Below are 72089 nucleotides of genomic sequence, written 5' to 3' on the forward strand. Positions count from 1 at the left end.
AAACTTGAAAAAAAACTTTAACCCAAAACCCTCACTAAAAATTATAAAATGACTCAAGATTCTAATTGATATTTTTTTCATCAACATCTACACTAATAACAACTAATATAACTAATAATAAATATATTCTGTACTAAAAATCTTAAATTTTGGTTTATCTAAAAAATCTTATTTTATAAAAACATAATAAATCTATTTTGTACTATCAAAATCTTAAATTTTGGATAATCTAAGAACTAATTTTACCAAAATATGCAATCTTTAAAAATTGCATTGATCATCTTTGGTTCTATTGATTTATTGAATATACAATTAATGACTGATAAAGAAAAAAGTGAAAATAGCTGTGAAAGCCTTAATTAAATATTTATTTTTAAGCTATTTGAAAAATATACATGTACCTTCGCTATTTTAGATTTTACTAGAAATTCATATACAATTTTGCAATTTGAATCAATCGGTTTTTTCACAATGTTGTCGCTATCAAATTTCTGTTACATTTTAGGTTGATAAAATACTCTTTTTCAGATCATTATTTGACAGCCAAATGACATTAAAAAAATATATATTGGATTTCCGAAACCACCGGACCTGCCTTTCCAAAAAATTCAACTAATTCTTTATTTCGTCAATACAAGTAAATTTTGAATCATTCATCACCATTTTTCTGCACTTTTTTCTCAGAAACGGGTAGACTTACCTTTGGTGAAAACTAATCAGCACGTCTCCCCAACAATACGAATCAGATGTTTTTGAATTATTTAAATTACTTGATCTGTGCCTTCAAAATTGTGGACAAAAATTTGTATCCGAACAAATATACATAGATACTACGCACACACACACATACATAATTTTTTTGTAGTATGTCAAAATGTTCAGAAGACCTTAACGTAAATATATGTAATAATTTTCATTTTTCAACTTCAGTTTTTGAGAGAACTAAGCATCCAATTTGATTGATTCAAAAAACTTTCTGCTTGTTTTGACAAAATAGTTACTTTTGGAAAAAACTTTTTTTTAATTTTTTTTCAAAAAAAATGTTTTTGTATATCGAAAATAATTCAGATTTTAATTTTAATTCTGGCTAAAGTTCTAAAGATCACTTATATACTCTAAATAAATAATTAGAATTCAGTTTATAAAATTCCTATAAATATTAGACAATGTTACAATACTTATAATAATCTATTTGAAAACATTCAATATTGCTCAAACATTTTCTCACATTACGGGAAGTTCCAGCAATTTGCCTTAAGGCACGACGCCCCATACACCACTAGTTATTTTTTGCGATTAATTTTTTTAAATTTTGTTAATTGTTATTTTTTTTCATGCGATCCAACAACTTGCTACTAGTTAGAATCAACGATTAAAATAAAATATAATTTCAATAGATTTGCTATAAAAACAACCTAAAACCAAATTTATGAAATCTGCCTTCGATCATCTCCATCTCCATCTTCATAGATTTATTGCATATAAAATCGATACGAGAGAAAGAACGAAAAAAAAGTGAAAACAACTGTGAAAGCTTTCAATAATATATTACAAAGAATAACAAACAAACACAATATGTCGCATACTAATGATATATTTCGAGCAATAAAACCGAAACGTTGCTGCCGTCCGTCCCGATGAACCTACCAACCTGCCAACCTGTACCTACTCCACCTCGGAGGTTTATGTGCCCATGGGCACGATCTCCGGCTACCTGTCGTATAATATGTCCATATTGCGCCCAACTGCGCGGCCAAGTTTAAGGTTACTTCATTCTGCGGTCGGGATGGGGACAAAAAATATAGGCACGAATCGAAGAATCGATGGGAAGACGACACACATGGGCGTAGGTAAAAATATAGATTTTTTAGCTCCGATATTTTGAATTAACTTTCTTCTTGAGAATATAAATTGGATTTTAATCCAGTTGATTTAAGTTGAGATATTGAATTAGACACTTTCAGTATAATTTTTTTTTTATACATCAAAACTTATGAGATCTATATGCTGTTGGCCCAATTTGACTCAATGCTATTTCGGTTTTACATATGGTACTAAGCAGTTGTCTCATCTGCCTGTGTGATACATTTTATTATTACAATTTTTGTAACCCGGATGAGGGGTATTTTCACTTGGAAACGTTATGCTATCAATCTATATATCCAAACTGATGTCACTACTGCTTGACATCAGAGTCTTCGAAGCGGGATCGCACCCGGGACCTCTCTGATTCACGTCCAGTCTATCTTCGAGTAAGCCTAGATTTAAATTAAGAAACTCTCACTGTAGAGTATTCCAATTAAATTTATTTTTATACTCGAGTATTGCATTTCAGTTCCATCAAAAATTAAATTAAAACAGTTAATTAAAAAAAAAAACAAATAGACTTTCGGCAGGACCTTATATAACTGTTTGGTATTGGTATTTTGCCTTGAGGCAAGTTACATGAACTTCCCGATTTGTGTAAATAATCGACTTAATCCATGATAGATAAATTAATTTATGAGTAGTTAAAAGTATTCGAAATGGATTCATTACACATTATTGAAAATCGAACACGTCAACACGGTCGGAGTATTTTTTAAAAGCACAAAAATCAATAATTTTTATAACTTTTTTCAATAAATAGGTACGATGGATACTATACCTACAGGTAAATATCAAAACGAAGAAAAGTAAAAAAAAAGTGTTGAAATTAAAATATAATCAAAATAATAAATATAAATGTATCCTAAAAATAATAAATTGTTAAAACTTTATTATAAAATATGAATATGTGCAAAAAAAAATTTCAAAATAATTTAAAGAAAATGAGTTCAAAATTCTTTTTATAAAAAAAATGTTTAAAAAACTAATACTAATTTAGAGTTTTTTTTTCAATTACTTTTTTCCCTACGCCACTGGTTTCGCTATCCTTTGCACCTTTGTACACAAAAGTATAGTTGTTAATCTTGTTTATGGTCATACCGTTATCCTTTGACACGAGAAAGGATCCTTTTTTTTCGCGCAGGAGAAATTATTGCTTATGTAAAACTCTGTTTGTTTTCGTTTCTTTGTAAGGACACGTATTGTTGTGATATTTCTTCAGATTTATGGCTTTCGAATATTTGGTAAAATTTAATAATTCAATAACCATGGAATTTACGATCGATTGGGAAATATCTTATTGTGAGGTATTTATATAAATTATTAAAAATATGTAATATACGATTTTATAAAAATTATTTATGTTTATATTACTGTACATTGACACTGCACAAATTTTATCGAAGAATAATTATTTGTACTTAATAATTTATTATTCAATAATAATAAATATGACAATGTGATGTTGTTATACTAAATTTTTTTTATACTATACATTATAGGAAGAAAAATGATGAAATTTCAATAATTTGGCTCCCCATGTATTAGTGGTTAGAGCTATTGGATTTTAGTCCTTAGTTATTGGTTTTATAACCGTCTCGGACAGTCTGATATCAAGCAGTAGTGACATCGGTTTTTACTTAGATATATTTTTTATTTATTTTTTGCATAGATTTATAGCCGATCAAAATAATTCAATTTTTCAAGACAATATGCTAAATGTAGATGCATTTAAAGAGTTTCTCCTATGAGATATCTTTTTTTTTACTTTTCATTTAGGATTGTATGGCCATTTTTTTCATCTTTCAGTAGGAGATTCCTTACTTACTTATTTTAAATATTTGGTAGGGTGACTAGGTAATTTTTTGTGGTATTTTTTGACTTATTGTTAGAAATATAGATCGCAATATGTTTCTAAATTAAAATAGCTCTTACTCGGCATTGCTCTATCAATTGAGACACATCATTTAAAACATCAGTACCCTAGCTGATAGGAGTCGTAAAGTTCTGATTATTGTTGAAAATATGTAGAAAATAGTGGTATCGTGCCTTAAGGTAAATTGCTGGAACTTCCCGTACCGTAATAAAATATCCGAAGAATTGAAAATAGTTCAAATAAAGAAATTTTTCAGGAAGTAAAAAAAATAAATCAAAAAAAATTTTACTCCTAAAAGCAATATTTTGTCAACACAAGCAGAAAGTGTTTTGAACCATTCAAGTCGGATGCTTAGTTCTCTCAAAAACCGCCATTTTTTGCATATTTTGCTCCGTATTTCTGAAACGGCTAGACCTGCCTCTGCCAAAGTCTAATCACCACTTTTCCCGATCATTACGAGTTGAATGTTTTTTGGATCATTCAAATCAGATGCTGCGTTCTCTCAAAAACTCCATTTCTATTTTTGGTACTTTTTAATCCATATCATCGAAACGGCTAGACCTGCTTTTGCCAAAAACTGATCAGCACGTCTCCATATTAATAGGAATCGAATGGTTTTAGAATCATTCAAATCGGTTGATCTATGTTCTCAAAATCGCCGACAAAAAATGGTATCCACACACACATATATATATATATATATATATATGTATATATATATATATACACACACATACATCGATTTTTTAAAAGTATGTCAGTGTTCAGAAACTATTCAAACGAAAAGATTTTTGAAAATTTTAAACTTTCTTACGAGAAGTTTAAAATGATAATTATGAATGTGTACGTTGGTAAAAACACTAATTTACCTAAATCGAAAAATTCAAAAAATTATATTTTCTAATTTTTAGGACACATTGATAATTTTAAAATGTTGCTTTTGATTCAGCAATAAGTAGAAATTATTTCCCTATTTGAAAAACAAATCTTCACTTATTTGTCTATTAATTCAAAATAAAAACTAAATAAATATATCTAAAATAATCTACCTATCAACATATCTTAACACTATAGTAACTAACAATCAATAATTATCCGAATCACATTCACGTTCCTAATTTATATTTCCTCCTGATGATTTCTACGTATATTTATTTAACGACATCTGATAGAATAAAGATATCTTGAAATTTATTAAATTAAAAGGACATAATTTAAAATATTATGTGTCCTTTCTCTACATGGCTTCATTAGTAAATCCAAAATAATTTTATGATATAGCTTTCATTCTCATTAGGACATCTTTCACTTCGGTAATAAAAATTTTATGTTCTTTCATTCCTTAATAGACAAAAGGTCTAGCAAAACGGAATCTTGGACACATTGGTAATAGACTTGTGGCTGGTGGAAATAATTTTAGTGAAAGTTTTAAAATATTTATTTATATGATTTATTATTGATTAAATAAAGTAATGCAAATTACATAATAATGGTCAATTATTTTTCATTGAAAATCTCGCTTAATTTTATAACTATCTTCAAAGAATATGTATGTATGTTTATATATATATATATATATATATATATATATATATACCGATATCTCAAAAATGAGTAAATTTAGGAATTTTTCAAAATTATACAGTTATTCCAACTTTGCTGATAAATGCTTTTGACTAAATATCAGATCAAGGTTATATACAGTGTTATCTATGTCAAAAATGTACGCATGAAATTCATATTTTGCGTTGGTTGAATGCTGCTGCTATGAATTCATAAAATATTTGGACCTTTGTGCCCCGCCAAACCACATATATCATATACTATATAGGGGGAAGTTCCCATGTTCCGGACACCTAAGGTTATTTATAAATAACTCAAAAAATATTTTACGAAATGTTTATTATGACTTATGTCAGATAACAAAGTTAGAAATCCAACTAAATTAACAAAAACGCAATCTTTGCTAAACAATAATAGCTGCCAGAATATTAAAAATGTGTAAATGATCGACTTTTAATCCACAAGAAATCAATATATTAATTTATGAGTGATAATTTACAATTAAATATTTGACCAAATCCTTATTCATTACTATGAATAAATAAAATTCAGCCTTCTGTCTACTCTGTATGGCGCATGAACAGTTTTTTATGTCCACGTTTGATCAGGACAAAACCAAAAAAAAAAAATCTAGTTTTTTCGGTTTTAAGGATTTATTATTATACAAAATTTACGACCTTTCTTCTTATTCGGCGATTTTACAGTTAGGTTCCAAAATTTCTTACTAAAATCTTATCGCGACCATATAAGTAATAATTTTATTCATGTTTTCGAAGAAATGCTAATAATTTTTGGGTGCTGTTCTAGGAGTTGATTTTAGTTTTAATAAGGTGTTTGTTTTAAATAAAATATACAGGGTCAAGTATGTGTAATAATAAACGGGATATGATAAAAATCTATAAATTGTTTCTAAATGCAATTTGTATATTTGCTACTGTTTATTGGCAATATTTAAATTATTTCATTTTAAATAATTGTATTTTATAATATTAAATATTATTGCTGGAATTACTGTAATAACATCTGTACATATATATGTTAGTATAAGGTTTAGATATTCCTGAAATAATTATCAATAGTATAATTTTATATGCTAGGTTTTTTAAACGATATTTTCAGGATATATTATTTTAGACATCCTTTACTTCTGATATCTAAATTGGTTTATTGAATGTTCAAGTGTATTAAGGATACAACTTTCCATGTTTTTATTGTTACAATCTTATGAAATTCACTATCATATTAATAAAAACTAATAATTAAAATAAGTTACATTATTAATAATAATAACAATTCATATCCTGTTCAGAAGTTTGTTTTTGCCGGAAAATTCAATTTTTTTTTCTTGGCGTTTCAAGTCATTCTTAATCATTTGATACCAAATTGAAAAAAAGTATGTCTGCATGTATTTGAGCGAAAATTTCTTGTCAATTTTTTTTAAAAAAACCGCTAAACCGATATGAAAAATTGAAAAGCCATTGGATGAAGCTGGATAAGTATTTTTGTTGAACAGTTTTGTTAGTTAGTCAGTCAAGGCGTTTCTTTGTAATCAGCAGAACAGCAGAACAGTGATTTTTATATTCACGTTTTAGTCAGAAATTCTGAACCGATTTTGAAAATTCGAAAACTCCTCAAAGGATTTCGATTGGGAATTGGGTGTTGGTTAGTTTTTGGTAAAGATCAGCCAGGACGTTTCTTCGTAGTTGTACAAAATTGTTTTTGACAGCTTTGATGTAAAATTGTATGATGATAAAATTCATTGTCTTAGCCAACATTCTAACATATTTATGGGAGTTCGAAAACTGGTTTAATTAAACCGCTGCTAAATTTCTAAACTTCAACGTCACAAATTGTTAAAAATAGCTAAATTTTCATTCTTATTGATTAAGTCAATTACATATTTACATATATCAGCAAGCTTTAATAAATTGTTCTAATACAAAATGCCATTTACGTGCAGTTTGACAAAATCTAGTAGAACTTATATATGATGATATAGGAGAATACAAAATTTGCAACTAACAATTCAATTACAACTTGATAATACATAATAACATAGTCCCCTTGTTGGAAATCTTTAATTTATATATTGTTAAAAGATTTTTATCTTTTTATTATAAAGAGTAAATGTAATATATGATATGGTTTTGAAGTAACTAACGAAGTTGCAAGAAGTATATTTTTGTCTTACTATTTAGTCTTAACGTTCCAATATGTGTAAATAATCTATTTAATCCATTATAACCAGATTTGTGTATACTTAAAGATCAAATACCCATTTAACGATCAAATACTTATTTTTGGAACTTTTTCCTATGTATCTCCAAAACCCTAGACCTGCCTCTTCCAGAAACTAATCAGCCAGTATTGCCAAATAATAGAATCCTATATTTCTTGGACTAAAAATGTATCCGAACGTACATACATACCTACATACTACACATACCTACATACTACACATACATACTCATATTTTCTAAAGTACGGCAAAATGCTCAGAAGGTTTTGAAACGTAAATATAACCAATCATAGACCTTAACCTACATGTCCTTATACATATAAGGACTACAAAATAAGTCTTTATACATATAAGGGACTGTCACGTCACTTGCTGAGCGAACTTTGTCGACAATCGCGGACTCTCCCGATTAATTAATCGTCATATGTCATGTTTTATTTTAATAATATAATGGTGATGGTGACGACTGATAATTTTGTAAGAAATGATATTACTAATATTTAATAATATTTATTATAATAGTTAATTTAATTCAAATTTTATCTGTGATAGTTTTATTTCAATAATATAATGGCAATTGCGATGGCTGATAATTTTGTAAGATATCATATTAATAATATTTCCCTGTGAAATAAATGTACATAAAATCGAATCCACCTGTTAAAATCGGTTTATATATTATAATGCCTATGTTAGTCAGAACATATGATATACGACATTTAATCAATCGGGAGAGTTCCGCGATTGTCGGCAACGTTCGCTCAGCAAGTGACGTCACATACCCTTCTATGTTTGTTCACTATATAGAACGGAAAACATATGAAGACTAACAGTTCATATAATGTAATGTCTATGTATCCAATACACAACAAGACGTAAGAGTAGAGAAATAAGAAATATCTTTCATCTTACTATTTGGTCCCAGCCTTATTTTCTTAAATGAAATTTTTTCGACTTAACTCTATTCCGATGCAGTCTGAATACTGATCGAGTTAGTATATATTTATGTAGAAATTCTTATAACAAGTTAAATCTTTATATAGAATGAACATATAGGTACATATAGAAAACTAGAAATCTGTCATGTACGCGCGGTTAGTGAGATCTGTATCTTTTGCTTTATTGTTTTCTTGGAGATTTTGTTTAGAATTATATATCCTGTATTCTGGTTATGATTCAAGATATATATTTCGATTTGATGAATATGGAAATTTATTATTATTCAGCATATCTGGAATAAGGAACCATAAATATTAATTTTGTTTTGTAAGTAAAATATTGTAGGATTTCCATATTTTTTTTTAAAAAAGTTGCTCATGTTTGATGATATCAACAATAATCATTCCTATTTTGATATTATAATATAATTAACAGTATAGTAATATTATTAATTTTTATATACCTTCTTCTGACCACCATAAAATTTGAAGAGCTTTATTCAGAAATATCCATGAATCTTATGAGTTGCAAATAAATAGTTTTCCGTTAGATGTTAGTACGAAACCATTCATGATTTTTTTTAAATAATAAACAGTTCAAAAAAGTTGTTGCAAATATTATTCTAAAAACACCTTAACAAGTTTAGAAACTAAAGCTAGGTTCAAAAGTGATATTTTTTCCAAATGAATCTTGTTTGAACTTTCCAATATGTGTAAATAATCTATTTATTCCATAATAGTATACATGTTCAATTGACTTTTGTGCCCATACTTCAACACTTGTCAATACTACAAAAAACTTTTCGTAGCAATTCTTGATATAATGAGGTTCTATTTTACCAATCATAGCAAAGTAATCCGTCATGTCTTAATTAACTAATAAACTAGCTGTAAGTGTAATTCTGTCTTAAGGCAATTAAGGCATCGTGCCTTAAGGCAAATTGCTGGAACTTCCCGTACCAAAAATTATTTTTTTAAAAACGATTAACATTTTTGAAAAAAAAAAAATTACTTTGAAAAAATAAAATTTTTGAGAAACTATAAATTGGACAAAAAATTACTTTTTTTTGAAAAAAATTTTTTAAAAAAAAATTTTTTTTTAAATTTTTTTTTGTTTTTTTTTTTGAAAAAAATTTTTTTCTTTATTTTGACATATTGTGGAAGATCTGAAATTTTTTTCAAAGCAATCGTACTGCTTTACCTGCATAGGGACAAAATATAAAGCGCGTAAGCGCCGCGTCGCTGTCTAACGCATAAGCATTGGTACGGAACCCATAGGAATGTTAACAAAATGTATACTTATTGTTAAAATCTCTATAAAATATCTGATAATTTGATGTGCATATGTCTAATGATCATTTTTGACCGCCAAATGGCTCATTTTTTTACTTTTTCCTCCATATCTCCGAAACCGCTAGACCTACCTTCATGAAAATTTTATCGATGATTCATCTTCTCAATACAAGTGAAATGTTTTTTAAATTATTCTAATCGGACGCTCCGTTCTCTCAAAAACTGAGTTACCGTTTTCGGCACTTTTTGCCCCGTATCTTTGGAACGGCTAGACCTGCCTTTGCCAAAAACTAATCAGCACGTCTCCTTATCAATACGAATCGAATGTTTTTTGAATTATTCAAATCGGTTGATCCGTGTTCCCGAAATCGTCGATGAAAATTTGTATCCGCACATACATACACACACGTACATACATACACACACACATACACACACACACACACACATACATCCATTTTTTCTAAGGTATGCCAAAATGTCCAGAAACCTTTGAAACGTAAAGATATATAAAAATTTTCATTTTCGATTTTTTTGCGATTACTATAACTTGCCCTACGGGAAGTTAAAAAATAGAATACGAATTATACTAAAATTATCACTAATTCGTCAAGGTGTTTTATGAGTACATATTTAAATACCTCTAAGAGTTTTTCGACATTAATTTGATTTTTTTGTAACCTGTTTGTAACTACTACTAGAAAATATTAGTTTTTCTATGAATTTGTATTTTTTTCATTACTGAAGGATTATATTAACACGTTCTTGGACCTGAACGCTATAACATTCATTTTCATTATGGTGCAGAATGACGTCGATGCCATAGCATTCAAATTTTGAAGTGAATTATTTTGAATTTAATTTTATATAACCTTATGATATTTCACTATTGTAGAGATATAATTTTTTGCTATTTTTCAAGAAATTGTACTTTGGATCTTTTTACCCCATTGGCAGGGTAAACTGGGACGATCAGGAAACAAACAGCAGTTTTGCAAAATAATAATTGCATTATTCAACCAATGCAAAATGTACATTTTTTTAGTGCTTTTTTATAGAGATAACATTGTAAATAACCTTGATCTGGTATTTTGTCAGAAATATTCAATATTCAATATTCATCAACAGAGTTAATTTATTTTATGTAAAATAGTTTTTTAACTTAATTTACTTTTTTTTCGACATGATTAATTTTTTACACCTTTGCCAGGGTTCAGTTGGTCCTTTTCACCTCACTCAGGTGTAAGCTTTTGTGGAGGTCATATAAAAACAATTATATGTTGGATCTAACTTAAAGTTAACAATTTATCTTATAAAACAAGTAAATAACGCATACTTAAAAATTAAATTCAGGCCTTATAAACTAAAAAACAGTGCTCACAACCATAAAAACTAACAACAAAAGAAAATACTTTCGTTATGGATTTTCAAACATTTATCTCCTGATAAGCAACATTGTAAGAATAAAGGTGATAGCTGGTTATACATCTTTTACCCTCTACTTGCAAATATTGTTGAAAACATCCTAACTTCACTGATTTTGGAGATATCGGTGGTGGACCTTCTTACCCGCGGACCTTTGAACCCCGCTCTACCCTATTCCAAGATTTCTATTAATTTGTCCAGGTGTATTACAAATCTATAAGCGGTTTTCGTCCTGAGTTTCAGCAATGACAGAATTGTCGCACGTTCGGTGTTATTCGGTCGCGCGACGTGATAACGCGAATCCAACGGTTATTGCGGACATTAGAATATAACAATTCTCATCTAGCCCATATAGCCCACATAGCCCACATATTATATAATACATAATAACATTTTCAAAAGCGGCGGCAGGGGCAACGATTAGACGACGAGCTGGGAAAAGTCATCTCCTAGAAGGAAAAAATGATCTCCTGGACTGGGAAAAGTCATTTCCTAGAAGGAAAAAATGATCTCCTAGAAGGAAAAAATGATCTCCTAGACTGACATTAGTAACTAATATTTTATTGTACTGATTTTTTTTTTTAATATAATAAATTGAGCGAACAAATTGCATCTAACAAATATTATGTCTAAATTGTAACCATAGTACATAGACTACAAAATTTTTGACTGAAAATGATGATAGAAAAAGTTTCTCTAGAAGAGAAATATGATTTCCAAGACGAATTTCGGTGTTTGGATATTTTCTACTATTATCAAAAAAGAAATAACATTAATGGCCTTTTAATTTTTTTAACTAATCCGAACCATTTCTGAACTATGCTCATGCGACCACTCTAACGTTGATTATTTCTCCTTTCTCATACCATTAATTTTAATTGACTAATAAAATCAATATAAATTGTTCAAAAAATTAAGAAAATTAGAACTTTACTTTGAAAAAGCAGTCAGAAGTATGTATTAAAGAGTGGTGGAACAACAAGAATCGCGTTCGAACTAGTCCCGGGTTCGACCCCAACCTAGTCGAGATCGATATAAGCATGACATCAAATTGCCTTATTGGGTTGCCTCAACAAAGAAAAATACTAAATAAGAATATATGGTATAAATAATATCTCAAAAAAACGCGTAGATCGCTGGTAAAAAAAACTGTGATGTGATGTGATGTCAATTTCTTAACCTAGTATTTCTAGAAGACAACCCAGTGGTTTACCATTAATGAATTTTATTTTTGCTTTCAAATGTACTTATAATAAATCATTTATCTCAGATTATTTTAATGTACTAACATGGTAAATAATTATTTTGCAGGTGAAGTCCTTGGTCTAGTAGGTAGATGATCAGCATTTTTGGTAAGTTTGTTTTTTAATGTTATTGCATGCCTTGGGGAAAAATCGTCATTGGAGAAATAATTTGGTAGAAATTTATTTCATTCCTCAATAATACGTATGATAAAAAAAATAATTATATTAGTGTATTCATTATGAAACCCATCTTACATAAAAGCATATTGACTGTAATTGTGATACAATTGATCAACTTTCTTTGAGTCACTGATGACGGTAGTGGTTCTGAAATTGAAAAACAAAAATTATATATTGAAATCTATATTATGAAACATGCATATTATTTGATAATAATATGCATTAGTAGATTTCAAATCTTCAGTAATTTCAAGGACAGATAGTCTTCCATCTTTATTATATATAGAATTATCAGCTTATTGTAGTAACACTGAAAAAGATAGCGGATTTATTCAATACATATTCAAGTTAATCAATCATTAGAGTACAAATAAAAACTATTATATTTATTATAATTTATTAGACATTATTTATTTCTCCAAAATTGGTAAAATATAAGGTCAAAACAATTCATTGAAGTATTTTATTCAATAAATCAATCTAATCAATTCATTGGAATAACATATTTTATAAAACTTAAATATGACCGAAGACAAATTTTACTAATGATATGATTTCTAGATGATTTTTAACAAGGGATTTTTTACTGGACAATTTTCACCAAAAAATTTTCTTACTAAAGATACTAGATAATAGTCATCTTGCTGGAGACACTAGATAATATTTAATAAAAAATCTACTCACTGAAAATACTATGTGAATTTTAATAGAGCATTTTCTCACATAGACACACTAGATCTTCTTCAACTGAAATTTTTTTTACATGAAGACACTAGATAAATTTTAACGTAAAATTTAGAAAGATTAAGTGTGATTCTAAACGATTTGCAACAGAAAATCTTACTGGAGACACTAGATAATTATCAACTGGGAATCTTCTTGCTGGAAAAACTCTATACTCTTCAATAGGAAATCTTACTGGAGACACTAGATAATTTTCTACAGAGAATTTCCTATTGAAAAAAGTAGGTAATTTTTAACAAAGAATCTTCTTGCTGGAGATACTAGATAATTTTTAACTGAGATTTTTTAATTGAAGACGGTAGAAAATTTTAAACCAGATATCTTCTTACTGAAGACACTAGATTATATTCAAGAATTCAAGAATCTAATAGTTACAAACCAAGAAATCTGACTAGCAGATTTGAAGAGATACAAGTTGATAGTTACCGGGGAATCTTCTTACTGAAGAAACTAGATAATTTTCAACAAAAGTTTTTTTTACTGGAGACACTAGATTGTTGGATGGCTCTTCATACTGGAGGCTTTGGACAATTTCCATCAGGGAATCTTTTTTATGGAGAGGATTTCATCACAAATTTTATTGCAATCCCCTTTACTTTTTGATAATTTTTGATAATTTATATAATTTCTGATAGCTGATTTAAAATACTAACTAATTACCATATCTTCGCCATCATCAGCTCCATCACTAGTGGGGAAGTGAATATAACAAACGCCCGAATATTCGTCGTGACAACCTTTATAAAGGAATGACTGATAATATTGTCGGTGACATTTTAAACAGAAATGTTCTATGAACGCGAATTTGCAAATGTTTAGTCAGATGCCGTGAACGCATGAGTCAAGTAATACACGTTTGTCTATTTTATATTAAATGGGTGAACGTGTGACAACGGAACGAAATTTAATTTTGAAATTAAAATATTTTCTGGAACACGTTTTACCTATAGTCATGAGATTGTTTTGAATTTGATTAAACTCAATCAACTTATTAGATATTTATGAAATACCATGAAAGTGTTGCTTTATGGTTGATAGTGTTTTTTAGAATTTATTGCAGGTGAATAAAAAACAATAATAATCATGTGCAATATTGTACATTCATGCATTTTAAACGCAATTTTTCATATATATTTTTTAAAATCTTTTTATTGATAATCTCACCTAGTCATCGTCTTCATTTTTTTACTGCAAAACCTCGGTAAGACAAGACGTTATTAAGTATTTGTCAGATTAAGTCATAGAAATGTTAATACACAAAAAGTACACATTGTCGCAATACACTATATATCCATTCTTGGCTTCTATATATATCCTCCTTGAATCATGCAGCACTGATATCAAGTCCTTTGAGAAAATAAATTATTTTTACTGAATAGTAAATTTGGTATGCTCTTCACACACCTGCCTTAACAGACTATTATTATTATTATTACGATGGTCTAATTCCTCTTATAATATCGTATTAAATCACTACCTGACATACATAAATGTGAGTCGATAAATACTTTAGTCCGGTGTAACATATAGGGACCATTCTACGGCACACGTAGCGCGACAAAACACGTAGCACTTGTATTAATCTTACTTGTTGTGAAGCCAAAGTGTTTTGCCAGAGGAAAGGGTTCTATCAGAAAATACGATATATAAGATCCATGATTAATATTTCGATGATTATGGAACTAAAACGTGTTAGTGTGGAACGAGGGAACATATATTAGCTTCTGTGGATATTTCAATTTTTTCTAATTTTTTTATTTATACAATTTTCTTTGGTATTTTGTATCGTAGAGTAAATTTTCTCATTTTATTATATAGTTGATAAATGCTTTTGTGGATATGTAAACTTGCTATACTATTGACAATGGTAGAGGAAGACTGGGTACGGTTGTGCCACTTTTTTTTGTAATTAACTGCAAATGTTCAACTTACTATATACAATCTATCTATATACAATTAACAGTTATCATTAAAAAAAATCTAATATAAAAACTTGCTTTTGACTCTTTAAAGGCAATGCAGTATACAGCTCATGTTAATGTAAGGCACTGACTGAAAGCAATAATGGAAACATACTTTATCTTTTTCCTTTGGACCTTATCTCAAAATCAGTATTGGTTAGCTGTTATAATGATTGTAACTATCGTACACTGGCACAACCGTACCCAGTCTTCCTTACTCGTCATGGATCGATTCAGACGACATAAAAGTCTAACGAGCGCGCCACAGTTAACTGGTAAACATTTATTTTATCACATGTGTTAAATTACACAGGTGTTGGTGAATTACAAAACAACAAATAAACTACAAATGTATATTTATCGTCCCATATCTCATTATAAATAAAACATCCATATCACCCGCCCTTAATTGCATCAAAAGCTGATCCGATATTGACTTAGGTCAACAATATATGTTTCTTTGATGTTCCATATAATGACAAAACGTCTGAAACTCTGCTGTATAGGGAACGATGATGATTTCTCCGCTTGTTCTAGAGAGTTCTGAACGATTGTATACTTTGATTGTTGTGTGATACAGATACTTAGATACTAAGACAATGAGAACAACAAGTTGGAAGACGGTGAGTATCCGAAATTCACTAAAGAGCAAACAATAGTCCCATCATTGGCAAAACTCAAACATCGAGAGATCGGCTGTGGTCGACCGTAGTGAGATGAGAGCTGGGGGAAACATAGGTTTTATTGAATTTAGAGCAAAATATAAAACTTAAGATAAATGCCCATTGGATGTATCTATTGCTTTCTTAGCTAAGCCAACATGGTAAAGATGTCATGGATTTTTTTAATGCAATTAAATAAATATTTGTGTGACCGTCTTTGGATCTTAGCATTCAATTTATAGACAGAGAAATAACCAGTGTTAAACATTTTTCAAAATTGGAAGATAATGCAAATTATTTAAAGAGACCTGCTTCAAAAAGACTGAAAACAAGTTTTTATTGATCATTATTCAAAACCATAAGCATTGCCACATTCTTCAAGAGATAAACAGAATTGGTAAATTACTCATTATTTATATCTAAATAAAAAGATATCAATTGGGCACTGTGGCACGGAATGACCATGAGAAGTCTCACTAAATTACTTGGTTTATTCATTTAAAATAATGTTTTTCTGAACACCAATCAGAACTTGAATGTCATATGAGCTCAGGTGATGATAGTTCAACTACATGGCTTTGTAGAAAGCAACCCAACAGTTGATCGAGTTATATTTCATACATTTTTATAATTTGAATATTGGGAAAGAGGCATTTTTATTTGAAAGCTTATGTTAGATATATATTTTCAAAGTTTCAGGAGAGTTAGATTTACACTTTTAGAATTTCACAGCAATATTAAGAACTTGATCAAGCTTGTTTCCGAATTTGATAACTATATCGTGATATCAGATTTTCTCTCATGTTTATTGGTGTTAAGTATAATTTCAAGTAAAAATAGACCTTTGGAGAATTGCAAAATTAGTTAGGTCAAAAATAACTAGTAATTCTTCTTCGATGACTTGGATTGTTGAGCTATAATTTAACCTTTATAACTCTGGATTGTATAGAACACTGATTCGTTGATAAAATGTATGTATTTATTGCATGTTTTTTCACAATTGTATTGATTTGTTACTAAGTTCTAATTGATTCAAAGTTTGTATATATTTATTACTTATTTATTAATCTTGTTACCACATGTACTTTAGTTTTCGAAGTACAAAGTGAGTCGGATCCAACTCTGTACTACCCCCTCTCTGGCGTTGCTATCTTTCGGTACAAAAGCTCAATGCCATGAAGATCGCTGTTTTCTTGGCCAACACACCAATATAAAAAATCGTCCGAACAATCTTTTTTTTTGAACAGTAATCAGAACCTTACGTCCTATGAGCTGTTGGGCTGAAACTTCTCCTTCCTCCGTATTTTTTTAGATGGTATCCCAATGGTTAGCCCATCCATATTTGATGATTTTGTTATTAGAATTAATCTAATAGGGATGACATTTTATTGGTGCAGCAATGCCGGGCAAGGGCTATTTTCACTTAGAAACATATTGCTATCTATATTTTCAAGTGAAAATTGTTGTCACTGCTGTCTGACAACAGGCTGCTCGAAGTGGGTATCGAACCTGGGACCTCTGAAACAAGTCCCGTTGCTCTTAACCGCTTACCTACGGGCGAGCCCGTCCAAACAATCTGAAACTTTTTTTTATGTTTCCATACAATTAAATTTGATGATTGAAAAATTGGTGACTAATGGGCTAATTCTGCCGTAAAGTAGACCAATGTTATGGCAAGACTATGTTACGTTAGAGTTTTTATACAAAATGCAACTAAATCCTGCCAAAATGCAATATATTTGCTGTGCGATCAGGCTTTTTACACATAAAAAAACTTTGCTCATATGACATCAAACCATATCTCAAAGATCCAGTTGTTATAACATAGTTTTTTGATATATGAGCGTTTTTTAGGTTAAGTTTTCTATCTGAATCGCCTGACTGCACAGCGTTAGTTCGAATGTAACATAACAAGAATGTCTTTTTATTCTGAAATAACGTTTGTATTAAGCAATTACATAAGATTTTGACAGTTTTTAGTATCATTTTGTATGAAAACTGCTACATAACATAGTCTTGCCATAACAATGATCTATTTTGCGGCAGCATCGGCCTCTAAATGGTTAACATTAAATGTTAAAATGCTACCCGGTGATATGGGATAAAAATATAGAAAAAAATATTATTCTAGATCACATGTAAGCTTGGTAAATCTAAAAAAATTTTTTTTTAGTCTATTGAAGTTGCTTGAACTCCAGGGCTTGAATAGCAGGGCTTTTGCAAGTTGATTTTGATTATTTGTATTGGGTAACTATATGTAGTAAACTAATTAGTTTTTATTAAGAATCAATGTTGACTCAGATCCCTTGGCTTTTTTTTTCAAACTTTTCTAGTAGTTTCTGTCAATCATTTACCAAGTGTTGGTGAAAATTAGAAGTTCTCTGTAATTTGGCAGTATCTAAAATTTCCCCAGCTCCCAGTTTAGACTCTATACCCACATATGTGTAACAAGTAACGACATTCTCCGAAATGGATTCATAGAAACCTCGTGCGGTCGATTTAATTAATACAAAACGCGGACGAAGGGGACATCACACGGACGAATCTTCGCAAGAAACAAACACTTGCGGTGATCAACTAGCCGCCTCGCCATATGTTTCGGTGAACGAAATGCTGGTAACCTGGTAACTGCTATCACGTAGTTTGCATAAATTAGTTTGAACCAGATTTGGAAAGAAAATATTATACTTTGTTGCCGGGAATAAGAATGAATTTGACGCGCAACGGTGTCGTTTTTGTTTTGGCGATTTTTGAATAACAGAGTATTGGGGAAGATTTACTCGTTTTGACACCAGATAAATTTGATTGGGTGGATCGAGAATGATTTTGAATTAATGGTAAAATTGCATGATAATCAAAATTGTAACATAACATGGTTAGCAAAAAATGCTTTGCCGTTTTTTATTTACTTCAGTCTGCAGCTGTTTATATTGCAACATTAAACATAGGCTGCTGACAAATACATGATAAAATAATGTTGATTCCTAATTAGTAGATACACCCAATGGCGTATATTAGAACTATTTAAGATATGACAACAAAAATAATGAAAACAAAAAAAGCTATAAAATAATGCAAAATAAAAGAAGTGTCAAAGTTCATTTCACTAAATTGGGTCTTCAGGTAATTTTTGTTTTATCTGGTCGGTTGGCCTTTCAGGTACACTTGATTGACTAATTTGTTAGGATGGACGTCTATTCTGCTTTTGTATTTTTTAAAAAACCACTGCTATTTGTTTTTGAATTCTAGGCATCCTTGTGTTTTTGTGAATGATTCATATTGGCGTGTAGCGTTTGATATTTGCCTCAGGATTTTATTTTGGGCGCGTTGAATAATGTTTAAGTTGCTTTTTTGCAGTACCTCAAAATTTGACTTTCGCTTTAATTTATATTGACTCGAATAAAAAAACCCGAGTATAAATCTGAATTATTGGTAAAATTCTCTACTGCGTGTTGACTTCAGGAAAATCAACTTCAGTCACCAAGGGTATAACCTGTTTTTTTTCTTACAACATAAGACTAAACTGCTAAATTGTATTGTACTTCAACGTTTATATTGAATTCAACAGAAAATTAACTAATGATAGCATTTTTTTTTTAATTTTCTAATCTGATCCGATCTTGCAGAAATTTTGTCATCAATGTCTTTGTTGGGGATCACTTTGAATAATTAATTATTTAGCAGACGTTTATAGGTAAGAATTATGCCGTCACCACATGATCAATAATAATAAATATATTTCAAGCTCTTGTCAATGAAACGACTATTTACTTTGCAATTTCATTTACATGTTTTTTTCACATTACTTTTGTTAGACTCTCTGTTATTACAAAGTACATGTAACTATATGCATACATTCAAATCCCACTTCTTTACATTCATACCTCGTGTTAAATAGAAAAGGACCTGGTCAAATCTTGACTAATCTTGATTATTTAGGCCTAGTCCTGATTTTGCTACCAAATATTTTTCTCTATTATTAATAGCAGCAATTTTTTTAGCTGATTATGTCCTACCTAAGAACTTCTGAACTCCTAAAATCGCTACAGAGGTTTTTATTTTGAGAATGCATAGACACACATCAGGGGAAAAAACATTTAATTTGTAGGTAAACTAAGCGATGTAATGTTGTACTTGCTTCTACTAATACTCAACATACGCTACCAACTTGCACTTGAAAACATATTTTTTATAATATTTATAAATATTATAAATAAATTGATAAATACATGATATTTTTGGTAATTTTGCGACAAAACTTCAACAACATAAATCAATCTGAAAATCTAATTTAAATGTTAATTCAATTTAATGTCTATTTAATTGATCATTAAAATTATTGGTGAATTCTTTCATCTGAAGGGCATTTGTGCAAATATAGAATCCGGCAAAATTCACCTTGAAATGATTGATATTTGCAGATTGGAACATTTCGTGATACTGATCGTTTGGCGTAGGCGTGACCGTCTTGCTAAAACATTTAACTCTGCCTCATACTATGATAAATGATTATTAACTATGTAATTATATATATACTCGTTTTAATATATATATATATATATATATATATATATATATATATATATATCGTGTCGATGCGTCTGAGATCTGTATGTATAGTGTTGTGCTTCGAACAAAAACCCAAATGAAAGTAAAACTTTTTTTTTTGGATTTTTGAATGTTGAACAGAATGTGCTGATTTTGTAGTGAAAATAAAAATGTCCTAGCATAATTTTATTTTAGCTTTTTCTTGAATATTTAAAAACTATTAATTATGTAAAAATACTTTATTGCTAAATATCAAGCATTCCATCAAAATATTTCACTCCTGGTCATATCTATACGGCTATAATGAATTATCATAATTACAATAATAGTACTTATTATTGCTTTCAAAATTATTTTTATGTTCAACAATTTATAAAAAATATTTATATTTCAACAGTGCGAAAGTGATAATTCTACTATTAAAAATCAAATTATTCAATACGCTAATCTTAATTGCAGCAATTATTCACAAAAATGTAAGAGTCGTAAAATTGTAACTACATGCAGTTCATGATTGGATGAAAAAACGCAATGATAAGGATATATTTTCAATAATAGTTTGAAAAAAATTCATATATTTCTATTCATACTTGCAATTATTCGACAAATGATAGTAATTTTGATAAAAAGTCGTTTAACAATTTGCCTGTGATTATTTTTTTTTTAAACGACAAATTTTGGATTTTCCAAGAAAATTTTCAATGGATAATATTCATAGTTGTTTTGGACAAATGACCTCTAAATAAAATTTTACCAACATTATAATTTATTTTATACTTCTAATTATGTGTTAGTATTATATTTTACTAGCTATAACTTCTTAATAGAACAATTATATTTCTCTAGTTCTCTATCCATGTTTTGTTTGGCAATTTATATTATTATTACGGATAGAGCAGTTTCAATCTCTTCTTATATTTTTTGATTAAATTCAATGTTTGACATAAAAAAGACAACGAAGTCAATTTGCCAATACCATAATTATACTCTTCTTCCATCAATTCTTGCTATTGCATTTATTTCATCCAGCCAACATCAATTATTCAGCAAAATCCGACTAGTGCAGTTTCCTGATTTAAATAGCCTATATGTTTGTCCTCTTTGTCAATTTATTATCCGGAACCTCTTTAAGGTACCAGCCAGTCTCCGTCCTGGTAGTCCGGCCGTTTCTCAAGGCATCGGGCGTGGTCGCAGACGAATTTGCGGTCTACGGCAGCCGAACTTAAGACATTAATCGAACAATAGAATAGAAACCGATTGTTTTGAACTCTCCATCACCGAGACTCAGAGGTGCCCTTTCCGTGTTGAAAATGAGAATTATGGACATATATTTATTGGGCAAAATTAATAAATGATGTAGTGGTGCGTGACATCACGTCTTAAGGCAAATTACTGTAACTTTCCGTATCAAAACTTAAGATTTTTTTAAGAACTTAAAAAAAATTAAACTGCAAAAAAATAGATTCTTGAAAATTTTGAAATTTATGTGCCTGGTAACGGAGCTGCCGGTATACATGTTGTATATCGGACTGGGTCCGACAACCGTGTGGAAAGGGTTAAAACAAATCGAATGTTTTTAAACATTTTTAAGTTAGATGATCCGTGTTCCTGAAATCGTCGACAAAATTTTATATCCGCACACACACACACAAAAATACACACATACACACGCATCAATTTTTTCTAAAGTATGCTAAAATATTATCATTTTTGATTTTTTGCCGATTACTATAACTTACCCTATGGGAAGATATTTAATGAAGTAGATAGAAATATGGCCGAAAGCTTGGAACTAGACTTTTACTGCATAATGCTATCACTAATAGTTACCATATTTTAGTAGGATGAAAGTAACACTGGTTACTTCCACAAAATATCACTATTTAACTAAGGATAAAAATTTTCCAATAATTTGCGTGGATAAAAGGCATAGATAATTTTTTCAAAATGAATTGCACGATTTTTCCGACATCGGACAATAATCGAATTGAATCAAAATCTCTAATTTTTTCAGAAGTTAAATCCGAAAGAAAGAAATAATGACTTTATAGTTTTGGAATCATGTTCATACTGGTGTTATCAGGACACACTATACTTCTAAGAATTTAAAATCTAGTTAGAATATGAAAAACATATTCATATAAATAAAATTATTTTAAGATGTTCATATTTGTTCGGACGTACTTTCGTTTTATTAAATTGGCCGTGAAGGTGGCAATCTTCATGGCATTGAGCTTTTACACGAAATGTTTGATAATCCTGGTAGAAAGTTTAGCGGGGGTTTGATAGGACTTATTTTTTACTTATAAAAGGAAAGTCCGCGCAACATGTATAATAAATAATAATTATTTATCTTATTTTATTATAACTTAGTGACAAATCAGTGACTGTAATAAGAACTGTAACAAATACATAATATATCAACAAATAAATGTTTAATACAGTCCACAGATACAAGGGTTAAATTATAACCTAACAACAATCGAAGGAGAGTTTTAATACAGTTTATAACTACGTAACGCAAATCCTATTTAAAAAAAACGGTTAGATAATTAATTTTTAAGCATCAACTCACTATTACAAAGATCGTGATAATAAAAATCATCGCACATCACATTGTAATACAAATATTCTATTATTATTATATAAACCATTTCAAAAATAAAAAAATGTAACAACTTCTTTTTATAATGCATACATATTTGTTAATTTAGATTTGCTATTCTCCCAATAATACAGCAACCTAATATAAAGTATTAAGGAAAACGCTTTTCTGTGATTCAAAATTAATTCATAAAATTCAGCACAAGATTAGCTGAAGTACTCTTAGAAAAACGTCAATTTTTTCCGTTGTATAAAAATCTTTGCAGCAGTTTCTGATATTTCCTTAACCTGGGTTATCTTTATCAAATTGAGGAATCCATTACAAAATCTATGATCTCCATCAGATCATTCCGATTACTGGTCCAGTCAGTTATATTAATATTACCTGGAATTAAAGCCAAGTAGCATATCTTTATTACTTATAACAAACCGTAAGCATTCTAATAATGGACGTTTCGGTTCATCATTATTATTCGGTTGCGGGCACATGGGAGGACATAAATAATAAGTAATAACACATAAACCGAACTCAACTACCTTTTCGATGGCACATCTAGGTAATATCTGAATATAGAGATATCATTAAACCATTCTCGAAAATATATCTGACGATCGATATTTAGTGATGTCGATAATTGATCGACAACGACCTGTAATTGAATGATCGATTATTATTTATTATTAATTAAATTAGTTGCATCACTAGGTGATTTTTTGCTTAAGCAAAAAACTAAACTGTTTATTTCAAACATGAAGTTTATTAATCTAAAATTCAACACTTTTTTATAATTAAACCACTTTTTGTAGGCCTATAATATTTTAGTATATTGATTTAGTTTAGATCATAAAAATTCAGACCGAGCTAAATTTTATTAGAATCGTCAAACTTCTTTTCAACAATTAATTATTAAGAATAGGACTAGTTTGCACGATTCCCAACATAAACATTTTGAAAAGTTTTCTGAATTTTCAAAATAGGCTTAGGATTTTTAACAATCTACTTATATAAAGAAACGGCTTGTCAGATCGTCATAAAAAATCTAATTTATTCCATAAATTTTTAAGTTTTTGAAATTTGTGAAGCTATTAATAAGACAATGTCGACGAAAGTTTAAATTTTGACTCTTATTAAATGCTTCTTTCAATTTTGATGTCAAAATTACTTGAGGCTATTTGTTGGCTGTCAAGCAGTAGTGACATCGGTTTTCACATGGAAATACAGATAGCAATATGTTTCTAAGTAAAAATAGCCTTCATCCGACATTGCTGCACCAATAAAATAAATTTAACAATTATTTAAAACCATTATAAATATAAATAATAAATTTTATCACACAGAGATGAGACAACTGTTTGGGTTGCTATATGAACAACCCACGTAGTGTTAAGTCAAATTAGATCAACATTTTATAGGACTGTTAAGTTCTGATTGCTGTTCAAAAACAATAAATATAAACATTGAATACAAATGAAGAAATATCAGTACCTATATTCTTGCAACGTTGTTTTTAACACTTTGTATGTCGATGACCAATTTTATTTATCTTCTCTTCGGTGTCGCATATAATATATTTTGCGTCATGTGCTCCACACTACGAAACCGAATACGATTGTACCAGCATCTACCTATATTATTTTGGAGGTTTTTGTTTATTCGAATACGAAGCAGTCACTTAATGGCCAATAGAATCGGACGTTTATCGCTCTTTACGACTGACAATTATAACCGCGCTACCGACATCAGCGGCCGCGGGAGGACGTACGTGCCACATCACATCGATGTCGATGATATGTGTTTATGGGATTATTATTATTTGCTTATAGATATTGTGATATGTGATAAAATTGGATATTTATTACCTTTTTTAAGAAGATATTTGTTTTTGCCAGAGAATCCGATTTGTTTTTTCAAGATTCCTCGATGAATTGCTTGCATAGACATTACACTACATGGACTGCTAGATCTCATATATGTTTTGATGTATCTAGTGCTCAAACATAGAAGGGACTGTGATGTCACTTGCTGAGCAAACGTTGCCGACAATCGCGGAACTTTCTCGATTGATTAAATGTCATGTCATATGTTAGATGCCTAATATAGACCTTATAATATATAAACCGATTTTAATAGGTGGATTAGATTTTATGTACATTAGTTTCACAGGGGAAATATTTTTAATATCATTTCTTAAAATTATCAGCAATCACAATTGCCATTATATTATTGAAATAAAACTATCACAGATATTTAAACTACCAATTATGATAAATATTATTAATATTATTTCTGACAAAATTATCAGTCATCACAATTGCCATTATAAACATGATATAACATTTAATCAATCGGGAGAGTCCTCGATTGTCGGCAATGTTCGCTCAGCAAGTGACGTCACAGTCCCTTCTATGTTTGAGCACTTACTTACGGTCACTAAGGGGTCCGCGGCACGCAAAAGTTTGGAAACCTATGGCAAATCTTGGCGAAAGAAACTTTTCTTGAGACTTTTCATCAAAAGTCTTGAAATTATCTTGAAATATCTACAAGTGTTCGAAGAATATCATTTATTTTTATGTCTACTGATATTATGCTATTTTACAATAAGTATTTTATTAGTATTCTAAAATTTTATGCTCAACTACTAGTGTTATACACTATTTTTAACTTTGTTAATGTAATATTTCTACAATTATGTAAACTACTATTAACATCACACTTGTCTACTATCAGAAAAAATCATTTTATTTCATACCAATCATAATTTTACTGATGAAGGTGATGGTTAAGATCTGCATGCACGTTTTTCGTAATTAATTATTAATTCTTTTGTGATTTTAATGAAGCTGTCTATATTAACAGAATTTCTAGTCTCAATAAACATCCTAAAATATTATAGGCTTACAAAAAGACTCAAAGCACCTTACACGTAAGGTAAGTTATAATAATTGCAAAAAATCGAAAATGAAAACTTTTATTTATTAACTTTTTTTATCTTTACGTTTCAGAAGTTTGAACATTTTGGCATACCTTAGAAAAAAATTGTATGTGTGTGCAGATACAAATTTTCGTCGACGATTTCGCGAACACGGATCAAACGATTTGAATAATTCAAAAAACATTTGATTCTTACTGATAAGGAGACGAAAAAATCAAAATACAAAAAAAGCAATTTTATCAAAATACAAAGAAAGTCAATTTTTCTCAAAAATTTCAAAATTTCTCAAAAATCTATTTTGTTCAAAGTTTGGAAAAAAATGAAATTTATTTTTAAAAATTTAGTTTTCGGTACGCGAAGTTCCAGCAATTTTGCCTTAAGCCACGATGCCATGCCTCAAATTGCGTAAGAAATATAAAAAGAAATTATAAGTTTGCAAAACAAGATATAATTTTTAATTATGATTTCAAAAGATTTCTGCATCTAAATCGGTTTCCACACAATAAAAATTGTCCTAAAAACTCATTTCCATGAAATCGTATTGTCAACTCAAAATGAAGCGATAAATATGATACTATCAACGCATACCGAATGTGAATAAAATTTCTGTTCTTCTGTTTTTTGTACTCGGTTTCCAGTTCAAAATTGATGTTATAGGCACTCCGAGCTCATTTATTTTATGTTAAACAGCATATTGATGGCTCGATTGAATTTGATGACTTCATTTCTGGAAAAAAAATTTATGAAAATACCAAAGCCGTGTGAAACAACGGCCAGATGGCCTCAGATACTTCGAATGCATCTGCCGACCGAAATTGCTCAATTAAGGTTGATGTAAAGTTGGCAAATTTTGACTGTGGGATGTGAGAAGAGATTTCAGATCTTGAATTAGAATAAATACGCAAATGTAATAAATTAAAAAATAAATTAGAATTAGTTTTATTTAGCATTTTGCCTTAAAGAACTTCTGCATGAACTTCTTCACACATACACACAATAAACTTAATCGATAAGAAATGATATTTAGCTATTTAGGTAAAATCTTCAACAAGTAATCCATACGATTTCCAACTGTCTATATGTTTTTCAAACACATTTTTAATACTCGTATAAATCTAAAAATTAATTTGTTTAACAAATTTAATTTTATCTATTTCGTGTCCAAAAAATGTATTTCAATAAAGTGTGGACGTCAGCTGTAATCAGTAGCTATGCAAGAAACACACACCGAATATATTATACATTTGCTAGACATAGATTCTGATTAGAATCGCTTAAGCACATGGCAAAATTCTCAACTTTGATAAACGCAAATCCCAATCAAAATTTTTGTATGTTTGATGTTTGACAACTTGATTTTTGACAGTTTTTTGAATTCTGCGGATTAATTTTAGTCAAAAACAGGTCCAGCCGTTTCGAGGTTACGGAGCAAAAAGTGCAAAAAATGACACTTTGAGAGAACGGAGTGTGTCCGATTTGAATGATCTAAGAAACATATTGCTTGTATTGATTTGTCAGATATTTTATCGAAATTTTAATATAAAGTGTAATATTTCTATGGGTTTTGTTCCAAGATTTGTTAAATGGTAATTTAGTTTACACTAATTTAGTTTCAGCAAATATTCTCAACATTTTCGATAGTATGGTTTAATGAAGAAAAAAATGGATGGTTGAATTAGAAATGAAAGAGCAAGAATTGAAGAAAAAAATGAAGAAGTCAAATTGAAGGAAATAATTGAGACAAATTGAAGAAAAATTAAGAAGAATATAGAATAGGATATACAAACAACCCTCCGTTAACACAGTAACTAGGAACACGGTTTCTATACTACAAAGAGCCAAAGATTCGACATCCCTCCGATAACACGGATAAGGACTCCATATAACACTCATCTCGCTCCACAAGCACAAGTTTTGAATCTAGTATCTGACTTGAATGGCTTTCAATCTTTCCAAGATATTTTAAAATTCTTATCATATTCGAAATTCCTAAAATTTCAAAATTCTCAAAAATGTCTTTTTTCATAGTTTTTTTAAAAAAATTCAAACTTTTTGAAAATTTTAAAGAGAAGTTCATGCAGTTTGCCTTGATGCACGGTAGTATCATTTTTAATCCTAATCATTCCAACTGCATGCATTAGGATAAATGAAATTGACTTAACCAGAGTATAATAGAAATTTGCAAGATTTATCCACATATGTTTCGGCATACAAAATCTAGTAGATATTTAATTATTAGTTGGTTCCCAAATCGTAATCTGATCACGTGCCGAATTGATCGCGTGATCAAATTCCGTTTTTGGACTCAGTTATCGTTTTCTATTTAGCTGTCGTACGAAAACTGATAGAATACACACAATAGAACGATCACATTGGGGCGATGGAAATAATTAATAATGAGGCTGGTGAATATTTTACCATTTAATTAGGACGATTGATATACGGTAGAACCCCGATAATACGATTTCTGGGATAATACGCCATTTTACTTCGCCACATGAAACGCATTCTCGCTTAAGACGTTTTTCTGGACTAGTCTCTAGAATTCCGATAATACGATTTTTGGCATAATACGCCACTTTACTTTGCCACATAATACACTTTCTCGCATGTAACGCAGTTTTGGACTGATTCCTGGAAAGTCGTCTTAATGGGGTTTTGGTGTATAAAAAATAGTTACTATATTTATGTTTGCAGAAGATCATTGCGCTCTCTCTTGGTTTACTCTAGAATCCCGAAAATACGATCTCTGGTATAATACGCCACTTTACTTCGCACATAATACGCTTTCTCGCATGTAACGCATTTTTGTTAAGAAGTTGTTAAAAACAAAGTGTAAGTAACAAATCACAGAATTGATTAGTTTTTTATATTAAGTTTTTTTAATAAATAATGTTTACCAAATTTCTGACCAGCTTCATGTCTAATATAGTAGTTATAGCAAATGTGTGCGGTAGTTTTTCCGAACCCCATAAATTCGAATCGTTTATTTGCTTTGTGGCTGGTGCGGTTCTCACGAAAATCACAAATATTTCACGAAATCTGTCAAATTATCATCGTATAAGTTATTTGTCGGTAATAAATAGATTGAAAATATATATAAGGAAAATGCTACAGTTCAAAATAATTAACACGAGAAGGGAGAGACATCAAAATATCTAACGAATTCTGGAAAATATTATTTGATAGTACTAATTTACTAAAATAAACATTATGGTTGAAAGCATAATACAAATAGTATAATTGTATTTTGAACGTTCATTTAAACTTTGCTGATGATATAACTAAATATTACAAATAGATTATTAATTTTTAAAATGGACAACTTCATTTTCAACGGACATACCAAGGGCAAATAGAACATTGATAACAAATCAACTTATTAGTTATTATAATGCAGAATGCATAGACTTTTAAATTTACTTTTTCTTTTAACCATAATATCCATGTATATACAATAATACCCATACAATGTTTATACATACTCATGTAACAATAAACAATAATACCCTTCAAACAATGATACCCATTAGGTTGGTCCTTCGATTTTTTTTAATTTTTTTCGAATTTCTTCTATAAATTCATGATGACCTTATAGAGAAAGTATTTTGATAGGATAGATTTTATTAGATAGGCCCTGTTGTATTTTTAGATGTTGGTATGAATCTATATAGGATTACTATGGATAGATTAGAATTATAAGTAGTTATTGTAAAATGTCATAGATATAGATCGTACGGTCATAGATACAATTAGTGCAATTAGTGTTAATAAATGAATAAGATGTTCAGTGTATTTTAATACAGTCTGTCAAACTTAACATATATAATATTAGAGCATTAAAAAAACAACATTTTTTTACTTAAAAGATATTTGTATTTATTACTTCAGACGTCAATTTTGTTGTTATCTCACGTTCGATAACTGAAATTCGTCAACAAGCAATTAAAGTATCCTGCAGAACACTTTTCAATTAAACTATCAAAACTCTGGCTGAACAAAGGGTATAAAATAGATACAAAGTACCTACATGGAATCGAATCCAATTGCCCTACGTTTGATTTTCGGCTTATTTGATTTTGCACGAAGGAATTCGGCATGTCATACGGGCCGCGAATTGTACAGAATGACAGGCTTGTTTTTCAATCAAAACATTTGATATGCACTTTGATTAATTTGATGAAATAGGAAAAATAACCAGAGAGGAAATAGAGATATAGGAATGATGAAAATTGCATTCGATTAATATGCTAGAAAATGTTATGCTCTCTCATTTTTGTTCATGCATGTTGGAGCCTCCAAGGTTCACGTAAGCCTTTTTAATTTTGATAAATTACATTGTGCAGCTATAGGCACATGATTGCAATAATAGTTTTATAATTTAAATAAAAATCAATTAAAAAAAATGGATATGTAATCGATGAGAAACTCCTGAACTGCAAAACCATATTTTTAATGGGGTTTGTATAGAATCTTTATCATCAGTACACCAAGCCTTACATTACATATTTTTCTTATTTAAAAGTATTTTTACAATGTGCATAAATTATTTACTAAATGTTTTCCTCTTGGTTTTCATCTATGAAACATCTGAGACAAAAGAAATCGCAGCTCCGACTAACAATAGAATTTTCACGCGGTCTGAAATCAAAAGAAGGATTGCTTTTGATTGATTCGAAGGAAGGAAGCGAGAAAACCGAAAACAATAATTTATTTGTCGAATAATAATTATTATTCTCCAATTATAATTGCTTCTCTGACTTGATTTTAATTTATTTGATGTTCATTCAAAACCTCGAAAACATCAAATCGAATTTCTTTATTTATTCATTTTATTGTCACCATGAATTGTTTCGGAGATTTTAATTAAGAATTGGTTGAAAAAAATATCGGTCGAATTATACTTTTAATTATTGATTATCGTAAGCGAAATATGGGTTTTATTGTAAAAATTATAGAAATTTGAGAATATGATTTTCTTACTAATCAATAAATTTTGAACGCAATTTTTGCTAGGTTTTGATACATAACAAAATAATTAGGAAGCGTTTAGAGCTATTAAAACATTGGAAGTTAACAATCACAAATAAAATGTAAGTTCATGTTCACAAGCAATTGTGAATTATTTACAGAAATTCTTACTAGTGTAAAATCCTTTGTTCGATGTTAGGATTGTTATGTTGGTTGGAGTTCTTGTTGAAAAAAAAGGTATATGCTGAGTTATTTTCAATAATTTTTTTATTAGAGTATTATAGTTACTCTTAGAGTTTAGAATTATAATTTTGCAGATTTAGTGATGCATTTTTTTTTTCTACAAAAGTACGATGATAATGTTATCGTTTGTCAGCACATCGGGCATAAAAATTAAAAAATGGGTCCTGCGGTACGCCTGAATTGATTGATGTATCAAAATGAAACTTATATGTGTTATTATTTATAGAAATTAGTAGACACCATTATTTTCTCTTTTAAGTTGTGAAATATATCTAACTCGAATCTTGAATTACTGAAACTTTTTTTCAGGGTTTGTGCTAGTTGTGATTAAAACTAGGTTTGAGTGGCATTTTTTCTTAAGGCAAGATACAAAATTTCTTGAATCGAGATTTAGCAATTTTCATGATTGTGATGATAGTTTTTTGAATTTTTGCATTCATCTATTATGAAAAAAGAGGGTTTCCCGGTTGGCTTGCAAATTAAATCATTATCAGTTCTTATCAAGTTATCACATAATTAAATTTTTGAAATCAGTGCAGCCGTTTTTGTGAAAACTTGTATAAAATGTTACATTGTGACTCAGAAAAATATACCCATACGTTCACACACATACATAATTAGTAATTTTAGTCTCAAACAACTCAGAATGACTTGAAACATCCACAGCACACAAGTATCTTCTGGCAATAACAAATTTCTGCTTGGAGGAATTATAAATAGTTAAATTATATGCATACCTTAAATTTTAATACACAAATAAATAAAACAGTAGTCGAGAGCAAATTTCCGATTCTAAATAATTCTCGAACCTAGTTCGAGAGAACTTATTACAACTGTGCAAACAAAGGGCAGTTTAACCCTCCACCCCCGTTGCTATTATTTTCTATTATGAGTGACCGACACGCTATATGTGTCCAACTTTTCCCCATTCTTGCGAAATTGCTTAATTAACAAAGACTCGTACAATATGTATGATCCCCGCTTCCCCTATGTATTTGAGATTCATTAAGGACAAATGGATGAAGTACGAATTAGTTATTCGGGAGGATGAATTTACAAATAAGACTACATTTGTGCTGATATATAGAAATTAAACTTGAACTATTGAACAATATTTATGTATCACAAAGCAAATAATTAAATAAAATATTTTAAGTATCCAATACAGAGTCCAAATTTAACCTGTTTGCATCAAATTTCCTGATCACAATATCCTGGATGTTTTGGTTATAAGTTTGGATAAGTAAACTTACAAATACTAGTTATTTTATGAAGAATTCTGAACTATTTTTAATAAAATATTCTAAACAAATTCAAGTGGCTCAAATATATTTCAATCTCCATCCTTCTGATACCTCTTCTCCTAAATTTTAATTTATTTCTTTCTCCTTAATTTTTCTCACTCTTCGAAGGTAGGTGTATAATCTGGAGTATAAGCAATACTTTTCCGGTTGGGAATTGCTTAAGTTATGTTCGGTAGTCGAATAAAGGGCTCAGAAGCCAAAAAGTTTTCTTTTTTATCTCGAGAAGAAGATATCACCCCTGTTTGATAGATGAACACGCTGTTCACTTTGGCGAAAAATTTGATCGTGATGGAATTTGGAAGATTAGTTGTTAAATTAGAATTTAAGAAAAATGTAAAAAATATAATGTCCACATTTGCAAACTAGTTGTAAATTATGGATGATGTAGATCACTTGAAGATCCTTCCAGCAGAAACAATACCACATGGGAGAAATCTGGACCAGGATGACCAGCTCCTGGATGTTCTCTAAAAGGAAAATGCTACTGATGTGCAAAACTTGTGAGACTTGCGAAAGGAATTTATACAAATAATACCTATAAAGCATTGCTATATATGAATTATGAGGACATCGTTTGTAAAAACGTTCGACTAAAACCATCTGAATGGGTCCTAAATGTGATTTTAGTCAGACGTAGGTAAAATGAAAAAGTGATGAAAAGTCGTGAAACAAATCAGGAGAATTTAGATACTGAAAAATAGGACCTAAATTTTAAAGAACAGAAGTACACACTTAAGCACAAAATTACATAATAAAGTATGTTAACACTATATCAATTCAATATGAGTAAATTTACCACAATGTGCAGAATTATACTACTCATGTAAAAGTACTAAAACTATTCTTTTTTACTTACCTTCGAAGGTGCAGTTTTCTTTTCAAAATATCCAACTTGTGTTTTTTTAACATTCTAAGTCGTTTTGAATCGCTCAACAATAAATTTTTTTAACGATTTTCATTGAATCTTTGCTTATTGATTTTTATGATAGGGTTCATTGACAGAACGAACATCCTAAAATATTATAGGCCTACGAAAACCGATTTAATTATGAAAATTTATTAAAGCTTGTGATAATGAACTTTGTTTTTAAAATAAACAGTTAAGTGTTTTCAAAATTATAAAAAAATAGTAAATATTAATTATATTGTTTAAAATATGTTCATGCCCTAAACCGATACTTACTTTTAACTAGTACTAATGTTTGTGTAATATTTGTGTTGCTTAAAAAAATCGAGCAAAAATCTAGGATTGTTGTCAAATATGCATTAAGTATTTATAAAAATATTTTCTGAATCTGGAAATATTCATGAAATTGTCCCTAAAACAAAGGTACTCCACCTGCTTTCCCAGTCTGAAAAATATTCTATGTGTTTTCTTTTATTATTAAACTCTAAGGAGAGATATTTGACTGATGTTATAATCTAATTATTTTTTAATTTAAAACAAGAGCAAAAAAACGCCGAATAACGTCCTAATTAGATCAAAATGTATAGATAATTCCGAACTCTTCTGGGTGAGCAGCGAAAGGGGTTCCTGAAATTAGAAATTAAAAATAAATATTAATACAAAAGTATAGTGGGTGGACGGATCCTTTGAGGTTGATACGACGTTTTTGAAAGGAAGAGCTTGGAGAAAGATTTACTTAAAAAAAAGATTTGGGATTTTTTTTTTTGCAAAGCAAGGCTAACAGAATTTTAAAAAAATCTTGTTCAATGAATATTGAAGCAATCCAACATATGAACAATTCATTATTTAACTGACTTTATGTTAAAAATATTTGTAAACGTGGATTGCTGTAATCATTTAAACATTTCTATAAATCAGTGTATTGACGCATTTTTCGCAAAGTGGAATCTGATTATGTGATCACAAATATTTTTTTTTTTTTTTTTAAACTTTATTACTTTTTTTTACATTTTTAAGATACTTAACACTTTTTCTTACATTTTTAATGCACTTAACGCTTTTTCTTACATACATATAACTATTTCTTACTTATTACATACATTTTACTTTTTTTCCTTACATATTTACATGTTCTTAATTACTTTTTCCTTTTTTTTTTATTACATATATTTGAATTTTAACTTTTTCCCGAAGGTCGATGTATTGACTTATTCTCCAACTCAGTCATGGATGCACAGAGTCAGAAGTCCTTGTTTTTTTTTCATTTTGAGTATAGTTATACAATCCAAGTACCTCTTACTTGTAAGAGGCATGCTGCCACTACAGCTATTGCACACTCTGCATATACGTATGCTGCAGCAATGCCCACGAAAGTATGACAGTAACATTGGATTAAATTTTTGGAATGATCTGTTTTCATTTCGTAAATCATCACTTTGTTGATCATCATATTTCCAACTTAATCAACATGCGTCATTTTTTTAGTCAAACTTTTTTAGTTAATATTTATAAATATAAATTTCACATAACATTCACTCATTGTCTAATAATATTACATAAATACCTCAAAAATCTTTCGATTCAATTCAAGTTGACTCATTGTCTAATAATATTACATAAATACCTCAAAAATCTTCCGATTCAATTCAAGTTTGTCTCGTCTTCCGCCAACGCTCCGTCTACGGGGTTGATTTTTTCAAAGGGTGTAGGTTGTAATTTTTCATTGCGCTTGAATTATTTTCCGCGATTTGATTGGCCAAAGGAGATAAAATAAAAAAGTGGTCCGTCTGATGTCCCGAGCGATTTAGAGTTCTAAGCCCCCCGAAGGCGGATTGAATATTAATTTTTAATTCGCGATACAAAAAATATATTCGGGAAGATTCTTCTGCTCGAGGATTATCCACGGATGGAGGAGTTGAACGGTTTTGTAATTTTTTGTGGAAACGATGAGATGAGCAATAAGGGTTGAAATGCTTTTTTATCGAGAAAAAATTGTTAAAGAAAATTAAAGAGCAATATAACAAATAAAACAGTATTTTAATTTACAATAAAATTAAATATAATAATATACATAATACAATATATTGAAACGACTGAACAAGGCGATTTGTGCATATTTTTTCTGGACTTATAAAATATAAAAAAAATATTTTTTGTTTGTTTATTTGTTTGATTATTTTGATTAAGTAATCATTCGGACTCAAAGCATTTTAATTTGTAAGTAATTTATAGCATAGTTAGTGGCATATTGGAGACATGTTTTTATTATATAGTAATTTTTACACCTGTCCTAAAATGGTCAACAAGTAAAACTGTAGAAAAAAATGACCTCAAAAATACAAAATTTTCTGACCGTTGTCAGAAATTTTGAAAATTGGCATATCCTACAAAACATGATTACGTAATTAATACTAATAAATTTGAAATTAAATTATATTATAATATATTAAAAGTCTATATAATTAGCATCATTGTACCTTTGCTGCTTTGTATTATACAATATTCTGTTATAATTATTGGAAATCATTATTATTGATTCATGTAAGAATACTGATACACAAATGACAGGTAGGCAGGTAGACAGGTATAAAATTAGACACTTAGGAAGATAGGCGTATAGACAGGTTGACAGGTAGTCATACAAACAAGTCGAATTGTAGACAGGTAGAAGAGCAGTAAAGTAGATAAGTGGGTAGGTCGACTGGTAAGTAGGTAGACAAGTAGACAGGTAAACTGGTGGACAGGTAGGCAGAAACAAAAGTAGACAATTTGACTTTGACAGATTGACAATTCGACAGGTAGTCACTAAAATAGGTCATATTTGCGCGGAGATTTTTTGTCAGTATTGTTTATTTTTTTGTTAAGACACTTGCGATAATAGCCTTCATTTCTCAATATATTTAGAATAAAATCAGTTGATTTTTTATTTGTTTGTTCACTACTGTATTTAGAACTGTCTAGTTAAGGACATTTAGTAAATAGTTAAAAAAAATTGTGAATTATTTTATATAAATGTAGCATTCTTCAAATTTATATTGCTTTAAATGTAGCTAACGAAACGAACGAAACTACCTTGTCTTTCCTGTATTGACAGGGATTTTCCTTTATCAACTTCAATCAGCTATTTCCTATGTTTCTGAGATTATATCCATTTTCTCTTGTAGATGAAAATCTATAAAATATTTCAATTCGGTACTGCGGTGTACAATGGCAATTGAAAAATTTCGAACTAAGCATCTCTGATTCGACGGTTAGTCCACGTATAGACCACTTGAAAACGACTCTATTATAGTATTACCATTTACGATCAAACCCACAAATCCACCACCACAAATACTCAAATAATTTAAAATCTTAGTAACTAGTACATACATATTTTTTTCCAGTATAACTCTACATTCGACTCGACTTCCGTTCGAAATTCGAATTATTTTTTAATACTTGGAAACTTTAATAAAAATGAAAATTATTCATGATTACTTCTGCGATCGCGCTTAAACCCGTTCATTGTTAAAAAGTCGAAAGGCGATTCAGCCCGTCGGGGTTGTAGGACGCCGCCCTACAGAAAAGGGGTTAGAAAAATGAAACATTAAAATTAATTTATAATCGACAAAGGCAAAGCCAGCGTTCTCCTTCATATTTAATTCTCCGCTTCGAAAGTTCTTTTCGATTTTTTTTTTTTTTGCTTTCATCCAATCTACTTGCAGACTTGGCTAGAACAACTCTCAAATATATGTAATAGAAGGGATACAATACAAAATATTGATCGACGGTGGTTTCTTTTAATTATTTATATATTAAAATTCAAAAGTACTTAATTTTAACTTGTATATATTAGGATCTCATTGACATTGTAATATTTATATACAAAAAAATACTAGTAGGGCTTAAAAGTTCCATGGTAAAAAGGTGGACCACCGATATCTCAAGAACAAGTAAGGTAGTCAAGTTGTTTTTTATTGCAACATATAATTTACAACTGTCTGTAGTCGATATCTAGTAAATTCAAAGACAATATAGTTAAATCCCATATGGCAAGTAAATGACAATAGTAGAAGTAGCCAGTGTTTGAGTTTAACAAGTAAAGTTAGAAAATTCTCACAACAATATTTGAAAGTAGATAGGTTGGAAAGATGTATAACCAGCCATCGCCTCAAATCAAGCATTGTCGTTATCAGAAAATAAACAATCATGTTCGAAAATCTATAACAAAAGTATTTTCTTTCGCTGTAAGTTTTTTTGGTTGTGAGCACTCTTGTTTAGTTTACGAGACCTTAATATAATTACGTTAATTTTAATTATATGTTATTCAATTGTGTCAACAAGATGTATTGTTAATTTTAAATCAGATTCAACAGATGCTTTTATATAACCTCAACAATAGCTTGCTCGTGGGGGGGGGGCGGTAAAAAGGACCAACTGAACCACAAAGGCGTAAACAATTAAAAGTAGTAAATATAAAAGTAAATTAAGTTAGGAAAGTAGTTTTACATGAGAAAAAATAGTTATTCCTACTGTGATGATAAATATTTGACAAAATACCAGATCAAGGTTATATACAGTGTGCTTTTTGTTAAAAATGTACCCTTGAAGTTATCTTTTGCCTTGGTTGAATATTGTAGTTATTATTTCGTAAAATTCCTTTATTATTAAAAATAGGTGTTGCCTTTAGACTCTTCTATTTTACCTCCTCACCATTTGGGGTAAAAAAGAACAGATGATAATATTTAGAAAAATAGTATTATTACTTGAGAATTTACTTTGTCATTTTTAAAATGTCTGTATACAAATAACAATTTAGTCATCGATATTTGCGAGATAATCACATTGATTTTTTACTCTTCGTTAAATTCAAATTTTCAATTCACAAATTCAATAATAAAATTAAATATTACTATATTTTGAAAGTTTGTTTATTGTATACGATATTGTATAATTTTATTTACTTTTAATTGTTATATATGATTTTAACAAAAAAAAAAGAAGTCATGAGGAAGATATAATAGAGGATAGAAGTCGAAGTCTAATCGTAATTAAAAAAAAAAAAATCATTTGGTGTCTGATTTATGTTGGAGGGCTCTAATTTTTAAGGTAGATAGTTAAAATAAATTTTATTACATAGTGATTCAACTTGTTTTTCTATTTTTCTTCTATTTAAAAATATTACTTAATTTTTATATGGCAGGATAACTCTTCGATTCTGTTCTCTTCCCACAAAGATGCCCATACCATTTTTAATTTTACCCCTTTTTCCAACTTGACTTCTCGAATTCAAAACCACCCGCGAAAAACTCTTTGATTTATTTATTAATTTTTAAGCAATAATTCAACGTAGACTTGTTTTTTGTTATAGCCACCCCTTTCGGTTTCTTTCCTTTAGAACAGTCATGCCCAAATCATAACTAGATAATGTAAATTTTATATCTGGATAGATTTATTGTAATAAAATTATTTGTAATAAAAAGCTGATTTTTAAAAATAGTTAAGATCAAACACTATGGATTCATATCATAACTCTAGTTATCAAACTAATAGAAAACTGGATTGGATTCATACAACAGAGAATTTGAAAACATCATTCACGAACTAAAAGCACTAAGCCGAGGCAGATTATAATTTAATTATAGTTTCAAATAATTAAAAAAAATATATTCTGGTTTTATAATTATCAAAAAATTTCAGTTCCAGTTATATTTTTTTTTTCAACGTTTTCAAAATTTTAAAAATTAACACAAACCAATATTTTTAATTTAATTTTAATTTTTTGCAAGATTTTTATAATTAAATTATTTAATTAATAAATGGATTTTGATTTTCACAGTTTTTTTACCAGTTTAGCTCACGTAATGAGCCCTCACTGAATAACGTGGCAGAAACTAGTCTCGGCCAGTTCGATATCAAGAAGTATGATATCAAATTTTCTTTTGAGGTTATATAGATCTTAAAGCATAGTCTCAGGAGGCAATCACCTTATGTAGGCATTGCTGCAACATATTTTTGACAATACTATAAAAATATACATATTGAATATAAGCATAAAAATGAAGAGTAGTTGGCCACTGGGTTACCCTATCAGGAAAAATAATAATATAGGGTGTACGATAGTAAACACAGATAATAGAACTAGTTGTATTGATGGCTAATAATGAAAAAAACTATTTTATGTATAAATTGACCCTCTAAAATCAATTCAATAGCTTTCTCCATACCTGTAATTCTGTCAAATTTTTTTTCTCAACCCGTTCCCAATTTGGCCACCACTGCCCTGCGCCCTTCTTCTCCTAGGTATACGTCTCTCTCTATATATATAAACGAGTCTTTGATTATTTTTTAGGTTTATTTATGGCATTGTTAAAAGTTATATCAGGCTGACGCTCTGCTCTGTTTTAATAAAGTTTTCCTTTGTGCAAAAGTTTTTGCTCTCCGATTATATTGAATGTATAATTAGAGATCGGTGAATCCGGTGATAGTAGATTCCGAGCGAAATTAAATTGTCAGGAGAGGAAATAATAGATGAATGCATAGTGATTGAAAATTAACTTTTAATTGTTAATTCGGTAATTGAATTGTGGACTGATACTGAATTCTGTAACTTTAGAGCTTCGATACATTTAACGTATTTTCTATATACCATAATATTTAAATGTATACACTTATATTCATATATAATAATAATGATGGATAGTACTGCTTAAGACCAGGTATGTGAGCTTAGTTAAACACCAACTCGATCCAGGGAATAGTGTGAGAGATTTTCCATTGCCATTTCACACCGCAGTGCCCGAAGTGAGCTATTTTCAATTGGAAACATATTTTTTATCTATATTTTCAAGTCAAAACTGATATACATACTGCATGATATCATGTCTACTCTATCGTGTCAAAATTCATGGTGCTATATGAATTTTAATATTTTTTGGCACAGTATACGAGTATATACGAAATAAAAGTCCTTTTAATTTAATTTAAAATAATGATTCATTAATAATTCATTAATACACAGTGTATAAATTTATATTTCTATAAATCTTTCAACCCCTTTCGGCTGATCAAAAATCATTTTACACACTCCTTTCTTTTCCGAAACCCTTTTATAGAAGTTACCGCTGGCGGCGAGAAAAAAACCTCTCAATGTCTTTTTTTAATTAGTGGGGTTTTCCGTATACACCCGCTCGATCTTTATAGACTAGGAGCAGGTAGATAGTTTCATAAAATAATGGATTATTACACCTAGTTTTATATCTGGGAAGCAGGTTCATGGGTTCACAACAGATTTTCGCCAATTTTTTTTAAACTTTTTATCTTTATTTTGTCTGTCAGTTCTATTTATTTTATATCTTTACGTCCTCCTTTGCAGATATATCTACGGAATATAGTCTTTAGATTGCTTTGAGTGGTATTATAGATCCAACCCATTTTTTTTCATAATAGTGACTGCGATAGTACTCTTCTTTCTTCTCTCTAAACCAAAATTTAGTAAAGTAAATTAAAAGTTTACTTTTTTGCTGTATACAGATTAAGTTAATGCAGGGCGCTGACTCGACGCAATAATGGAAACTTGTTCGAACAAACATACATCATTTTTCACGTTAGTTATGGCGTCTGTCACTACCATAATTTGGCACATTCGTACTCTGTTTCACCTACTATATAAAATACTATGTAACTGTCATCATTAAATTAAACATATAACAAATTATTGCAATTGAAGACTCCTAACTTAACTTGTACTGGTAATAATGAGTAATTGTTTTAGTATTGTATTATGAATATATGTATATTTATTAATTGAGCAATAGTACTACTGCCAATTTAAAATAACATAAAACTTAGAAATAGAAAACTTCAAAAATTTCATGAAGAAATCCCAGGAAAATTCAAATATAGTTGTAGCATTTCAGGACAACATAGTTTCTAGCATAGTGTCAAAGATTACATGAAAATACTGTGAATTTATTGTGGCCAAATTCATGTTCAAGATAAGTTATATGTGTTCTGAAACATTTATGTATCAGAAATAATGAGATCTATATCAATAAACAAAAAAGCCTCGAAAGCAAACCAAAAGAACCACAAAAATGAAAAAAAGAACCTTAAAATTAAGACTTAAACTCAAAGACTTGAAAATGAACAAGTAGAGACCTTGTTTGAAGTTTCCCTATCACATTTGGGTTATTGCTATAGAAATTGCCAAATAATCGATCCATACCGAAATTTGGCATAATAGACGCTTATTCGTGACTGGGTTACTATGAATCCTCCCAAATTATCTATCGCATAAGATTTATTACTAAGGTATATCTTATGACTGGTGTATCATTTCCACCAGCCCTCATTTTACCACGTATCGCAAACATAATTTTAAAAATATACATAGTAACTCTATCTTTTTCTATCGTGGAGAAAATTTATGAATGCATCTTCTGGTCTCTCCCACTTATTTCTCTTTCCACAAACAATATCATGACTAATGACTAAAAAAATGTTCCTATTCTTTTTGTATTCTGGTCGGCGCGATCTCATATAATATATTCGCCTCACTTCCATTTTGCAATTAACGCACAGGGGGTAGGTTCTGGAATATTCTGTTTCTCTAGTATTTGTATATATAGTATAGCACAGATTGCTTAATGAAAGGAAAAAATAATTTTGTAAGGTTTTTAGAAAATACTGATAATAGTTCTTATTGAACCTTTTGTATTGAAAATACTGCTTATTTCAAGTCTGATATGAACTTCGATGTAACCTGTAGGATTAATATAAATATTGCATAGTCTGTATACTATGAAATAAATAGGACAAGGAAATAAAATATATTTAAAATGCATCATATTTTTCAATAATAACAAAACTTAGATTTAATACATTCAAATTTATGGCATTTTTGTAATTCCTGAACGTGCGTGCATTTTCTACTTTTTTCACGATTTACAATACTTAATCCACATTTTAATAATTTTTTCCCTTTCATAAAATTCTATAATGACTTTTACTACTAAATCCATATTTTTGTAATTTTTTGTTTATTAATATTTTTTTACAATTTCCATGATTTAATTCACTTTTCCGACGATATCTATTAATTAATCTATATTTTTGATAATTTTCATTACCTGATTCATATTTTTAATGATATCCATCACTTGATTCAAATTTTTCTAATTTCCATAATCTGATTTTTATTCATGATGTTTTAATTACTTAATAATTGTTACTGATTTTATTACTATATCCATATTTTTGACAATTTTTATTACTTTATATTTTTGATGATTTTTTGTTTTTAATCCACGTTTCCGACGATATCCATTGCTTAATGCATATTTTTGATGTTTTCCAATACCTGATTCATATTTTTGATATTTTCCAAGATCTGAGGCATGTTTTTGATCATTAATCCATATTCTTAAGAATTTCCATTATTGAATCCATATTTTTAACGAATTTAATTACTTAATCCATATTAATAGATTTTTTCTGTTTTTTATAAGTCTTTGAGTAAGTCTTGAGCCTCATTTTGTTAATTTTCTGGTTTCTTTGCCAATTTTTAAATTTTTTTTTTTCATTTTCAGAACTCTACTTAAATAGTCTCTGCTTGTTTATTTTCAAGTCTGTGTTTGTTTATTTATGAGTTTTTTTTGTTCATTTTCGAATCTGTGTTCATTCATTTTTGAGCTTATTCTTCTTGTTCATTTTTGACGTTCTTTTTGTTTGCCTACTAGTTTTTATATACGTTTCTTCTAAGGTTCTTATAAGGTTCTTCTTGCTTGATTTTGATAATTCATTTTACATCATTTTCATATCAATAACAATTATAAAAATGCTCAATAAAAATGTTTAAAATTATTACAAAGAAAATGATTTTCTATTGCAAGGAATCTTAAAGATTTAAATAGATATCTCATGTATAAATTCTGTGTAAATCAAAGAGAAATAATGAGCTCTTTCAGAATCTTTGGTCCATAAATTTCTTCTCTCTATACATTATATCATCCTTGCATTAAAAGCTATTCCATATCGATAACTTTTTGTTTAAGTCTCGAAAAAGTGCCTGATAATGCGATAATAATTTATAAATTTCAGCTCGATGCTGTCGATGTTTTTATGGTGTATAATTTTTACGACCGAATTGAATACTCGCACTTAGGATAATAAAAGCCGTGGAGCATTATAAGAGTAAATATATATTCAAGTTTTTTATTGCGCTCCAGAAAGAAAATTTTAATCGATTTTCAAATTATGGATATTGCTGGCAGATGAGTTCGCCGATTAAAAATGGAAGAGTTCGATAAGGAAATTATTGGATTAATCAAATATTTACGGAAAAAAGGACTTGTGAACTATAATTTTGCATGAGTTCGCATTTTTCTATCAATGATATAGAGTAGACCAGAATTTTTGAACATAACAGAAGTATTTTTTTTCGTTGTTAGTTTTATTGGCTTTGAGCACTGTTATTTAGTTACCAGGATCATCGGGTAAAAAGGTGCACCACGAATATCTAAAAGGCAAGTTAAGTTCAAATATTTTTTAGCAACAATATTTGAAAGTAGAGGGAAAAAGATGTATAACCAGCCGTCACCTACATTTTTATGAAATCGCTATCAGAGAATAAACGGTAATGTTTGAAAATCTATAACAAAATTATTTTCTTTTGTTGTTAGTTTTTTTGGTTTTGAGCACTGTTGTTTAGTTTCTGAGACTCAAATATAATTTTGATGTATACGTTATTTAATTGTTTTATAAGATGTATTGTTATTTCTAAGTAATCTAACTTTTTACTAAACTAACAGTTTTTTTTTAATATAACCTTTACAAAAGCATACACCTGAGTGAGGTAAAAGGGATCAACCAAACCTTTACTCTTGCATAGACGTAAACAATAAAAAATATAAAACAAAAATGTATTTTTAGTTGAATAAAGCTATTTTCAAATTATTTCGTAAAATCTCTTTAAAATTAAAAATAGGACATTAAATCTGTTTGCCACCTGGCTGTCTGGTTTGACCTCGACTATGGGCCAAAAAGGACCAGGTGTCAATTTTTTTAAAAATAAAAAAACAAATTTATTTCTACAATGACAAATTAGCTGGGAGTTTTACTAGATATAGTCAGATAATTTTTGTTGGATATGTGGTATTTGTTGTGATATAATTGGCTTGGTTTTCACAATATAATTACTCAAAGTTATATTGGACCTTTGTGCCCCACCCTACCCTATATGAAATTCTGAAGCCATGAAACAAGTTATTTTTTGAACAATTCAAATTGGTTGATCCGTGCTCTCAAAATCGTGGACAAAACATTGTATCCATACAAATCAGACATACACACACGTACATCCATTTTTTAAGGTATGCCAGTATGTCTATGAAGTTTTCAAACGAAAAGATATAAAAATAATATTGTCGTTTTTGATTTATTTGTGACTACTTGTGGCGATCATAGCTCAGTCAGTAGCATGTCCGACACACATGCCGGAGATCGTTGGTTCTTAATCAAGTAATTGTGTTTGAAGAACTTCATGTAATCAAAATTAACATACATTCATTGACCGCTTGTATTTTTTTACTTTTTTGCTGGCGATATAATCTCAATCTTTGAACAGATGTAATATCGGTCTTACCTAAGAAATATTTTACATTTTAATAATTTTAAAAATTTATAGAAATAATAATAGATAGAACTAATTTCTAATCAATACACGGCCCAAATGTTTAATTTGTTTTATTGTTTTCAAGGAACAGGGTAAAATATTCTTCTGATTCAGGCATTTTTCATTAAATCAAGATTTGTACTACGATGTAACTTTAAAATGTTTATTTATCTATGCCGATTTCCTTGTTGATGCCGATACGTACACAACGACAGATCTCTTTTCACATACACGACGACTAATCACAACCGACCCGTATAGAAATGATATCATCGAGAGCGAATGTGGAATCATTGGCACTCGACTCGGCCGTAATGCACTTCCATTGCATTTGTACGAATTTACACCCTAGTCCCGCCTAAAGAAGTTTTACTTCAACAATGTTGAATTGTAATGATCAATTTGTATACAATGTATTGGTAATTGGATACATTAAGTATATAAAGTATGCCAATAAGGAAAAAGTAACCATGTAAAATTTGACAGAATTAGTAGATAGAAGAAAAAAGAGGCTGGATTTACAAGAAAAAGAAATTTGTAAATATAATGTAAAATATTGAATAAAACAGGATATAAATTAATGCATGTTGGATAAATGCAAAAAAAAACTACTCTACGTGAAGTTAATAAATGGTACGATGAATACCATGAATACCACAGTAAAGTATTACTGTGCCTAGGTGGTACTGGCTAGTTGTCGTTTAATTATCTTCAATCTTCACATAAGTCCACTATTCCAATTTACTTATTTTCGGGCAGGTCTTAAATTCTGTCGTGCTAATATCGAAGGTCTTAATTTCCGTGCAGTTTCCCTGTACGCATCTTGGATACGAGTACAAAACATACAAATTCATTTGTGTCGCGCATGTTAATTTAACACGGGCGGTCAAATTTATGGTATCGGTCATAAAATTCCTCACCCGCATTCAGATCCCGGCACTACTTTGCGACTTCGGAACAGGGACGCACAAATTCTGATACGGAAATAAATATGTACTTCAATTTAAGACTCCACTATAAATGACCTTAAATAAGTAGAGCATATAATTAAAAAAAAAACAGATTAGGGATGAACAAAATTAATTTGTATAGGAAAAAAATCTAGTAGGAAATTATAACTGTTATTTCTATTCTTTCTTCTTTTTCTTGTATTGTTACAAATAGAGTTCCCATCCTTCACACGCTGCCATATCAAACTATCTGTAAAAGTAGCCGAATGTACTTATTGTATAGTTTGAAACGTAAAATAAAACAAAATAAAAAAAAGTTACCTTTTTTGGTGGTGATGCTGCTATGTAGGATAATTTTATCATAGTTTTCCCAATATAGAAAGATCACCTTAGTACCTTATCTCGACCCCTAAAAACACCTGAAATTACCAGGGGTGGTAAGTAGCGGATGAATGAAACCAAGATTGTCATTTTAGTTCAACAATTATATGGTTATAAGTCTTGTATATATTTTTTGTACTGTTATCATTTTTCTCTATATATTAGTGTGACGTGTATGCATTTTTATATTTGTATATTATACATAAATTATGCCATAAGATGTTAATCAATTGTTATGAACTGTACTGTTATGTACTAGTAATAATATTTAATATGATCAATTACGTCGTAGATATCTTGTAGAACTGTATTTCATTCTGATTGGTAATAGTCACTAACAATTAAAAAAAAAATCACATACATATCACACAAATGTGTCAAACTGAGGTACTGAACCAGATTGGTTCTAATTATTCATCATGAAACAGTTTGATCAAAAATGTTTTTAGGTTGCAAATTAAGTGGTCCTAATTATGAACCAATAACAAGCTACTTCTCTGATAATTAAATGCAATTTACTACCAAAATGAGTAAAAATTTGCTCATCCAGCATTAAATAAGATTTATTTAATTTTGATAAGTTATTTACTGGTTAATTTGTCAAATCATCAAAATAAAAACTTGATAATTAGGATGATCATTGGAAAAGCAATTCACAAAGATTTATGAAATATCAATTATTACTATTTTAACTCCTGGAATGTACAAGTTTGTCTCTGCCATATAATCCGATATGTTGTTTTTTGGTCATTTCAAGTCATTCCGAGTCCTTTGACGCTAAAATGAAAAAATGTATGTGAGTCAATATTTGACTCAGAACAATGTTTTTTTAAGAGACTGAACTAATCAAAAAAAAAATTTGAATGGATTTTCAAAACTGTTTTACAAATATCAGTTGTGAATCCTGCTGATTAGTTCTTGCTTAATATAAACTCTATAGGCTATCTTTATGATTGATTGTTGAAAAAAAATTTTTGACTGTTTTGGCGGAACTTTGTAACATAATAGTGCTAATAATCTCAACAAATATGCTAAAATACTATAGGCCCACAAAAAGTGGATTTATTATAAAAAATATTTAAAATGTGTATTAATGAGTCTCGTCAATGGTTCATAATTCTATTGTGAATTGCTTATCTTGCTAAATTTCAACACTTATTAAAACTAGCATCGTACAAATATGGGGAAATTATTGTAACTTATCTTAGGACAACTTACGATAAGCTATTTTACCTTAAGCCACTTTACCACTTTATCAACATACATCTCCTTAATTTTTAGTAGTTGATCATGTTTTTAAAGTTATATAATGCTTCATCATCATATGGGACCTAATAGAAACTACTTAGAATGAATTAAGTTGCACCCTGCTTTGTAGGAAATAAAACTTTATTCTCTATGGTGTTATGAAAGTGCTATATATTGAGGAGTTCATAAAAACGGTATCTACTAATCATCATCAAAAATTTAAAAGTCAACCTAATTCACTCGTTGCTCCACTGCTTCATACACCAGAATCGAGAAGACAAAATGGCAAAAAAATTGCCAATTAATTTGAGCTAATAAATTCTACAATTAAATTTCATTTATGTCAATCAAAATAGCTCATAGAATATATCAGATGTTCTGATTGTTTTTTTTTACAGTCCAGGTATTTTGTCAATGAACACACTACCCTTCACATTTTATATCCACTATAAATAATTGTATTACTAGATATATGTAGTAGTTTCTACAAAAATTCTAAAGTACAAAAAAAACTAGAAAATTAAAAGACCAAAATGTTGTTTTGTTCCTAGGTTTTTTTACGTATATGTCTAGATTTTTTCTACGCATTGTTAATAAAACTATCTGATCCACAAACCTAACTTTGGAAACCACTGTTTTGTATATATTTGTGGTATCAGAGATAGATATAGAACGTCAAGCAGGCGGTCGGCGGGCGGGTACCGTACATGTATATTTATACATTAACATAGAACGAAAGGGGTTTATTCTGAGGCACTTCATATATACGATAGTACCTACACTTATGAGACGCGCCCGGGATTTGCAATTAAGAATTATTGGTGTTTTCTGTTGCGTGAATTTCAATTAAAATAATGCCGCTGAAAATTTCAAACGCGACAATTTCGGACCGCGCGGAATCGTGTGCGGGACACTTAACTGCGATAATATTTGGATTTCAGAACGCTATTTTAGTTATGGAATTTGATGCGAATGAGGCGAAGATTGGGCGGACATCGAATGAAAGATTAATTGTAAATGATAATATTTAATGCTTTACAGACACATGCCAAATTGTGTTTGACATCGATCAGAACTACACATGGTTCATAGAATAACCTATGTTTGCTATCTCACATCTCAACCTAGTATTTTTTATAAGAGTGCATCTCAGTGATCAACCACTCTTCTTTTGTATGTATAAAGGGTTGCAGCAATGCCCACGAAGGCAATTTATAATGTTTAATAATAGACCATATATTATTATATTAGATTTATTGTTATTGAATAAACTTGTAGAACTAATTCATATTATCTTAGTATTGTTTTATGAGATTGATCATTCACTCTTCTTCTTTATATGCAGACTAAATAGACTACATTTGTATGTCTAATAGTGTTGCAGCAATGCCTACGAAAGGCGATTTTTGCTTGAGATTATATTTGAGATCAATAACCTTTAGTATAAATTTTATATCAATTTCCTTGATATCGAGCTATTGTCTTAGATTTATTGTTAATAAATAAATTTGTACAGTTAATTCTTATAATTTATATCCTGCATTTAGAAAATATATTATTTTTGGATATTATGTCGGTTTATGAATATTAGCTAAACATTGTTTTTACAGTACGTAAGTATAGAAAAAAAGTCGATACACACTATTTTTTATAACTATCAGGTTTCTCGTCTTTGGTGTAGACAACATACAGTCGAAAAGCAATCTAAACCACTCCAAGCTAATGATTGTTCTTGAACTTTATTGATCTTGGTTGCAAATTTTAATCGATCTGGCAATTGCAGTCTTTTAAATCTAAATGCTATATCTGTCTGAATTACGGGCATTCGAGGAATGAAGAACTTTACCTTTCAAAGTGCCGTTGAAACCATTGCTCATACTACAAACACACACACACACACATATATATATATATATATATATATATATATATATATATTCAAAAACCATTGATAGTTTTCACTAAATATTTAGTTTTCACTAAATATGGAGGATTTATATGAAAGTCAAATTATTAATATTTATATTTAATGATATAAAAACGTTTGAAAAAAATAGTTATTATTAATAAAAAATACTAACTTGTCTTATAAAAATATTAGTACTAAATTTAAATAACTAATTAAAACGAGTTTAACTGTTGATTATTAATTTTCCTACAATATACTATTAGTTTTATGCGTAAAAATAATTGAGAGAATATAAATATTTGATTTTTATGCTATTTATATGTTTCAAGTCCAACCCCTAATATTTTCTAAATTCATGAAAAACATGTATGCTTTATATATTATGTATCCGCATTGCGAATTGCAAATATCAGGTCAATTAATCAATAACGTAATACTGAACGATGAATGGAATTTGAAATATAAGGGCTTGGCCATTTGTCATAAGCACATCATGGGTCATGTATTAATTATTTTGAGAAATGGGGTTATAATAAATAAACACGAATTGGAATATGTATATATATATATATATATATATATATATATGTATATATTTATATATATGTATATATTTATATATATGTATATATTTATATATATGTATATATTTATATATATGTATATATTTATATATATATATATATTTTTTGTAGAGTTTCGAACAAGAATCCAAAAATAATACAAAATAAAAAAACAAGAAAAGTTTTTAATAAACAATTTCTTTATTTAATTATTTGTTTACTGTCAACGTTTCGGAACTAGGTACGTTCCATCTTCAGGACATCTGTCAAGAAACATGATCTTGATAAGATTTAAGCAAACAATATGTTTAAGAATATTAAGAAAATAGATTTTTCTTAAATAATAAATTAATTGTAACAAATAATAATGTACAGAAATATGATAATATGATCAAAATGAAAATGATAAAAATAAATGAGTGGATTATTAGAACAGGATATTAAAAATGATAGAAATTTTTTGAAAGTTATGGAAAAATTTTTTAAGAAAGGATTAATGATAAAATTGAATTAATTACCTGTATGTTTGAATATACGTTAGCACTTTTTCACTAAACAAGAATTTTTGACAAAAAATGAATTTGTGAGTTTTTTTCCGCCGAATAGTTAACTTTTGTAAATCAAAATTACTAAAAGTGTTGTCTTTTTAAAATTATTATTTGAAAACAAATAATATTGTATTCGAAGTTATACTATTGGCTTTTGGAAGCGAACTAAACTGTATTTGATGGATTCATATGTAACACGTGTAAACACTTGAAACGAGAACTGTGAGATTGTATGTGTGTGTTTTTTTCTCATGTTAGGGTGTAAATACTTAAATTATTGAACTTAAAATGAAGTCGATATTAATTGTTTGTCAAAAAGTGTAAAAAATTTAAATATGAATCATGTAATAGGTTGTGATCTGATCTAATGTTGACACTGTTAGAAACATTCAAGAGAATAAGACAACTCTCCGCGAATAATCTCCTAAAAATGCAACTTTCATGATATAAAATCTTTGGAGTGAAATTAAATGAATGGGCGTTTTCTATAGAGTGTTGTACTAGGGTACTTTTGAAATTTTTTTGTTTATGGTGGACCACACTTAGTTCATGTTGTCTCATTCTCTTGTGTACATATTGCGAGGTTTGTCCAATATATTGAAAAGCACAGTCATTACAAGAAACAGAATATACTACATTAGTATTGAAATTGGATGGGGTAGGAGATTTAATATTCGTAAAGAATTGGTTGAAGGAGTGTAAGGATGAGCCTGATACTAAAATGTTTTCTTCTAACAAAATTTTGGCAAAATAATAATATAAATCTTCAACGTATGGTATGCTGCAGTAAATAAGATTGGTGTTTTTGATGTTGGTACTGGTATTGGGAGAATTAATTTGTGTTTTTAAAAAGTTCGTCTTTTTTGAATAACTGAATGAATGAGATTTTTTGGGTAACCATTTTCAATTAGAGTTATTTTTACTAGGGATAAATTTTGTGGATGGAAGTTTGGTGAGACAACAAAATAGCATGGTCTGTAAGGGAAATAATAGTATTTATCTTATAGTTTCTGGGACAGTATGAGGAATAGTGTAAGTATCTACCCGACCATGTCGTTTTTCTATACCAATTTGTTCGAATAACGTTAATAGTGTTGTAAACGGATACATCCAAGAAATTAAGCCTGTTGTTATTTTGTAGTTCATGTGTGAAAATTATATTATTGTTAAAGTTATTGAAGAGATCTAGTACTGTGTTTATATGATTTTTGTTAATGATAAAAAAAGTGTCATCTACATATCTAATATAAAAGTTAATTTGAAATTTTAAAGTTGAGAAAACGGAAATTTCTAGTGTTACAAACACTAGAAATTTCCGTTTTCTCAACTTTAAAATTTCAAATTAACTTTTATATTAGATATGTAGATGACACTTTTTTTATCATTAACAAAAATCATATAAACACAGTACTAGATCTCTTCAATAACTTTAACAATAATATAATTTTCACACATGAACTACAAAATAACAACAGGCTTAATTTCTTGGATGTATCCGTTTACAACACTATTAACGTTATTCGAACAAATTGGTATAGAAAAACGACATGGTCGGGTAGATACTTACACTATTCCTCATACTGTCCCAGAAACTATAAGATAAATACTATTATTTCCCTTACAGACCATGCTATTTTGTTGTCTCACCAAACTTTCCATCCACAAAATTTATCCCTAGTAAAAATAACTCTAATTGAAAATGGTTACCCAAAAAATCTCATTCATTCAGTTATTCAAAAAAGACGAACTTTTTTAAAAACACAAATTAATTCTCCCAATACCAGTACCAACATCAAAAACACCAATCTTATTTACTGCAGCATACCATACGTTGAAGATTTATATTATTATTTTGCCAAAATTTTGTTAGAAGAAAACATTTTAGTATCAGGCTCATCCTTACACTCCTTCAACCAATTCTTTACGAATATTAAATCTCCTACCCCATCCAATTTCAATACTAATGTAGTATATTCTGTTTCTTGTAATGACTGTGCTTTTCAATATATTGGACAAACCTCGCAATATGTACACAAGAGAATGAGACAACATGAACTAAGTGTGGTCCACCATAAACAAAAAAATTTCAAAAGTACCCTAGTACAACACTCTATAGAAAACGCCCATTCATTTAATTTCACTCCAAAGATTTTATATCATGAAAGTTGCATTTTTAGGAGATTATTCGCGGAGAGTTGTCTTATTCTCTTGAATGTTTCTAACAGTGTCAACATTAGATCAGATCACAACCTATTACATGATTCATATTTAAATTTTTTACACTTTTTGACAAACAATTAATATCGACTTCATTTTAAGTTCAATAATTTAAGTATTTACACCCTAACATGAGAAAAAAACACACACATACAATCTCACAGTTCTCGTTTCAAGTGTTTACACGTGTTACATATGAATCCATCAAATACAGTTTAGTTCGCTTCCAAAAGCCAATAGTATAACTTCGAATACAATATTATTTGTTTTCAAATAATAATTTTAAAAAGACAACACTTTTAGTAATTTTGATTTACAAAAGTTAACTATTCGGCGGAAAAATAACTCACAAATTCATTTTTTGTCAAAAATTCTTGTTTAGTGAAAAAGTGCTAACGTATATTCAAACATACAGGTAATTAATTCAATTTTATCATTAATCCTTTCTTAAAAAATTTTTCCATAACTTTCAAAAAATTTCTATCATTTTTAATATCCTGTTCTAATAATCCACTCATTTATTTTTATCATTTTCATTTTGATCATATTATCATATTTCTGTACATTATTATTTGTTACAATTAATTTATTATTTAAGAAAAATCTATTTTCTTAATATTCTTAAACATATTGTTTGCTTAAATCTTATCAAGATCATGTTTCTTGACAGATGTCCTGAAGATGGAACGTACCTAGTTCCGAAACGTTGACAGTAAACAAATAATTAAATAAAGAAATTGTTTATTAAAAACTTTTCTTGTTTTTTTATTTTGTATTATTTTTGGATTCTTGTTCGAAACTCTACAAAAAATATACACAAATCCAAGACTCTACCATTCAATATATATATATATATATATCTGTAGATAGATATATGATACATCAAAAATCATGTATCTGAATTAAAAATATTTAAATTAGAATTCAAAATTTGTTTATAGAAAAATAAAATACACACTCATACTAGTGGTGCATGGCATCGTTCTTAAAAGCAAATTGCTGGAAGTTTGAAAATAAAAAAAAAATACTTCGAAAACTGAAAAAATGCGATTTTTGAAAATGTGGTAATTTATAATGACTTATATTTAGAACAATTTGGTATACAAAATCATATTCTGATGCAACAATTTTCTAGATATTATTTGGCTTTAAATTCATCTTAATTTTTGCCAAATTATTGCTTCTTTGTAAATTAACTGAATGTATAATTGCAGCAAAAATATTTCTTATATATTTTCTCATTTACGTTCCTACATTTTATATGTATTTATAATGACTACATGATTTTTTTTAATATTAACTATATTCAAGATTTTTTTATTTTATATTTGCAGAAAAAAATGAATGAATGATAGAATTTAGGAATATATAGTTTGTAATTTTTCACATTTTTTTTTTATTTTAACCTGAACACAAATTTTTTTTATACTTTAATTTCCGTCGAAATTCGTAATTTTCGATAGTTTGTTCTATGTAAGTTAACGATTCTTTAATACTTTGAAAACTGAAAAAATGAGATTTTTGAAAGTTTTGTAATTTATAAAAAATATTGACTTTTTTGTTTTTTTTTTATTTCTTTATATTTTGATTTTTTTTTTAAATTATTTAGTTTTTTTCAAAGCAATCGTGTTACGTGGCACTTTTAGAGAACTGTCGAAGCGCTTAAGCGCCGCATAGAAATATGAAAAAATATACTTATTAAAATCGACACAGAATATCTGATACTTTGGTGTGCATATGTCTAATCACCCCAAAATTTAATCACTTCTTTATTTTGCCAATACATGTAAAATGTTATCAGAATCATTCAAATCGGACGCTCCGTTTTCTCAAAAACTGATTTTGGCATGTTAGGCACTTTTTGCTCTGTATCTTCGAAGCGTCTCGACATGCCTTGGCCAAAAACTAATCAGCATGCCTCCTTATCAATAGGAATCGAATGTTTTTTGAATTATTCAAATCGGTTGACCTGTGTTCCCAAAATCGTGGAGAAAAAATTGTATTCAAAGATATATACATCAATCACACATACATACATCAATTTTTCTAAGGTATGCCAAAATGTTCAGAAACCTTTGAAACGTAAAGATATATAAAATTATTTATTTTCGACTTTTTTGCGATTACTATAACTTACCCTACGGGAATTTAAAAATATGATATAGTTTCAACACGGTCAATCACTGACAGTAATAGTAACTTTAAATAAGTGTATTCCAAATTTTGACGACCCGAACAAAAGAACAAGTACGAAAACCAATTTTCCAGCATCTCTAAATCCCCAACCCATGGATCGTTCCATAAATTCTATTATTAACGAAACAAATAGTCACTGTACAGTGTACACCCTTGCTTAACCTAACCGGCAAACACAATTCTCTTAGTAACATACTCGTACTCGTACAGTCTCCCCGTGTATGAATTTTCTTTCATTTGATGTTGTCCGAGCATCGAGCAATACGCCTCAGGCGATGCGAGTTTTCCGGGTCATTTCTTCGGGGTGTGTGTTTTAACTCAACGCAGCAGCCGATTCGGGGTGGGTGGGCCTCGGCTTCCAATTCGGCTATCAAAACCTTGCCAACGGACGCTTGACCGACCGTCGCCTTCGGTTTACGATTGCAGTGACGAACTTGGGAAATTATTTTATTGATACCATATCTTTGTCTCTGTCAATGTTTATTATTACATCATGGCAGGGTCAAAATGTCAAGTTCATTTATTTTGCAAATTATGACCGACCTTTGTCTTCTCTTTCTAGTGACGAACTTAGGAACATATTTTATTGATATTGTTATTTTTTTTTAATTTTTATTTTTACATCAAAACATGGCTAAATTATCTCATTTATTTAATTTTGCAAAATTGTGACCTGCTGACGAACTTCGGAAATAATTTTATTCATATTGTTATTTTTTTGAAATTTTTATTATTACAAGACAGAGCCAAAATATCCAATTTATTTAATTATGCAAAAATTATGACCGACTTGGTTTATGATTGCAGTGACGAACTTGGGAAAATATTTCATTTATACTGTTTCCCTTTTTTAATGCTTATTATTACATCATGAAAGGTACAAAATATCTACTTCATTTAATTTTTCAAATTGTGACCGACCATTGCCTCCGGTTTAAGATTGCAGTTACGAACATGGGAAATTATTTATTTGATACCATTTTTTTTCCAAATTTATTATTACAGAGCCTAAATGTCCCATTTGTTTAATTTTGCAAAATTGTGACCTACCGTTATCTTCAGTTTACGATTGCAGTCACGAATTTGGGAAATTCATTTTTCTACACATGCTTTCTAATTTATTTTTTTAAAATATCAGCAATATGCACAGTGATATTAATTAATTACCGTGCCAAAAAACTAATTAAATCAATAAGATGTTGCTTGGGCCAAAATGCCACGAATTTCGCAAATATATCAATTAAGTGAATTTAATAACAGGAATGAAAAATTAACAACTAAAATGATTTGAACAAAGTTAAAATATTGGTGCATGGCATTCCTGGCCTTGACCCTCAAGCAAATTGCTGGAACTTCCCGGAAGGTATGAAATGAAATATTCAAGGAATTTTTAATATTACATAATAATTTTCATTATTAATACTGTAGCTTATGTTATAGACAAAACATAAGAGCTTATAAATTGCACGACGACGTTTATATATGTTTACAAAAAAAGTAAATGAACAAAACATCATCAAGCGGAGTTAGAATTAAAGACCTTATCTCATATTTCTAAGAATTATATTTATTAACTGAATTTCAAAATCAAAATTAATTACTTATTTCAAGTATACGAGTATTCTCGTATAAGTAAGCTTCAGAATTTTCGTTAGAATTAAAATTAAGATCCAAACTATTTTCCATATTTAAATAGATCTTCTGAAAATTAAAAAAAAAAATTATTGGAGAAAGAAAAGAATTGCCTTCCACAAAATTTATTAATTTTTTACCATGTCAACACAAGCAGAACGTTCTTTGAATCATTCTAATTAGATGATCTATTCTCTCAATAGTTGCTATTTTTGCATTTTTGCTCTGTGTCTTCGAAACGACTAGACCTGCCTTTGCAAAAAACTAATCAGCTTGTCTCCCCGCCAATACAAACCGAATGCCTTTTAAAGCATTCTCGTCGGATGCTACGTTCTCATAAAAAATGTCATTTTCAGCTCTTTCTGCTATGTATCTCCAAAACTGCTAAACCTGTTGTTTGTCAAATACTAATAATGTCTTCTTGTCAATAGGAATCGAATGTTTTTTTGAATTATCCAAATCGGTTGATTCAAGGATTGTATGTTCACACATATACACACTAGTACATTAATTCTTTCTTAAGCATGCCAAAACATTCACAAACCTCTGAAACGTAAATTTATGCAAAAATTTAATTTTAGATTTTTGATCCATTACTATAACTTATCCTACCACAAGTTAATATATTTTTTTGTGAATGCAGTATTTCGAATACAGTGTATATCTCCAGTAATAAATTAATTGAAGAAACATAAACAAATAATGGTATTAAATATAATTTGGATGAAGTTGAAATATTTTTGGTGAAGCAAGTTTAAAAACCAAGAGGTACTACAATCTAATGTGAATTGTTATCAATGCTTTATCATAAAAAACGAGGTACCATAATACATATCATTTATACCAATTTATACACCATAATAAAATGCAAATCGGTTACTTACTACCAAGATTTTTGTAATATTATTTAGTCCTTTTGAAAAAAAAAATCTTTAAAATCAGCTGTGTTTTAAATGTATTTTTCAATTAATATTCAGAACAATTTGCTATACAAAATCACATTCTGATCAAGAATCATCTACATATTATTTGACTTCAAATTTATCATATTTTTTGCTAAATTATTTTTACTTTGCTATTTAAGTAGATATATAATTGTGGAAAAAATATTTATGATGACTTCTTGAATAATTTTTTCATTTATGTGCAAGAATTCTGTTATTTTATATCTGCTGAAAAATGAAGGAATAATAGAATTTAGATTTATATTCTGTCGTTTTCACAATTTTTTAAATTTTAATCTGAACAAACAAATGTTCCTTAATTTCCGTCAAAAATCGTAACTTTCGATAGTTTGTTCTACGTAAGTTAATGATTCCATTTAGGGACTGACGGTAGTATCCTATTTATTTTATAGTAATTTGCCAAAAGCGTGTCGTTTAATTTCGGACCGTACTCTAATATCGGTGTACGATACTACATCTTCTCGAAACGTTTAGGTCACCTAATGAAGGCAAATACTCTCACCCTGTTCTACCACTACTGTTTAATGCGATTTGAATGGTATTCGGTTGCTCATTTTAGGATTTTGACTGAAAATAGTTAATTGGAAGTATAAAGTAGTGATATATAGAAATATAACTAGTTGTAGATTGTGCCGCCATTTTTTTTAAATTTTGACCACTAATGATACATCAAGATGGGTTTTTCAATCGCAGTCTGCTTTGTTTTTACTTAATTTCTGTTTTTATTTCTATGATAAAACTACTAAGAAGCCGCTTCTCTTTATAATATGTGTGATTTTCCATATATTATTTTAAAATATTTTGCTCTGGAATGTTCCATATGAAAAAAAAATCTAGTAAACATTAAACCACATAGTCAAATAGCACGTCTGACAATTTGGAATTTCTTGCTCCAATTATCACTATGGGCTTGTCATGGCTCAGACTTTAGTTTTGCAACCAGTTTTCAGATTTGATACCCACCTTTTTATACCACACCACAATAACTCATAGAATTTTTGAGTTATGATTGATGTTGAAGAAACATATGAAAACAAAATCTTTATCTGAAGTTGCAAAAAAATCTTAAATGTTTTAGAGATATTCATCACTTAATAAGATACAAAGAGATTTTTTTTTCAATTAAAATTACTGTTTTTATTGTGCCGACATATTTTTTTAAATTTCGACCTCAGATGACATGTAATTGTAAAGATAGGTTTCTTATTGCATATTTATGCATATTTGATTTTTCACTGTTCTTTTTATTAAAATATAATTGATAGTAATGATATATGTGGCTTAATAGAATTCAAATTAATTTTTTATATGCACTTGTACTGATTTTAACTGAATTACTCAAAATCAGGCATTATTCCAATGCTTGATTTTGAAAATGCATTATATTTTGTAAAATTTGATAAAGTTTATACCTGTTTCTGTTAAACCTAATGTTTAAATATTAATTTAATATAAATATAAAGATCTCCCAAAAACACAATTTTTATTTTCTGCACTCTTTGCTTCGTATACCCTAATCTCCCTATCAATAGGAATCGAATGTTTTTTGAACCATTTAAATCGGTTGATCGCTGCGCCCGTGGACGAAAAATTGTATCCATACATATATACACGCACACACACATACTCACATACATTCATTTTTTCTAAGGTATAAAATATTCAGAAGGTTTTGAAACGTAAAGATATATAAAAATTTTCACTTTCGATTTTTTCGCGATTACTATAACTTGCCCTACGGGAAGTTAATAAGTAAAAAAAAATGTTTATGTAAATATTAGTATAAATATCAATTTAACTATCAACCTAAATACCAAAATGAGTAGAAAACAGTATTAGTATAAAAATATCAACATTAGGATAAATTGCTCTTGGCTCTTTGTCATATTTCTGTCTGAGGTGTCGACACAAGAAACTACAAGCTGTGAAACAATTATGAGTAATTATAAATGTAATAAAATATTTCCAATAATTGCAGTATGGTTTGAATGGAACATTTCTCATCTAAGTATCGCAGTTGCTACTGACAATAACAATATCATAAGATAATACCAATTAGTGCTGCCTAAACTTAACTCCTTCTCGAAATTAAATCGAAATGATAAATGACCATCTTTAAGATAGTTATCGAACCGAACAATACAATTTATCATTAATTTCCACAATTAATACCCCATTGACCATTTCGTTTTATCATCAAACAGTGCTTTGTCCTTGCACCCATATCACATTCGACTGGTGAAAATTCTCCTTGTGTTGGTATTAGACTCTGCTCGCATCCGTCCAAAAGACTAAAATGATATATTACATTGAACGATGTAGACCCTCGTCCGTGACGGAAGCAGAAGGGTTGACAACGCCTGACTGTCGACCGACAAACGACACCACCCCTGTCTGCTCTCGCGGTAAGAATAGATGGAAGAATGAATAGATGGATGGATGAACGGGTAGGCGGACACAAACGCCAGGGATATCACTTGATGACTTGATCCCGCACGAAACGTGTGCATATATCTTATTGTTTTATGCCAGATGATATGGAGGATAGAGAACTCTGATGGCGAAATGTAGCACACGTAATAATAAATAATGGGTTATCTGTCCGCAGGCAGGCCCCATTGGGTTGAGGCTGGGGCAAACTCCTAGGAGGGAAAGATTAGATGTTGCCATTTTGCACTACAGTGCTCGAACCTAATTAATAAAAAGCAAATTTTTTATTTATGTTTTTTTATTATTGGCCTTGCTTACTTAGAGGGTTAAGTCACTTATAACACGTTTTCACTATCTTTTACTTTTATGTTCTATTTATTGGTTCTACACCATATTGATGGGTGTAGAACCATTTCTATTTACAAATTTCTATTAACATGTTATTTACATTTGACTTCATCTATGTTCAGTATTACAACGTGATTCAGAAATATTAATTTTTTGAACCCTTTTTTATATCACCATGCAGCAGAACTCGATCCGAGCACCTTAGATATGATTTCAATATAAAAATGCCCACTGTAGTTATAATAGTGTTAGTTAACACGTGGTGATAAGTAAAGCAAAAGAAATTTACTACCTTACATCAAAACCATTCAAGGAATGACTTCTTGAAAACAAGCCCCTAATTTATATTAAATGTAATAGAGTTTATATGGACTATGGTATCGAATTATGGGTACACATTGCGGACATTCCTACATCATTAGAAAAATCACAAAATCTCTATCATAACCATATATGAAGATATAAATATACGATTTGTTTTTTGGCTGGAAACAACTCATCCTAAAAAATTGTTGCTCAACTGCTTGAAGGATTACATTCCAGAAAACCCTCAATAAATAAAAATGGTTATAGTTTATTTTAACTGAGTAGAAAAGATTTTTTTGGAATAGTTTTTAAATCATTCATAACGGATGCTTAGTTCTTTTAAAAACTGCCAATTTTTCCAAATTTAGCTCCGTATCTCCAGAACAGCTGGAACTGCCTTTAAAAAAAACCTAATCACTACTTCTCTTCATCGTTACAATTTGAATGTCTTTTTGGATCATTCAAATCAGATGCTCTGTTCTCTCAAAAACTCGATTTAAATTTTTTGCACTCTTTCCTTCGTATCTCCGAAACGGCTGGACCTGCCTTTGCCGAAAACTAATCAGCACATCTCCCTATCAATAGGAATAGAATGTTATTTAAATTATTCAAATTGGTACACATATCCATTTTTTGTAAGGTATGCCAAAATTTTCAGAAACCTCTAAAACGTGAAGATATTTGCAAAAATTTTCATTTTTGATTTTTGGACTATAACGAATAACTTACCCTACGGAAAGTTAAAAATCTTACGGATTTAAGTATAGCTAGATCTCAATTCTTGATTATCGGGATATGGGGATATAAGAAAGTTATTTCTTGTCATAAGGCAAAATGATACTTACACTTAGTTTGTTTTTTTTATTCCGATATTCTGTTTCGAACAGAAACATAATTTAATAAAATGACCTCAACATTCCGTTCGTAGTGGAAGTCATCAAGAATACCAGTTACCAGTTACCAGTTACCAGTTACCATTATGCTAAAATTCTCGATCATCCTAATACAATAAGCTACTTTTATATAAATCTTTATTCAAACCAATTTGGTGTTATGGTATACAATTGTGGGGTAGTGCTCATAAGACTAATATAGAAATTTTAAAACAAATTTTTGAAAATTGCCTTAGGAACTCCAAAATATGTTCCCAACTGGTTGATTCATGGTGACACGAATACACCTACCATAAATGAAGTAATAACCAAAACAGCACAGAAGTATAGAAACAAGCTAATCAGTCACCCAAATTCATTAGCAAACTCATTGATAACAGAGAACTATTCAAGGAGGTTGAAAAGAAAAGCGCCACTGGATTTAAGCTATCAACTCTCCTGAAGAAAAATGGAAATAACTTAATTATTATTTATAAGAAATTATTCAATAAGTAAATAGTTAAAATTATATAATTATCAATAAAATATTGTGAATTTTATATCGAATGGAAAAAACAACTACCGAGTTTTGTAATTTCATCAAATTTATTGTATGTCCTTCACTGGACAGTTGTAAATAAAAGAGATAATAATAAAAATCCTAACGCAACTTTGGTTTATCTGCTTGATAATCCACCTATAAGAAGAATACGCAAGAAACAGCATATAGACTTAATGTAAAAAATTGTTTTCCATAGCCAATTGCTTACTGGAGCAATTACTACAATTAGTTTTTTTTTCATCTTTTCTTTATTTTCTTTATGTTTAATCTAATTTTATTTATTTAATCATTATTATTATTATTATTATTCTTATTTCTTATTTATTTCTGTGATTATTATTATTATTATTATTATGTGTAATTTAGCCATCTAACTAATAGGATATGTGAATAATTCTGGTTGTTATATAAGGGGGCGCCCATTAGTAACGAATGGTTTTTAGGGGGAGGGGGGTTTGACAAAAAATCATGAAATATCACGTGGGGGAGGGAGGGGTATAGTAAGATATCACGTGTGTTGATTTTTTAACAGTTTTTTTTTAATCAAACATTTTCAAAAAAAAATTACATAATTCAAAAATTTTACAGTTTTTTCACATAACTCAAAATACACGTGATATTTGATGGGGGAGGGGGGTAATTTTGAATATCACCATGTATCACCAAGGGGGAGGGGAGGTCCAAAAATCCTTAAAAACTCGCTCACGTCATTAATGGACGCCCTCTAATATGAATGAAAAAAAAATAATAATAATAAAAACCCCGGATCCATCAATATACCAACATAATCTCGTATATCTTCGCCTGTATTGCTCTACATGATTACACATGTACGCATTTATTTCCGCGACATGCGGAAGAATGAGCGATCCGCTCATCCTTCATCCTTCATCCTAGAAACACAACAAATGTAACGACGTATCCCTTATACGATATATGTAGAATGAGTCAGAGTAGAGGGCGGTTATATTAAACAAATGTCAAATGCGAGAATACGTCCTGAATTTGAATGCGACTTGACTAATGGTCATAACACGAGAACGTCATAGGACCAAACGGACCGACGGGATCACCGATGTGACAGAACCGAGGAGAGAACGGGGTCACTAAATTCGATTCGATTGTGTTCTCCAAAAAGGGTAGATACACACTTCAAGGACTAATCCGATGCAGGATTATTTTATAGATCCTCGTTGTTTGTTCAATTAAAGGATGGACATTTTTGATGAGATGTCATTTTGGAATATCATAACTAGAAGTGGACTTAGGAATGGCTGAGTAAAGAAAGGGAATTTAGTTCTATTTGGAACTCTAATGATATAATTTTATTTGACTTTCTTATTATAATTTTTTTCCAAAATATTCCAATTGTCAAAATCCAATATAACGACCATAATATCCATACTTCAATTACACAAATAAAAACGATCTATAAAATAGTCGTACATGAAGGAATATATATTGTTACAAATAATTATATGACAAGCTTGATAATGATATAATTTTATTTGACTTTCTTATTATAATTTTTTCCAAACTATTCCAATTGTCAAAATCCAATATAACGACCATAATATCTATACTTCAATTACACAAATAAAAACGATCTATAAAATAGTCGTACATGAAGGAATATATATTGTTACAAATAATTATATGACAAGCTTGATTCACAATATGTTAGAGTGAAAAAAATCATTATATTAAAAAAGTTTTTTTTTGCATAGTTGAAAATAAAACTATGCAAAAAAAAAATTTAAAAAGCGTAGTGACAATATAGATATATTGTCAATACTTTTATTTATGCAATTGAAGTATAGACATCTTGGTCCTCATTGTGGAATGTAACAATTGGAATTTCATATGGACACAAAATTTAATTTAGTTTGGAAAATTTTATAATAAGGTTGTTCAGTATTCTAGTGACATAACTTTGATTTGTGTCGGTGATAAACAATTAAATATTTGTACTGTGATATTTATAATTTGGAATACAAAAGTCTAATTTGACTTTGAGAAATTATATTGTGAAAACCAAATCAATTATATCACAACAAATAACTTGTATCAAACAAACAACTATCTGACTATATTCAGCGCAACTCTCAGCTTACTTAATATTACTTAATATTGTAGAAATGTGTGTATTCTACTGTCCTTCAAAAATTTGTTACCTTACCCCATATGCAGAGTAAAGTGGCACGACCATGGGAAAAAACAGGTTCAATGTCATAATTTTAAAGAGGTTTTTCACAAAAATATCACATATGAAACAAACTATCTGACTATGTTCAATAAAACCCCCAGCTAATTGAAAATTGTAGAATTCTGTATTTTCTATTTTCTAAAAATTTGTCACCTCGTTCTTTTTATCCCAAATGCAGAGTAAAGTGGCACGACTATGGGAAAAACAGGTTCAATGTCATATTTCAATTTTAAAGAGATTTTATGAAATAATAGCTACATTATTCAACCAATGCAAAATATAACATTCGCGTGTACACTTTTTTAGAGAGATAACACTGTATATAACCTTGATCTGGTATTTTGTCAGAAATAATTATCAGCATGGTTGAAATAATTATTTATTTAACTTACCTAGTGTAAAATTGCTTTTGTTAATAATTTAATTTTTATTCACACTTCTTTATTGTTCACACCTTTGACAGGACAGAGGTTTAGTTGACCCTTTTCACCCTTCTACATGTAAGTTTTTATAGAGGGTATATAAAAAATACTATTGAATATAACTTAAAAATAACGATACATTTTGTAAAAAGATTAAAAAACGTGTATTTATAGAAATTATATTAAGGTCTCGTAAACTAAACAACAGTACTCAAAACCACAAAGACTATCAAAAAACGAAAATAATTTTGTTATGAATTTTTGAACACTGCCGTTTATCTTCTGATAGCAACGTGGTAAGAATCAATGTGATGACTGGTTATACACCTTTTGCCCTCTACTTTCAAATATTGTTGTTAAACAATGCCTAACTTTACTTATTTTTGAAAGAAATATCAGTGATAGATCTTTTTACCCGCGGACCTTTAAGCCCAGCTCTGATCTATGCTTGTAATAAGATAATTATGAAAATATTTAAAACAGCCTCCTTTTATGTAAAACTATTTTGTGGATCATTTTTATTTTTATGATAAACACTTCTTGTGATACTTTTTTTGGAATTTGATAACTGGAATTGCTTAGAAGTACGAAATTTAGTTATTGTTTGGTATTCCTAGAATATAATTTTGATTTGTGTCTACATTCTTGTGGAAGTCTTTCCATCTGTTTTTGATAGATAATTGAATATTCGTCACTCTATAATATCTCTAATGTTATGTCTTTTTATCTATTCGTGATAGGTAATTGAATATTTTTCACATCTCTAATGTTATAGTGAAACTGTGTATATTATAATAATAAAATATGATACTTTATATTATAATAGAATTTTAGTATCTGAAGATACAACAGTTTTTCAGAGGAAACTAGGTACAATAAAAATCTAAGACAAAGATGTAAATTTTTTCGTATAATTCCTAAACTAAATATTTAACATCAACTCATATAAATTTTGTTTTGTTATATAAATATATAGTAAAAATCGTGTGCGTTGTTATAAATTAGGTATAGCATAGGGCGGGGTACTAAGATCGATTTTAACTTCGAACAATCATATTGTAAAAACCAAACCAGCCACATCAAAACAAATAGCACATATCCTTACAACACATATTAGTCATACATTTGTTTTTAGAAACAAATATATGACTAAGTTCAGTAAAACTCCCTGCTAATTCATCATTGGAGAGATGTCTACTTTGCTGTTCTTCAAAAAAAATTATACATAGTTCCTTCTACTTTATAGAAGGGGTGTGATTGGACAGTTTGGTGGCAAACAAATCCAAAGTCCCATTTTAAATTTTAAAAGAACTAAGTTGCTACATTATTCAACCGATGCACAACATAAATTTTATGGGTACATTTTTACATAGACAACGTTGTATATAACCTATATCTGATATCAAAATAATTAACATTTTTATTTAGTAAAGGCTAAAATTACGGCCACATATTTGTTTCTAAGTAAAATTGGCCAAAATTTTATTATCGCACCTACTATTAAATCCATTTGAAATGAATTCTATTCCTTTACACGACTAAATTTATCATTCCTTAAAACAACCATTAATTCATCTCCAACGCAAGGTCTCATTAAAACAATGCCCGAAACGAAAGCAACCCTTTGTCATATTTTTGCGACGTATATGGGGAATATATGTTTGATTCCGTGTACCCCACGAAAAACCCATTCGACCCACTATCGAACAAATCCACTACAACAAAGATATCATGCACAAACAGAGTGAATGATATTCATTAATCCATCCGTCTTTCTGGTCAGACTCGAAAGCTCGGACGACGGAGAGCGCGTGTGTCCAACCCCTTCGGACTCTCTCCATTCATCCCTTAATACATATATTTATAATATATATGGTAATATGTGAGAGGATATTTATACTTATTAGATGAACAAGCACGGATGTTTTTGATATTTAAATGTGCAGTTTTGGAATTATATGGAAAAATTTACAGCCTTACCAAAGACTTATATTGTACCTAGTTTCTTCTCGAAAACTTACGTATCTTCAGATTTTAAAATTTAATTTCTACTTTTTTGAACTATGTAGTGGAGACTGGGCACGGTTTTTATTTTTTTTTATTTTGCATGGCTGTGGATCTTTCGATCATTACGCCAGTTATGTAATTACATCTTTGTGTTTACAGACTGGGTACGGTTGTGCCACTTTTTTGATCAGCAATAATTTTGTTAATTTGTTAGTTACCTGGGAGAAAAGTGAATCAAATGATAATGTGAACATTTATTCACGAGGAAATACTCAAAATACTGTCCTTGAATGCAAGGGATTAGTCATAAAATCAAATCATGAACTAGCTGTAAGTGGAATTCTGTCTGGCAAATTCCCGTACCAAAAATTATTATTTTTTTAAAAACGATTAACATTTTTGAAAAAAATTTACTTCGAAAAAATTAGATTTTTGAGAAACTATAAATTTGATAAAAAATTACTTTTTTTTGAAAAGAAGAATGTTTTCTTCATTTTGACATATTTTGGAAATTCTGAACTTTTTTTCAAAGCAATCGTACTGCTTGAACTGCACAGAGACGAAATGTCAAAGCGCGCAAGTGCCGCGCCGCCGTCTAAAGCGTAAGCATTGGTACGGAACCCATAGAAATGTAAAAAAAAAATTATACTCATTTTTAAAATCCCTATAAAATATCTGATAATTTGATGTGCATATGTGTAATGATCATTTTTAACCACCGAATGGCATTTTTTTTTACTTTTTTCATTAAATCTCCGAAACCGCTAGACCTGACTTCACGAAAATTCAAACAGTTATTCATTTAGTCAATACAAATAAAATGTTTTTAGAATTATTCAAATCGGACGCTCCGTTCTCTTAAATACTGAGTTACCGTTTTCGGCACTTTTTGCCCCGTATCTTTGGAACGGCTTGACCTGCCTTTGTCAAAAACTAATCAGCACGTCTCTTTATCAAAACGAATCGAATGTTTTTTGAATTATCCAAATTGGTTGATCCGTGTTACCGAAATCGTCGAAGAAAATTTGTATCCGCACACACATACATACACGCACACACACACACATACATCTATTTTTTCTAAGGTATGCCAAAATATTCAGAAACCTTTGAAACGTAAAGATATATAAAAATTTTCATTTTCGATTTTTTTGCGATTACTATAACTTTCCCTACGGGATTTTATCTTGCTTCTTAGGTAAGTTAGATTTTTTTTATCTGTATAAATTTTACCCAAAGAGAGCAGAATATACAGGTCACAAAAAAAAAACAAAATTATAGGTGGTTATTATTCTTTCTTCCTTCGGACCCTATCTCAAAATCAGTATAGTTTAGCTGTATTGTAACCTGGCACAACCGTACCCATTCTCCTATACTGCTTGTGCACATTATGCAAGACTTGATCGATAATTTGACATATCTGGTTTTATCTTTGGTAATCTTTCTGTAGCCAATAATAGGAATTAATTTAACCAAACTGATCGAATAAATTTAAGCTCTTCCATAAGATCAAAAAAATCTTGAACAAAATTTGTGTCAAACCTTTCTTTGGATCAATCGAATTATTATTTTTTTCAAAAATATAATTTATCACAATTTCAATAAATAATTTATCTACAATTACGGTCAGTAGTAATATTATGTGTTAACGCTAGTTGGATTTAATATATTTATATTTCTAATGTATTTTTTGCTTGTTTTTTATAAATTGTTGATGTCTGCACTGTTGACATAAAGTAACATGTCGAAACTTATAAAAATAAAGATTATCTAAAATTGTTTCTACTATAGTGTGGGACTTAGGACGCTACCCTGAGGTACACCGGAATTAATTAAACAGAAGTCAGAATGAGCACCAATCCACCTATTAAAATCGGTTTATATATTATGAATCCTATGTTAGGCACATAACTTATGACAGATAATTTTTTTTCTTTTGTCAGAAGTCACAAGAATTCTAAAATATCAAATATTCAATATATTTCTTATGCTTCTAAGTTCTTGTAATAATTTAAGGTAAACTATATGTATATGGCTCTGTGTGCATTTGTATGTAGTCATTGCCACATTTATATAATATATTATTATATTATATTATATTATTGTTTAAATTTTGTCAAAATTCTAACAATATCGACATAATGTTTACCAATATACCACAATATAAAATGTCATATACATCTAGCCTGGTACTTCGTTTTGTCATTCCTAGTATCGAACCCTGAAAAGAACACATCATTTTTCAAATTAATTGAACGTTTCGGCGCGTTTCTTTGACATTCAAAGTCCATTACCATCGTGTTATTTTCCACAATAACATATTTGTACCTACATAACATAATGTGCCTACATGTGTGTCCATGTGATATCGTGTCTTCTTGATAAATCACATCAGAGATATCGACATTTGGAGGAACATGATTTGGTGTTGCAATGCACGAAGTTGATTAATCGATCGAATGACTATTCCTGGTGATAAACGTTTGTCGATTGAAAATAGGCGTGGGATATGAAAAAAATGGATAAAATAAATAAATTTTAATCTATTGACTCAAGTACTTTGTTGGCATTAAGATAAAGTAAAACACATATTTGTTGCATTGGATACTGACAATAAATTATGCGAGCACAAAATTGATCTATGCATTTGTAGGTCATAAGAAAAAAATTATATGAACATATATATCCTTACATCGCAATTTTTTTACTTCATTTGTAGCAGAATATAAATTTGTATAATTTTTTAAGTAAAACTTCTTTAGGCAAACAAATGCAACGGAAGTGCGTTACTGCTGTGTCGAGTGCCAGTGATTCGTCATTCGCTCTCGATGGTATCACTCCTATACGGGTCGATTGTGATTAATCGTCGTGTATGTGAATAGAGATCTGTCGTTGTATACGTACCGGCATCAACGTTGTATGCGTACCGATATCATCAAGGAAATCGACGTTGATAAATCAGAAGAATATTTTACCCTGTTCTTTGAAAATAGTGAAACAAATTAAACATTTGTGCCGTGTACTAAACTAAAGTTTATTGATTAGAAATTATTTCTATATTATTCGTAGTTGTTGTAAATCTTTGAAGTTATTAAAAAGGAAAATATATTTTAGGCAAGACAGATATTACAGCTGTTCAAAGAATGAGATTATATGCCAGCCAAAAAGTAAAAAAAAATACAAGCAGTCAATGAATGTATGCTAATTTTAATTACATGAAGTTTTTCAAACACAATTGCATGATGAGTGAATTTGCGAAAACAATATTTGTTTAGGCCTTGTTTAACATAATCTACTGTGTGAACGAATAGTAAAAAAATTATTAGTTAGTAATTACTTCATTTCTTTAATGAAGGTTCATTTCTAAATGCTAAATACATTGACAAACCGATCATGTGATATTTAAGTATGACTTTAATTATATTATTGTTTGTAAAATATTATACATATTTTAATTATACATATTCAGGTCTAGCGGTTTCGGAGATCCAATAAAAAAGTGAAAAAAATGCCATTTGGCGAACAAAAATGATCATTAGACAGATTAACATCGAATTATCACATATTTTATAGATATTTTAATAATAATAACAGGTTTTGTGCACTTTTCTATGGGTTCCGTAATAATGTTTATCCGTAATACTGCGACGCGGCGCTCACGCGCTTCGATATTTTGTTTCTACGCTGCTAATGTATCGCGATTGCTTTGAAAAAAGTTCAAAGTTTCTAAAATATTCGTAAGTATAAAAAAATCAAATTTCACAAAAAGGTCAATATTTTTCACAAATTATAAAAGTCTCAAAAATCGAATTTTTTCAGAGTCCTAAAAGAAAATTGAATCTTTTTAAAAAAAAAAAATTCCTGGTACAAGAAGTTCCAGCAATAGGTTTTAAGGCACGATGCCATGCACCACTAGCTATTTTTTGTCTTAGTTTTTTGTTATTTTTATCTATCTTTAGTTCAATGAGAGTGAAATTAGTGAACTACATCAGACAAACTCATTTATTTTGTAATTTAGTATTTTTTAAAAATTATAATATTATACCATATCATTAATATAACTATAGATTATATCATCATAATCTATAGATTTATTGTCTATACTAATAAAAACTAAGCACTAATTTAAAAACATGTTAGCAATAGATTTTATAAATTATATTTAATATTATCATCAAATTACATATGCAGTTTAGTTAACTAAATATTTCGAACAGCAAAAGTGAGTGGTAAATTCAAAGATATTTTTTCACAGATTCTCAGGAAACTTTAAGGAGTTTTACTTATATTTTTATTTATATCCTGCGAATCACATTATAGAGCGTAGCATTTTTGCACCATTTGGTATCATAAAATTTTTCAGTTGATGAAGCCAAGCATTGATAACTTTTGTTCATATTTACAAATCACACAGGTCAAATTCTGCAGTAAATATACTATTTGAAGTTTTCGTAATTGTTAATAGTATGAAAATTTGCAATTTTCAATACTTAAGGAGTTTTACTTATATTTTTATTTATATCTTGTAGAACGTATTATAGAGAGTTGCATTTTTGCACCATTTCGTATCGTATAATACTTCAGTTGATTAAGCAACATTGATAACTTTCGTTGATATTTACAAATCACACAGATCAAGTTTTTTACAAGCTTTTGCTAAATTCTGCAGTAGATATACTATTTAAAGTTTTTGTAATTGTTAATAGTATGAAAATTTAAAATTTTCAATACTTAAGGTGTTTTATTTATATTTTTATTTATATCCTGCAGAAATAGAGCGTTGCATTTTTGTACCAGTTGAGATCGTAAAATTCTTCAGTAGATGAAGCAAGCATTGCTAACTTTTGTTGATATTTACTAATGACACAGGTCACGTTTTTGACAAGTTTTTGCTAAATACTGTAGTAGATTTGCTATTTGAAGTTTTCGTAATTGTTAATAGTATGAAAATTAGAAATTTTCAATACTTGAGGAGTTTTCCTTATATTTTTATTCATATCCTGCAGTTACATATCACAGAGCGTTGGATTTTTGCACCATTTGGTATCCTAAAATTCTTCAGCAGATGAAGCGAACATTGATAACTTTCGTTGATATTTACAAAATACACAGATCACGGTTTTCACGAGTTTTTGCTAAATTTTGCAGTAGGTAAACTATTTCAAGTTTT

The sequence above is a fragment of the Ctenocephalides felis genome, unplaced genomic scaffold (assembly GCF_003426905.1).
Source record: "Ctenocephalides felis isolate EL2017-DRISC unplaced genomic scaffold, ASM342690v1 CF-g0.4_SCAFFOLD_01886, whole genome shotgun sequence".
In the NCBI taxonomy this organism is placed as follows: Eukaryota; Metazoa; Arthropoda; class Insecta; order Siphonaptera; family Pulicidae; genus Ctenocephalides; species Ctenocephalides felis.